At 44.0% G+C, this 65,000-nt stretch overlaps 1 protein-coding gene, 1 long non-coding RNA gene and 1 pseudogene across 4 annotated transcripts in view; 2 read left to right on the top strand and 1 right to left on the bottom strand.

Moving 5' to 3' along the window:
• LOC129678413 (uncharacterized) overlaps positions 1-8,834 on the bottom strand; it is a 15,449-nt gene extending 6,615 nt beyond the window's left edge. For all 3 annotated transcript variants that reach the window (XR_008720375.1, XR_008720373.1, XR_008720374.1), the window contains exons 1-2: positions 8,740-8,834; positions 401-3,471 (exon numbers count right to left, since the gene is read on the bottom strand). This is a non-coding gene — a long non-coding RNA (uncharacterized LOC129678413). The remainder of the gene's footprint in view (positions 1-400; positions 3,472-8,739) is intronic.
• LOC129678407 (60S ribosomal protein L15-like) lies at positions 3,610-4,160 on the top strand (annotated as a pseudogene).
• A 7,832-nt stretch (positions 8,835-16,666) lies between the features above and the next one.
• Acbd3 (acyl-CoA binding domain containing 3) lies at positions 16,667-48,570 on the top strand. The gene is made up of 8 exons (XM_055609197.1): positions 16,667-17,054; positions 23,918-24,059; positions 25,046-25,186; positions 26,419-26,577; positions 29,217-29,391; positions 35,509-35,695; positions 37,257-37,541; positions 43,894-48,570. Exons 1-8 carry the CDS (start codon positions 16,772-16,774, stop codon positions 44,103-44,105), a joined length of 1,584 nt encoding a protein of 527 aa, XP_055465172.1. The 5' UTR covers positions 16,667-16,771; the 3' UTR covers positions 44,106-48,570.
• The last annotated feature ends 16,430 nt before the right edge of the window (positions 48,571-65,000 follow it).

The following is a 65,000-nucleotide window of genomic DNA, read 5'->3' on the forward strand; positions in this document are numbered from 1 at the left end:
AAATAAATAAATAAATAAATAAATAAATAAATAAATAAATAAATAAATAAATAGATATATAGATAGATATATATATAGATAGATAGATAGATAGATAGTGGCTACAAAGATGACACAGGTTAAGAACACTGGCTGTTCTTTCAAATGTACTGAGTTCAATTACCAGCAACCACATGGTGGTTCATAGTGAGATCTGGTGCCCTCTTCTGGTGCACAGGTACACATGCAGGCAGAGTGCTGTATAAATAATACATAAAGAAAAATACACAAATAAAGGAAGAAAGAAAGAAGGAAAGAAAAGAAAAACCAAAAAGAAAATTTTGTACAACCCACCATCTGCATATATGATATATGCAGATCTTCGGGGAGAAGGGGACTGAGTGAGGCAGGGTACTTTTACCTTTACTTATGTCCATTTGAAGCATTGGAGAAGGCAGTTGTGCCTTACACTCCTGTGATCTTTGGCATTTTCTAGATTTGAAAGGACTGAGATGTGGAATGAAGCTGGATCTCCAGGGAACTGGGGAAGACCCTGCACGCTGAGGCCAGTCCTGCTCTGGAATTCTTGCTCCAGCAGGTCCCTAAGCAAGAGTGTGTGGACTGCGGCCTTTGGGGTCACCTATCTTGATCCAAAGATACAGCTGGGGCATCTAGGAGAACAAGTAAGTTTAAAAGAACACATGGCTTGGGGACAGGTGTGTGTTTGTTTCCTGGGGCCCTGTGAGGGCTGAAGTCCGAGGGCTGAGGGGCAGGGGCAGCCAGGGCCTAGGAGGAGGGGCTGATGAGCCTACTAGGAACATCCACCCAAGACTGTAAAGGTTTCCCCCCTGCTACCAGCCTACAGCTCCATCCCTGTGAGGATATCCTTCCTCAGTGCTCCATCCCAGGGACTCCCCCTCCATTTACACAGTCACTCAACTGAGTTCTTGACCTTGGGGCTTGGTCCCACACAGAAGTGAGGGTGTGTGAACCCTTTTCCCAAGAGCAGGTCATTGTCTTCTGCAGGGTACTCAGCCTTCCAACGCCAGCCATTCCTATGTCTCTAGATCAGGACTCCACAACATGAACATCACAGAGTTTAGGATTCGTTATTTTGCAAGCCCTTATCAGTCGTCAGCCCTCAAGCTAGCCCCTTAACCTCTGCAAACTCTGGCTTGCAGAGTGTGCCCTGGTGGAGCAGAGAGGCTTGCCTTTAGGGCTGTTTAAGCTGTCTGGCTTCCCTGGGCCTCACCCTGGTGCGATCCACTGCTTGTGTGTTACAACTCCCAGCTTATGGTGTTCGTTTTGGTCCTCTGTATGTGAGATCAGGTCCTAGTACTGAGGCTGAAGGCTGAGGGATCCTGGATGACTTGTTCATATTTACTTTAGCCTACAGCTCCATCACCTACCCTGACCACCACCTGGCTAGGCCCCTGGCAAAGTGCCCACCCAGGCCATCCAAGTCTGACACGTCTCATGTACAAAGCCCACTGCTTTGCAAAGTAGGTGCCCCCCCCCTCCAGGTGGGCTGGTTTGGGCTTCCATCTGGTCTGTGAGCTCCTGGTGGGAGGCACTCCAGGCTCAGGAGATCTCAGGACAGGTCTGGCCTCGGAGGTTGAGGCAGTGGCTGTAGGAGGATCTGGGGCCTCAAGCTCATGAGGCTGCAGAGGGAGAGAGGAAAGCGCCCACTCAGCCTGCTACAGTAGAGAGGGTACATCAGAGCCCATCCAAGAACGAGACTATGTCTGGTTCGCCACTTTCCTGGAAGACACAGAGGGCTTCCCTCAGCCCCACGAGGATGTCTCTCAACTAGTCTGTTCTCAGAGGAACCAAACACCCGGCCACGCATTGGCAACTCTGCAGCCTGGAGCAGGGCACAGACTGCCACTCTTAGCCGCTTAAGGAAGCGTACCTGTTTCCTTCCCTACTTCCCTGCGGGCTTTGGTCGCTGCAACTTTTCACTTACTTTAAAAGGCTCAGATGAAAGGCTGTGGGGGGATGAAAGGCTCTTGGGGGCCCTGGCTGGAGGAAGTGGTCAGCTGACGGGTAGTTGTGAAGCCACCTGGAGAGGTGCTGGCGGAGAATTACCATGCCATCAGCCACACCTAGGGCGTGAGGGTGCCGAAGCCTGGAGGGCCCTTATCAGGGATGAAATCTGTCATTTCCCTGAGAGGGGGGCCTGAGTACGAGACTTGGGGACCAGAAGAGTGGTCCCAAGTGAGCCCCACATTCACCCATGAAGTTCAGTTTCCAGGCAAAGGAGAGACCGAGCACAGCTGTCCCCAAACTCAGAGGCATGTTTGGACCCTGGACAAAGCTCTTACAGCTGAACCGCACACTCAGCCCTAGAACACACACTTATTATTTATATCTCTGAACTACACATTAGAAGACAAAGCACGACAGACCTGAAAGCCACAATTGTAATCTTTCTACTAGTTCTTAGTTTCACTCACCCCATCTGCTTAAACAAACTATTAAATCATTTAAAAAGCCTATTAAACAAACAACCACAGAGCTGGGCTTGGGAGATGGCTTAGTGGGTAAAGTTCTTGCAGCATAATCATAAGCCTGACAACCCGAGTTCAAATCTAGGAAACCCCTGTACCAAGCTGGCTGACAATAACCTCAGCACTCCTTCATGAGAAACAGAGACAGCAAAATCAGCTCATCAGCCAGTCAGCCTGGTGTAGCTGCCCAAGCAGCAGTAACAAGAGAGACCCTGCCTCAAACAAGACGGAAGGTGAGCGCTGACCCCTGAAGATTGACCTCTGACCTCCATGTGCTCTCTGTGGTACTAGTTAGTAGTCTGAGCTACTACCATAAGCCTGGGACAGGAAGCTCAATGGAGCTGGCGCTTCAAGGCTAGCCTGGATATACATTGAAAACCTTTCCTGAGAGCCATAATCACAGCACTCAGGAGGCAGAGGCAGAAACCTCCAGCCCTTGATATCTGAACATTTCAGTCATTTGTTCTGGTTTGCACCTGAAAAGACCCCTATGGTCTTGTGTGTTGAAAGCCTGGGCCCCCACTGCAGCGACGATCACAGGTAAGTCTCCTGGGAGATGGCTGAATCATCAGGGCGGTGTCAGTGGGTGAATCCACTGACTAGCTCATGATATGATGAGTGGTTAGGAGGCAATGGACACTCAGGAGGAGATAGAGTGGAGTTGAACGCAGGAAGGAGAATGCTGGGAACAAGACCTTCGGGGTATATCATGTTCTCTCTCCTCTCCTCCCCGCATCCCGCAGCTGCCATGAGGGAAGCAGCTCTGTTCCATCAAACTCTTACACCATGAGGTCCTGCTTCGCCACAGACCTGGAAACAAGGGAGCCAGCCCAAGGGGGAACGGTACCGTTAGGAACGGTAGGTGTTCAACTTTCAGTATTCACAATGGCAGCTTACAACCGTCTGTAATTCCAGTTCCAGGGAATTCATAGGCGATGGGCATCCACGTGGTACATGTACGCATGCCGGCAAATACCCGTACCTATAAAATAATAAAATAAAATAAAACAAATCTTTAAGAGCGGAAGAAGGGTGGCCGAGGTGGAGGAGGAGCCACAAAAGGGATTGTGGGAGAAAGGCTTCTTCCTTTCCTCTGGCGGGAGCCGTCAGGTGAGCCAGGATGGGTGCATACAAGTACATCCAGGAGCTGTGGAGGAAGGAGCAGTCGGACGTGATGCGCTTTCTTCTGAGGGTCCGCTGCTGGCAGTACCGCCCGCTGTCTGCGCTGCACAGGGCTTTCCGCCCCACTCGGCCTGATAAGGATTCGTGTCCGCCGTGGTGACCGCAAATGCCCAGTTCCTAAGGGTGCAACTTACGGTAAGCCTGTCCACCATGGTGCTAACCAGCTAAAATTTGCCTGAAGCCTTCAGTCTGTTGCTGAGGAGAGAGCTGGATGCCACTGCGGGGCTTTGAGAGTCCTGAATTCTTACTGGGTCGGTGAAGATTCCACATTACAAATTTTTTGAGGTTATCCTCATTGATCCATTCCATAAAGCTATCAGAAGTCCTGACACCCAGTGGATCACCAAACCAGTCCACAAACACAGAGAGATGCGTGGTCTGACATCTGCTGGCCTCCAAAAGGGCCACAAGTTCCACCACACTATTGGTGGCGCTCACCGCGCAGCCTGGAGAAGGCGCAACACTCTCCAGCTCCACCGTTACCGCTAATACGGGTAATGTTTGTAAAATTCATGCTCAATAAACAATTTAGGACAGTCATGTCTGCTTAAAAAAAAATCCTTAAAAAAAGAAACAAAAGAATGAAGCCCATTGATCATTAATTGAAACTCTGACCCAAATGAAACCTCTTTTCTTCTTCTTCTCCTCCTGCTCCTCCTCATCTTCTTCGTGACAGGCTCTCTACATGGTCCTGGCTGTCCTGGAACTCACTATGTACACCAGGCTGGCCTCGAACTCAGAGATCTCCCTGCCTTTACCTCCTGAGTGCTGGTACTCTAGGTGTGTGCCACCACGTCCGGCTGAAACCTTCAGTGTCTTTAATGAGTTGATCTTGTTAGGCGTGTTGTCACAGTAAGCAAAAATGATACTCAGTTCTCCTCCATCCACCAGGTGGGTGGTGACTGTTTGTACTGGTCCATCTTCAGCAGGAAACCTGCTTGGTCAGGTTAACCTCTGATGCTTCCTCTGGTGGACTCGCACCCACCCCCTCTGGCCTGCTCCACGGCTGCACGTGCGCACTTGGCCCTGCTGAACTTGGCATCAAGCCCTATCGCTCTCCGTGGAGATCTCCTTACCTGCCATGATGGGTTCCCCCGTCTTGACAGGGGATGGAGCTTCTCTGTGTAGTCTGGAACTCACTCTGTAGACCAGGCTGGCCTTGAACTCACAGAGATCTGCCTGCCAATGGCCCACACCACCTCCCAGTGCTGAGGCTAAAGGCATATGCCACCACAGCCTGACTTTGTTCTTTTTTCATCATCCAACACAAACACCTTCGTGACATGTCTCTGTGCTCATCCCCAGGGGTGTCTGAGCGTCTTCTCAGCAAAGGTGAATTCATATGCTTGTCTGCTGTAGGCCAGGTCACGTCCCTAGGATACAAGCGCTGTCTCTGAAACTCTGGTGAAGTAAACTGGCCAACAGATGTGTGGTCTTCGGTATTCTGTCACAGAAAAAGGTCTCCCAAGAGGGTCAATGAAGAGTAAGTTGCCACGCAGGGTGTATAGTGCATTTGTGGAGCTGGAGAGATGGCTTGGTGGTTAAGAGGACCTGTGATCCATTCCCAGCACCCACATCAGATACCAGACAACTGCCCGTTTCTCCAGTTCCAGGGGATCCCAACCTTTTTTTTTTACCTCAGCAGGCACTACACTCACATACACAAGCTCATGCTCTCTCTATAAACAGAACTAAAAATAAAAATAAACTTTTAAAATGCTTTAAGAAAGAGTTTAAATTAGGTGCGGTGATGCATGCCTCTAATCTCAGATACTGAGGAAGCTGAAGAAAGAGGATTTGGATTTGGGGTCTCACCTGAGCTACATAAGGAAACTTTGTCTCAAAAACTAAATAAAATATGAAGAAGGTGGGGGAAAAGTACAAGAAAAAAGAAATTACAAGATGTCAACATACATGTGCTTATTTGCGTCAAGATGTCTACATACATGTGTTTATCTGCATCAGGAAGTTTCAGAGACAGAGAATTCTCATCTCTGGAAGAGTGAAGTCGAAGGTGCTAAGGGAAGCTTTGCTTTCTCTCACACTCCTATGGTGGGTGCTGTGTGCAGTTTTCACGTTAATATTTGCTAATTCACATAGTTATCATGGGTGAGATGCTGGGGACTGAACCTGTGTCTCCAGCCCTCTTTTGGGGTTTTTTTTTTTTTTTTATTTTGAGACAACATCTGGCTAATTTGCCCACCCGGGCCTCCCACTCCTCTCTAGACCAGGCCTGCTTTGAACTTGTAATCCTCCTGCCTCAGCCTCCAGAGTCACTGTGATTACAGGCCTGAATCACTATAGGCTCATTTTCGTGCAAATTCTTTTTTCAAAAATATGTTATTCTGTAACCAAGAAGTGAATGTATCAGAAGCTATAACATTAAATATTGGGGGAGGGGATGAAATACAGTTTCTCCATGTAGCCCTGGCTGTCCTGGAACTTGCTCTGTAGACCAGGCTGGCCTCTAACTCACAGAGGGATTAACCAATTGCATTAACTATAAGTCAGTGTGAAAGATATTTATTTTTGAGCTCCGGAGTGGAGTGCTCGTGTATATGTTTTTCATGTGTGGGAGGTATATGCTCACATCTGTGTGTATAGAGTGGCCCCAGTTGATGTCCACAATCATCTTCACTGTCCCAGGCTGGAAGGACAGATGGGCCACCACACCCAGCTAGGGGCTGAGAAGTCTTATACTCACACAGCAGGTGCTTGAACCCCTGAACCATCACCCCAGACCACCTTATGTTTTGAGACAGGGTCTCTCAGGAACCTGGACCTCACCGCTTCAGCTAGACCCGTGAGCGCTGCCTGCCTCTGCTCCACAGTGCTGGGGTTACTACAGAGGTGCGCTTGTCTTTCCGTGGATCCTGGAGAGCCCAACGTGCGCCCTTTGCCTGTGCGCAGCGGCTGCACCCTGAGCATCTCCCCACTTTATTTTGTATTTATGAATATGCATGACATTTTGAATTACTTAATTATAAAGACTATTAAGAATTAATAAAATTCAAGCTGGGCATGGTAGCACATGCCTCTAATCCCAGCACCCAGGGAGGCAGAGGCAGGGTGATCTGTGTGAGTTTGAGGCCAGCCTGGTCTACAAAGCGAGCCCAGGACAGCCAAGGCTACACAGAGAAACACAGTTGAGGAGGAGGAGAAGAAGAATAAGAATTAATAAAATTCAGGGCTGGAGAGACGGCTAAGTCAAGAGCACTGGTTGCTCTCCCAGAGTCTGTGGGTTCAGTTCCCAGCACCCACATGACAGCTCACAACTGTCTGCAACTCCAGTTCCAGGTGATCTGACACCCTCATACAGACATACATGGAGTCAAAACACCAATGCACATAAAATAAATAAATATTTTTTAAAATAATTAATAAAATTCAAAGGAGATAAAATCATAACAAGAAGAAAATATTGCCTGACCTCAGTGTCTGGCCTCTCTGGGTTATTTTCTCTGGGGCTCTCACAGCAAGGCAAGGGGACAGGACTAGTAGTCCCAGCTATTTGGGAGGTTGGGCAGGAAAATTCCTTGTGCCCAAGGGTTGGAGGCCAGTCTGGGTAATCTAGTGAGACTCCATCTTGTTTATAGAAAAGAATGATGGTGAGGATGATGACAAGGAAGAGCAGGAAGAAAAGGAGGAAGAAGAGGAGAGAAGAAAGCAGCAGGGTTTGATGGCTTATACCTCTGCTCCTAGCACTCAGGAAGCTGAGGCAGAGGATTGGTATGAGTTTGAGGTCAGCTTGGCCACATAGTGAACACCAGTCCCAGGCCTACCAAAACTACCCAGAAGGCCTTGTCTTAAAAAAAAAAAACAAAAAACAAATGGCTTGGCTGACTGGGCATGTAGGCAGAGTACTTGCCAGCATATATGAAGCTCTGGGCTGAACCATGTAGCACCGTATAAAACCATGGAAGCGTGGAACATGCCTCTAATCTCAGTACTTGGGAGGGAGAGGGAGAAGGATCAGAAGTTTGAGAAACCTATATAATTGCCAAAAAAAAAATTTTAAGTGATAAAATTAAATTAGCAATACTGAAGTCTGAGGTCATCTGTCATCCTAGTCACTTCAAGGCCAGCCTGGTGAGATCTTGTCTAAAATAAAATGAAAGAAAATGAAAAAAGGGCCGGGTGTGGTGGCACACACCGTTAGTCCCAGCGCTCGGGAGAATTCAACAACAACAATATTGCGTCTTTAAAAATATAAATAGATGCATCTTGACACACAAGACTATTGGGGAGGCTTGGTGGCCTGTGCCTTTAGTACTTATTCTATGTCTTTTATAATTGGTGCTCCGTCTGTTTAGCACCTCTGTCTCTGCCCCAGCCAGAATCCTGATGTCTGACACCTGGGAGGCCAGCACCCTGGCCTGGCTGCTGCTTGCACACCACATTCCCCTGGATGTCTGACTTCCTGCTGGTAGAAGATATGCAGCGAGTTGGCAGCCAGACCAGAGGCAGCCTCTCTCCCAGGCCCCCAGCATTCTCACAGAGCGTTCTCTAGGGGCAGAAGACTTGGCCTTGCTCAGTCCTGGGGGTGGCAGAGGACCCATGGCGCACAGACTGGCTCACCCACCATCACCCTGCCAGTCACAGAGGAAAAAGTCTGTGATGGCCTCAGAACAGGGCTTGCATTTCACAGATTAACATGGTGAACTTTCAAATGGCTTCCTTGGTTGGTTGGCTGGTTTTGGTTTTTCCTGACAGGTCTCTCTGTGTAGCCTTGGCTGTTCTGGAACTCACTCTGAAGAACAGGCTGGCCTCGAATTCAGAAATTGCTGCCTCTGCCTCCCAAGTGCTGGGGTCAAAGGCGTGCAGCACCACTGCCCAGCTTGTGCATGGTTTTAATGTACGTCAAAATTTCCAGTGAAGGGTCAACTATATAAACTTTTATTTTCCTTAGGGATTATTTGTAATTTAAATAATCATATCCCTGGGCTAGGGTACACAACTCAGTGGTACAGCACTTGCCTAGCATGTGTGAGGCTGGCTTCCATCCCTAGAACCACTAAACCCAGACAAAAACCAAAAACTCAAGCCACACCCACAACACACCACTCACTGCTGTCTCTGTGCGTCTGTGGCAGAAGTTTTCTTGATGTTTCCGTGGAGAAAGTCAAGCATCTTTCCTTTTCATTGTTGTCAGAGGAACCATGCACAAATTTCACCATTTTCATAAGCACTTTCCCTGTGTTTCTCTTTTATATTGTCATCAGGACACTTCTGAAGTCACTGTGTAAATACACTTCTGGATGGGTGACTTTCCTTGAGATGATAAAAAGGCTACTAAGAATGATGTGCTTGACAAAGAGGCTTTAGGAAATGTTCTCTGAAGGGAAATGACCTGTATACTATGTTTGCTTAATCCACAACAAATGTTTATTCATCACTGAGCATATGTCAGGCAGCAGGAGGCACCGAAGCCATAGACTTTGAAGAAAGATAAGAAGCCGGGTGTTGGCCAGGCACCGTGCACACCTTTAGTCCCAGCATTCGGAAGGTAGAGTTAGGCAGATAATGGAGATTTCAAGGCCAGCCTGGTCTACATAGCAAGCTGGCTATATAGTGATACTTCATACACACAGATATAGACACATAAATACACAGACATAAACACCCACAGCAGCCAGCTGTTAGATGGCACAGCTGATGGGCCCAGAAATCAGGAGACAGAGGAAAAAGGCTCTCAACTTAAAGGCCATGCTGGTTAGGGTGTACAGCCTGGCCCACTGAGGGATAACCATTCCCCACCTCCAGTCTGCACCTCTTTCTTCGTTTTAACAGGGTCTTACTCTGCAGCCCTGTCTGTCCTTAAACTCATGGTAATTCCACTGCCTCAATCTCTCAAGTGCTTGTACTTGAATTTGTGAAAGGTACTCAAATATTTGTTGAATGAATGCTTTCTTTAGGGAAATTTTTTTTAGAGGTGTGCTCTTTGCTTTGTCTTGTGCAAATTGTGAGAGACCAATAATACATTTTTCTTAAAGGAATAGGTGAAAATGGTTGAACTTTGGAAGGAGAGAAATTGTACACAATTACTTTTAAGATAATTTGGTAACTTAATCTGCTCTCTGAGAATTGGGGAACATTTGAGGGGCTGATGCAATAAATTTTAAAAATAATCTCAGAAGCCGGGAGGTGGTGGTGCATGCCTTTAACCTCAGCACTTGGAGGCAGAGGCAGGTGGATCTCTGTGAGTTCGATGACAGCCTGATCTACAGAAAGAGAGAGAGAGTTCCAGGACATCCAGAACATGGAGAAACCCTGTATCAAAACAAACAAACAATGTCTATCTATTCTCAGAAGGGAAATGAGGTAAGAATGAGGTCTTAACCTGCATGGGACATTTGTTCATCTACTGGACAAGTGTTTATTTAGTATCCACCATGGGTTGAGCACTAGGAAGCAACATTGCCACAGACTTTAGGAAAAAAAAAAAAAAAAGATGATTATAAGCCAGGGGTGGTGGTGCAGCCCTATTATCTCAGCACTTGAGAAGCTGAAACAGGAGGATCTCAATGTCAAAGCTATCCTGGCTACATAGCAGGTTCCAGATCAGCTTTCTCCAAGTCCTGTCTCCTGGAGAAGAAAACAAAGGAATAAAAGCATGAGGAAGAGAGGGAAGGAAAGGAGAAAAAAAGAAAGAAGAAAAGGAGAGGAGGGAAGGAAGGAAAGAAGGAAAGAAGAAGTTTAAAATAAAAATAACCTAGGCCTAATAGCTTATTTTTACAGATCTATAATTTCAAATCCTCAGGAGGCAGAGGCAGAAAGACTAGAAGTTCCAGACCCACGAAAGCTATAAAGTAAGCTTAAGGTCAGTCTTGGAATTCAGTGAGACCTTTTCTCCAAATGAAAAATACAAAAAAGGGCTGGGGTGTAGGTCAGTGGTAGAGTGCTTGCTTGGCATGTGTAAGGCCTGGGCTGGAGAACCAGTACCAAAAAAAAAGTTAGCTGTACTCTTCCTTCTTAGACAGCTGTGACGTCTAAAAAGTAATCCATGTGGACCATCCACTACACTGTATGAGGTAGATGCTGGAGATCTAAGGCAGAATTAAACTCTGTATCAGCCCTGTTCCCCCATGTAGAGATACCTATGGTATGCTGAGTTTAGAAATTAGGTGGTGTAATGGATTAAATAATATTTATTTATTTATAGGGGGGGATTCGGATGCCCTGGTATGTATGTGGAAGTCATAGGACAGCTTGAAGAGTGGGTTCTTTTTTTCCACCTGGGGGTCCCAGAAATCAAACTGAATTTGTTCAGCTTCACAGCAAGTGCCTTTACCATCTTATCCTTCTCCCTGGCTCCAATGTAAGAGATTAAAATGATTATTAAAAATAGAACAATTATAATGCTCATAACTGTATTTGTAGCCAGGCAGTGGGAGGGCATGCCTTTGGTCCCAGCACTTGGGAGGCACAGGCAGGCAGAGCTTCATGAGTTCGAGGCCAGCCTGGTCTACAGAGTGAAACCCTGTCTCTAAAAACAAACCAAAACAAAACAAAAATTATAATTACTCTGTTCACTAAAACAAATAATTGTAATCAACATAGTTGTCTATCAACAGATGAATGGATAATAAAAATCTGGTCTCTCTCTGTATAATGGAATCCTACTTAGCGCTCAAGAAAAATGAGGTTTAAAAAATTTTGCAGGAAAATAGATAGACTTAGAACATATATTATATAAAGTTGAGGGATAGAAAATTGGTTCAGAGGTTAGGAGCACTTGTGCTCTTTCAGAGGACCGGAGTTTGATCCCTAAAGCCCACATGGCAGCTCCCCAGGAATATACATGGTACACATACATACATACAGGCAAAAACTCATACACATAAACACAAGAAAATAAAATAAGGCTGGGCAGTGGCGGTGCACACCTTTAATCCCAGCGCTTTTGGGTGCAGACAAACGCAGATCTCATGTGACTTCAAAGCCAGCCTGGTCTATCTGGCGAATTTCAGGCCAGCCAGGGCTGCACAGTTAGACTCTGTCTAAACAACAACAAACCCTATGTGTGTCCATGCGCTCACCTGTAACGCCAGCACGGTTGTGTGTGCTGTGGGAACTGATACAGAAGGATTCGGGGTTTGCTGGCAGCCAACCAAGCTCCGGGTGCCGAGACAGACCCTGTCTCAAAAGAGAAAGGTCAACAGTGATGAAGAGGGCACGCTATGCTCGTCTCTGGCTTCCAGTGTGCACCCCTCACACATCCCTGTGCAGGCAACACATACACATATCCACACATACGTACACACAGACACATGCACACGAATGAACACACACACAACAGATACACACACACACACACAGAGAAGCTTAAGTCCTACGACCATGTCCTGTTGAACGTTAGTTCTTATTAGGAACATTTAGAAAAATGTCCTCCATAGAGACTGCCTGGGGCCGATCAGTGCCTTCCTGGGCTTGTTTGGCTCCCAGTTATGTCTACAGCAGAGTGCTTCGCCTCTCCTTGCAGATTTACCTATCTTCTCCCACCAGGAGTGGGTGGGTAGAGAGATCTGACAGCCCAAATCTGCCCAGCAGATGCAGCACTTCCGCCGCTGGGCAGCAGGTGGCGCAGAGGGACCTTGAGGCTTAAACTTTGGCCTTAGAGATCTAGAATGGAACTCTAGAAAAAAGCCCTTTATCCACTTCCTCCCTCCCTTCCTCCTCTTCCTTTTGTGGTTTCGGTTTTGTTGTATTTTTGAGACAGGTAGGCAGCCTTGGCTAAAGTAGAATTAGTATGTAGAACGGGCTGGCCTTCAACTCACAGAGACCTATCTGCCTCGGCCTCCTGGGTGCTGGGATTAAAGGACTGTACTACAATGCCTGTCATCACTTTTATATTTTAAAATGAAAAAAAATATCCATAATGAGGCCGGGCAGTGGTGCACGCCTTTAATCCCAGCACTCTGGAGGCAGAGGCAGGTAGAGCTCTGTGAGTTGAAGGCCAGCCTGGTCTAAGGATGAGTTCTGGAACAGCCTGTCTCAAGCAACAACAACACATCCATAATGTTGTAATGGGCCGTGGCTTTTACGAATGTTTGGAGAGGCTAGAGAGGTGGCTCGGCCAGCTAGAGTACTTGTTACTGCACAGAGGACCAGAGTTGATTCAGTTCCCAGCAATGACGCCAGACAGGTTACAACCGCCCGATACTCCAGCCATAGGGAGCCCAAGGATCCAACACCCTCTTCTGGCCTCTTCAGGCACTCACCCCCACACATACACATAAGTAAACAAATAAAAAACCTCAAATCCTTAAAACAAAAAGAACATTTTGAGCCAAGTGCCGTGACTGTAGTCTGTGGTCCCAGCTACTGGGGAGGCAGAGGCAAGAGGATGACTTGAGCCCAGAAGTTTGAAGCCAGCCTGGATGAATTGGATGAGACCATGTTTACAAAAAAAACAAACAAAAACTGAATATGGTGGCACAAGTCTGGGAGGTAGAGGCAACAAGGATCAAGGGTTTCATGCTGGGCCAGTGAGATGTATCAGTGGGTAAAGGCTGACAACCTGAGTTGGACCACTGAGCCCCACATGGAAGAAGAGAACAAGTTGTTCCCCAACATGCTTCCTGTCATATACAAATAAGTAAAAAGCATAGTTCAGTGCCATGCTTCAATAAATACCATGTTTTAGGCTAGTTTGAGCTATGTGTGACTCTGTCTCAGAAAGCAAGCAGGAAGGAAGGAAGGGAGGGAGGGCTGAAGAGAGGGAATGAATGTATCGGCCCTTTTTCCCCATGTAGAGATACCTATGGTATGCTGAGTTTAGAAATTAGGTGGTGTAATGGATTAAATAATATTTGTTTATTTATTTATAGGGGGGATTCGGATGCCTTGGTATGTATGTGGAAGTCATAGGACAGCTTGAAGAGCTGTGTGGTAGCACGCACCAGTAACATCAGCAATCAGTAGGCTGAGGCAGGAGGATTGCCTAAGTTTGAGACCAGCTTGGGGTACTCTGTGAGTTTAAGGTCAACTGGAGATATACAAGAAAGCTGTTGAGAGAGAGGTGAGGTGGGGGAGAGAGAATGTTCTGTACAAGCAGGCAGAGAGGAACAGTGCCAGCTACTGGGAAACGACTTCTTATCACTTATCTGGTAGAGCTTCTGGAACACTTTTGAACAGATAAGTTAAGCTAAACCCACTAATAGTGCAAGATAAAACCAGGGTAAAAATGAGCTCTTCTAGATAGTGATAGCAAGGCAGGGGTGTGTATGTGTGTGTGTGTGTGTGTATGTGCAGTGTGAAAAGAGAGAGGGGGAGGACGGCTTCAGGGAGCCCCGGTTGGCCTTACACTTAGTTTGTAGCAGAGGATGGCCTTAAATTCTTGGTCCTTCTGCATTCAGCTCCTATGTGCCGGGATAACAGCTATTTGCCACAATGCCCAGCTTCTTTCTTCTGTCTGAAGAAGCCATACGACACACACACACAGAAACACACACCTGCTGTGGTGTTTTTAGACCAAAGTCCAACTTGGGGAACTAATGAGGTTTACTGGGGTTAGTTACAGGAATGTGGGTGAGGGGTTACTATAGGAGCAGGAACGGCTCAAAGACAGCTGCATCACCAAAGCCCACCCCAGCCTGGGTGACGGCCCACAAAGCTGGGGACCTGGAGCTCACTGCACAGCCTGAGACGGTCCTTCTATGTACCACAGCTGATTCTGCAGTGTGTCTGAGAGTCTTTTTCCTAGCTCAGATCTATTTTGACCTGAAGGGAACTCTCAGCTTTTTTTGTTTACTCTGGCAGGGAGGGGCCTAGTGAGTCTGGTCAGTTTCGGGAACTTCTGAAGCCATTTTCAGTTGTTTACCTTCCTGCTTGAGCTCCCCTAGGACTGAAGGTTTTAATTTTGGATGAAACTGTTTCACAGCAACCAGCCTTCAAAACAGCCAGTATCTTGATCCTGAACACCTCAGCTGTCAGAACTGTGACAAAGAATGGTTATTTATAAGCCACCCAGTCTGTGGTGTGTAGTTACAGTGTACAAACAGACTAAGAGAAGTGACCAGACAGGTAACAACTTCAATCTGTCATGTTTATGGCCTGTGATAACGGCTTAGACAGTGTTTGTCACATAGGACAGGCATGGCTGTGAACTTAGGTCTCATTTCAAGACCTCTTCATAGCATTGACTAATGTCATTAAGCACCCAGTCTTAATAGTCTTAGGCTCACAATCACTAGATTGATTAATTTTAAGGTAAGCCAGAAATCTGATGATGTCACAATTTTGCCACTGGTTGTGGAGCAGGCCTTTGATCCCAGCACTCGGGAAGCAGAGGCAGGCAGATCTCTGAGTTTGAGGCCATCCTGGCCTACAGAGTTTCAGGACAGCCAAGGTTACACAAAGAAACCCTGTCTCGAAAAAAACAAAACAAATCTAAATTTTAACATGACACCAAATGGTTCAAATTTAAAGTATACACCCAATTAAAATTTAAAGTAGAATACCAATTCAAGTCCAAGGGCAGACTCTATCCTGTGGATTTTAATGTTGCATGTGGTAGTGACCTCATTGTATTGAAAGCTATCATCCAGCAGGGCCTTTCTGGTTTTTGTTATGTTTTGTTTCAAGATAGGGTTTCTGTGTGTAGCCCTGGCTGTCCTGTCGCTGCCTCCAGAGTACTGGAATTACAGGCATAACCCCGCCCCCTTTCTAAATGCTTTACATATCGCCGTTATTTTGGGAATGTAATGTCCCCCCAATGCCCACGTGTTAAAGTCTTGGTTCCAGTTGGCACTATACAGAGGTGACAGAAATTTCGAGGTGGGACTAGTAGGTCTAGAGATTTCCCGTAGATTCTTGAAAAACACACTAACACATAGGTTCATCGGTGCAGTCTTTTCAACAAACTAAGAGGCAGAGAGGAAACAGAAGTTGGGGAACCTGCTTGAGGTCACTGATGCAGCAGTACCTTCCAGCAGCCTGGCCCTACTACAGTGCTCCGGCATGGGCTCACCTCCTGGACCATGATGCCTTGGGGTTGGACACTGCTACCTTTGTATTTCCCACAGTACCTGGTAACAAGCTAGTCCTTAAATACGTGTTGGGCCGAACTGGTACTCCCTGTAATGGAAGTATGCCGTCATTCAGTCATTCAACTCAATAAAACACTCCGAGGCTGGGGCGCTTGCTCAGTCTACGGTACACAAAAAGCTTGTAATTTCTTCCCTTAAATTTATTTATTTATTTATTTTACTTTTAATGATTGGAAGACTCTGCTATGGAACCAAAAACCCCAGCACTCGGGCGCAGAGGCAGGTGTATCTCTGTGTCCACAGTGAGTTTCAGGCCAGCCAGGGCCATGTAGCTCTCAACCCTGCACCAAAATCAAGAAGAGACAAAGAGACCGCTATGTCCTCTCAAGACTGTTTCTCCTTCGCTACTTTCGCACTTTCCTGAACCCGGCGCCGCTGAGATTCTGTCCTCTGACCCTATACTTTCGCAGCGTGGATAGCTGAGCTGGCCTCTCGCTGTCCTGAACGCTGGTCCTGGTGGCACGCACCTGTAGTCAAAGCACTTGGGAGGTTGAGGTAGGACAGACAAAAGGCCAAGCTGAGCTAAAGAGTAATAAGGTCAGCGCCAGCCTGAGCCACATAGCCAAAACGCAGCCAACCGTTCCCTCCCCTGGCGGAGCGAACATAAATTAAGGGAAAGAGAGGGCGCATGCTCTGGGGGAGGAATGCCGGTTTCCACTTAAGGACGGGCATCTGCCCAGCATCTCCTCAGAGTCGCTGCGCAGAGAGGTTTGCCAACCCCGGGACGCGCGCTCAGCCACCGCCCGCTCAGCACGGCGGCGTGTGCTCCCCCCCACCAGCGCGGACCCTCCCGACCCCCGCGGGACCCACCCCGGGAGAACCGCCCCGGCAGCGCGTCGGGGAGAGCTCCGAGAGGGGCGTGGGGCCCCCGCGAGCGGAAGACGCGGGAGGGGCGTGACCCACAGGCTCGGGGGCGGGGCGCCGGGCCCCTTCACGCCGAGCCGCCTCGGCAGCGGAAGTTCCGGTGTCGGCGAGCGGAGGTGAGAGGTCGGCAGGAAGTCGATACGTGGCCGCCGCCTGTCCCCCGCCGAGGAGGCGCTGCGAGCGGAGATGGCGGCGCAGCTGAACGTAGAGCAACTCGAGGTGTCGCTCGACGGCCTCACGCTGAGCCCGGACTCGGAGGAGCGGCCCGGCGCGGAGGGTGCGCCCCTGCTGCCGCCGCCGCCGCCGCCCTCGCCCCCCGGGGCTGGCCAGGGCTCGGGCGCTGCGGGGCAGCCGCGGGAGCCCGGGGAGGCGGCGGCCGAGGGCGCGGCCGAGGAGGCGCGGCGGATGGAGCAGCACTGGGGCTTCGGCCTGGAGGAGCTGTACGGCCTGGCGCTGCGCTTCTTCAAAAGTGAGCGGGTCACTCGCCTCTGCGGGGCCGCGGGCCGGCCATGCGTGCCCCACCCACCCGAGCTAGGCCGGGGGTGACCGGAGCGCGGCTCCGTCCTTGGTGGCACCAAGAGTTTGTCACTACCGGTCGTGGCCCCCGGTCACACCCCTGAGGGACCAGGAACCCGGGTATAGCAGCCCGTGTCTCCTGAGGTTGCTGGGGCGTTGTACCGGGTTTAAGTTCTCTGGTTTCCATGAGCTGGAGTGGGAGCATGAGCGCGCGCTTCCAGGGGCTATTCTGGGATGGATTTCTCCTTTTTCTTGCTCTTCATCGATTTTTTCCCCCCCCGTTTCCCATGACTCACCACATCAAAGCGATTCTTTAAAAGCTTTCTTAGTGGAAGAAAATTGTGTATGGGTCCCCCACATACCTTTTCTAGCCTTGAAAGCCGTGATTATGTATAGGACTGATGGTAAAAGATAAAATAAAATGCTAAATTAATTCCCTTTTGCTTGTGTAAGTAAACAGTGGCCATGATGTTCCAAAAAATTCTAAGCGGTTCTGAAATTTTAGCTTGTAAGTGAATTCTGAAGAGTAAGCTCCAAAAATTCTCATTCTCAACCTCCCCTCCCCCCCCCCGCACAAATAACTGTTTTTTAAAACAAAATTGTGTGTGGTGGTTTTCTTCCTTTTTTCTTCTCTTTTTAAATTGGGTGATTCACGTAGTTAAAAGTAGAGATAAAGTCAAGATTTGGTTAGTGGGAAATAGTTTGACAGTCTTGATTCTTAAAGATATTTAGGTTTTTAGTGGCAAAGCAAAGAGAAAGAGATAAGTGCAAATGAAACTTTAAAAAGTGGTTGCTAGGTTCCAGAAGCATTCCAGAACAGCATATTTATGACAGTTTTCCCAGAGAATGTACTTTCAGATTACATATTTTACCAGCTGAAGTTGTTATTCATTGTAGTAATCCTTCTTAAAATAATTTCATTTTAAAATAACTTTAATTGTGCAAACTAGTGAAATTTTATGAAAATTTCCAGAACATTAAATGGTTGTTTTTATATTTGTTGTACTTTTTTTTTTTTTAATTTAAAAAGTTTACCCTCGAACTGTTCATTTCCGTTGCACAAGTTCAGCCTTTACTGTGTTACCAGTTGGCTTGGGGAGTTAGTGACACAAGATGACTCACATTTAAGGTTTAGTGGTCTAAATGGGTTGTTTTAAATTGACTTTTGGGAGGCAAGAGTCTTCAGGGAACCCATATTGAGGGGCCTACGTTATTAGTCACCTTACAGAAAGTGCAGTGATAAGGGTGGTTTGCTCAGTTCCTAAATGTTGCTCAAACTATGTCCAGGCACTTAAAATAGCTGTTTAGCTATTCAAAGCTACCTTTCTGTGTTCTCTGTGGATTATTATTTGAGATAATAATGAAAGGCTGGCAGTGTATCAGGCACTAATTGGAAGAGAAAAAGGGTATACAGGCGAATTAACAGAAACGGGTGAATCCAGCAATGCTGCCCTTGTTTCTTTGTGGGTGGGTGTATGTGCATTTTCTGTGTATGGAGGTCACATGACAACCTTGTGTGATGGTCATTGAGACTGGATCTCTGCTGCTTTGTGTACCAACCTACCCACCGCATGAGCTTCTGGAGGTTTTCTTGTCTTAACCTCTCTGTCAGAGCACTGAGTTTATAGATGTTCTCTACCATGTATTTCTTCATGTGGGTTTAGGAGATCTGAACTCAGGTCCTCATGCCTGTACAGCAAACGCTTTATACACTGAGTCATCTCTCCCAACTCCAGCCTTCATTTTAATGTATTTTTTTTTTTTGTAGCAAAATATGTCCATGTTTTTATCAGTAGTGTTCATACATCCATGTTTTTATCAGTTGTGTCCAGTAGACAGATCTGTTTTATGGTTTTGCGCCAGTGTCTCACAAATATTTTAATGACATTTTTTCTTCCATGGACTAAATATATATCTTGAAAGCAAGATTATCTACTGTTGCAAACAGCTGGAGGTGCCCTGGATGTTGCTCAGTTGGTTGGGTGCTTGCCTATGTGGCTTTAGGTCCTATGTTCCAACACCAGCACCATAGAAGCAAAGCATGGTGGTGCATGCCTGTAATCACAGCATTCAGGAGGTGGATCTGAAGTTTAAGGTCACTCTTGAGCTACATAGTGAGTGCAAGACCACTCTGGAATAGATACATGAGATTCCGCCCCCTCCCTTTTCCAATAAGAAAGAAAGAAAAGCAGTGACAGTGTAAGCTGGAATCTGGGAGCCTGTTTTGTGTTGCATGCTTGTCATAGTGATGATCATAGGCCAGTGATGAGTTTACTGTGTCAACAGCTATCAATTTTTTCCTTAAGTGAAGGTGAAATGGTGGGCTGCAGGTATAAGTTAGTGAGAAGTGCTTGCTCCGAAAGCATCACATAGCATACACAACAAGGCCCTGAGTTCCACCCCAGGGATTGGGGTGTGTAAAATAATAGGTGAAAATGCCCCTTAGTGGTTTACTATCTAAATGTCAGGGGGTTTTGTACCTTTATTATAGATAAGGTTTAATGTTGGGGTACTACTGTATGAATGGTACAGTCCTCTTTGCTCTTGAGGGGCACAGTCGGAAGACTTAAAGGGCCAGTTGACAACTGCAGACAAGGAAATAGTGCCATTTTAAAAAGGGACAGTGGGGAGGGGATAGAACCAGGCATGTGTGCCTGGGAAGTGGCAAGTAGGAGGTAGTTTGATGGAGAGAGGAGAAAACCTAATTCAGATCCTGGAAGGACTAGATGAAGTTATAAGTAGTTTAGTCTTTTTGTTAGATGAACCAGTGAAGGTTTTTCAAAGGAGGAAAGAAATTGCCCTTAATTCTATTTTAGCAAGATTAAGCTGGCTTTCTTCACTTTTTATGTTATGATCCTAAAGAATTCTAGAGCTTTATACTTCTGGGATGGGGTAAACTTGGGGAATTATATTTTGTTTTTGTTGAGTTATTCCGGGTTTAGATTTTCCTCCTCTAATTGCTGTTCTACATTAGTCTAGCAGATTGGTTGCATTAATTTATGACTTCAAACTAATGTTGTCATAGTTACAGAGCAGATGTTTACTAGATGTCAGGTGAATGCTGCGTACACACTATTTTACACAGTCCTCCTCCCATGAGACCTTAATGTAATCTGCATCCTTTAGTTGAGGGACCTTGTCCAGGCCACTCAGTTACTCCTTGTAAGAGGCAAGGTTGGGTCTCTGTCTGGTTTCAGACAAGTCTTCCCACTGCAGGAGGTGAAAATACATAATTCCTATAGATAATAGATAATCCCTGTAGAAAATAGGTAATCTCTCTTTCTGGTGATACAGTGAAGGAAAGAATTCAAAAGTACTGTGTTACTTTATTAGCTGAATATTTTTGGCATGAAAATACGAAGGACTAGTAGAAAGATCCAAGTTGGTTTTGTTTGATTTAGATTTGTATGCCTGCATGTATGTATGTGTACCACTTCGTTCCTGGTGCCTGCAGAGGGCAGAAAAAGAATGTGGATGCAGATTCAAACTTGTGTTCTCTGGAACAGCAGCAACCAGTGCTATTTAACCATGAGCCATCTTTCCAGCCCCCAAGTTGGTTTTTGGTTTTTTGAAACAGGATTTCTCTGTGTATAGCCTTGGCTGTCCTGAACTCATTTTGTAGACCAGTTTGGCCTCGAACTCACAGAGATCTGCCTGCCTCTGCCTCCCTGAGTGTTGGGATTATAGGCATCCCCAAGTTGGCTTTTAAAGCATTATCATGTTAAGAAAATATTTAAATGTATTGAAAGAAGTAAGTGAGAATGGGGGTGGAGAAATGGCGTAGTGGTTAAGAGTGCTTATTGCTCCCAGTACCACATGGTGTTTCACAACCCCCCAGCCCCATTTCCAGGAGATACAGTGCTCTCTCTTGACTTTTGTTGGGTATGAGGCACAAATGTTGTGCACATACATACATGCATACAGATACTCATACACAAAAAAATAAACCTTTTAAAAAAAATACTATTTAGATAGGATCTCTGTTATGGCAGTTCTGGTACTCAATATGTAGACTAGGCTGGCCTCAGTTTACAGAGATCTGCCTACCTCTGCCTCCTGAGTGCTGGGATTAAGGGAAATAATTTATTGGCATGTGGCCTAATCTGTCTACAGGGCTCTTAAATTGAGTAAATATTAAAAAGATATTATGTAGGTTAAAGGGTGTAGAGGAATGTTGATTCAGAACATGGCTGTTCTGGCAGGAGATCATCCAAAGATCTGTGTGATCCAGCTGGAAAGAGATCACATCCAAAGATCTTCTAGGTCTGTGTGATCTGGCTGTAATACAAGCATGCCTTTAATTCAGGAGACAGAGGCAAGCAGATCTGAGTTTCAGGTAAAGAAAAGCTTAGATCCAGGCATGGTGGTACAAGCCTTTAATCCCAAACAATGAAGGTAAAGTTAGTTTATAGAAGGAAGCATCCTTGTTTGAAAGTGATGTCTAATTGAGTGGCACTAACAGTGACAAATCAGAGAAAGACTTAAAATAGGACACACCCAACTCTCCTATGAAGAAAAAGGAAAGGGAAGCTACTTTAGGGGCAGTACAGAGAGAGAAACAGTTTTACCGGGGCAGTAGTAGAGAGACAGATTGAGGAGAAAGAACTCAAGGGAAGATTGAAGGAGCCAGAAGATTAGAAAAGATTGCTGGAGTTCGTTTGGGGACAAGCAGAGCAAATCAGAGGCTGAGAGAAAAGCCACATAAACGGGAAATTTTGTAAAGTTCTCTTCTCCAGAAGCTTTTCCTCTCAGCAATTAAGTCCTCCCTACATCTTCTGTGGTAGTTAATAGTACAGGGAATAAATGACAACTACTGCTAGTCCTCTCCGTTTATGACAGCTGCTTGCTGTGACTCTCTGAGCTCTTTTCTTTGCATCCACGTATGATGTGTTTTAAAACCCAATTCCACTGTAGAGATGCTAAAGACTGCAGGGTGTGTGTATGTGTGTGGTGTGCGTGTTTGTATATGGGGGAGGGTTTAGAATTGATGTAATATTTGTGTAGTTTTGATTTTTTTTTTTTTTTTTTTACCACTTGCTTTTTTCTGAGACAAGGCCTCACTCTGTAGTCTGGCTGCCCTGACTCACTGTGTAGACCCGTCTGGCCCAGAACTCACAGATCTCCTGTGCTGGGATGAAAGGTGTGCCGTACGTCACGTAGCACTTAGCCTTCATATATAGGTGTTCTGCCTGAATTTATGTCTGTGTACCACATGCATGCCTGATGCCCACAGAGAGCAGAAGAGGACATTGGATCCCCTGGAATTGTAGTTACAGATGGTTATGAACCACCCTCTGGGTGCTGGGAATGGAACCCAGTTCTCTGGAAGAGCAGCCAGTGCCCTTAACCTCTGAGCCAGTTCTTCAGCCCCCCTCGATCCCCCTTTTTAATCAACTCTTGATAATGTCTAGCTTTTTAAATTCTGATGGTAATGGAGTGTTGATATACAGTGATTTTAATTGCATTCTCTTTGATTACTAAAGTTGAATACTCTTAGATGTTTCTTGGCAAGCTCTGTCTTTTGTCTTTTTTGTTTTTTCTCTTATTTATTCATTTATTTATTTACCTATTTATTTATTTATTTATTTGATGTGTTTTTAGACAGGGTTTGTTGTTGTTGTTGTTGTTGTTTAATGTAGCCTTGGCTGTTCTCAAACGCACAGCTTCAAGCTCATAGAGATCCACCTGCCTCTCTGCCTCCTGAGTTCTGGGAGTAAAGGGGTGCACCACTACTCCCTGGCTTTTGTTTTGTTTTGTTGTTTGGTTTCGTGTTCTTACTCTTAAATAATTTTATTTTGATTACCACTGTGTATATAGATGAAACTTGTCCATTATTTATACTTATTTTTTTATCAGTTGGGGGCAATGTCATGACATGTAGTCCGGAGGACACCTTGAGAGAATAGGTTTTTTTCCTTCCACTATGTGGATTCTGGGGACCAAACTCAGGTTGTCATATTATCTGCTGAGCAATCTTGCCATCTGGGTTTTTTGAATTTTGGTAGTTCTTTTTTACTGGAATCAATAAAAACTATATGAATGTATCACGATAGGGGTTATATTATTTAAAGATTGTCATTTTACCAGACCCAGTGTAACACTTTTTTAGTTTTTCAAGACAGGATTTCTTTGTGTATCCTGGCTGTCCTGGAACTCACTCTGTAGACCAGGCTGGCCTCAAACTCAAAGAGATCCACACACCTCTGCCTTCCAAGTCGCTGGAATTAAAGGCATGCGCCACCACCACCCAGCTGACAGATGTATTTTTTCTTAATATAGCTTTAACATAAATAATAATAGTTGTTCAGTAACAACAACAAAATAATAATAATTCAAGCAGGTGTGGTGGCACATGCCTGCAATCCAGTATTTAGGGGCTGAATCAGGAGGACTGAGTTTGAGGCCTGAGCTGCATAAAAGGCCAGAAAGCACCCAGGGCTACGTTCGTAGGACCTGATTTAAAGGAAAAAAACAAAAAAAATGAAGAGCAGGAAGAAGAAGAGAAAATCTATAAAGGATTTGTATTTTAGTACAAATTGAAATTTAATAAATAACAGCCAGGTATGGTGGTACATGCCTATAATCCCAGCACTCTGGGAGGCAGAGACGAGTTCGAGGCCAGCCTACTCTACAAAGCGAGTCCAGGACAGTCAAGGCTGTGTAGAGAAACCTGTCTCAAACAAACAAAATTAATAAATAGCAATCTTAACCAACTGTTTTTATCTTTTGTAGACAGTTATTGACATACTCTGTAGCAAAGCTGGAAACTGTATTTTGCCAATATCAATTGTTTTCTTTAAATTTCTTTTCTTTCAGTAAAAGATGGCAAAGCCTTTCATCCAACTTATGAAGAAAAACTGAAGTTTGTGGCATTATATAAGCAAGTTCTCTTGGGCCCATATAACCCAGACACTTCCCCTGAGGTTGGATTCTTTGATGTATTGGGAAATGATAGAAGGTAACTTTTCTTATTTAGTAGACTTAATAATGATATTAGAAAGAGGTATAATGTGGATTGCTTAAGGTGTATGTAGTTAACTTTTTTTAGCATAACATCTGAATGCACTTCTTAGCTTAGCATAACATCCATTTCGCTTATAGCTTCTAAATCCTACTATAGAAGCTGTGTACTTATCTAGTTATGAACATAAGACAAGTACAATTTCTTCTGACTCTTTCTAATAATATTAAAAGCAACCATTTAGAATACATTCTACTGGGGCTGAAGAGATGGCTCAGCTGTTGAGAGCACTAGCTGCTATTCCAGGGGAACCTGGGTTTGATTCTTAGCACCCACAACTGTCTATAATTTGAGTTTCAGAGTGTCTGATGCCCCCTCTGCCCTCCAAGTACCCCAGGCACCAGGCAAACACATGGTGCACAGATAAATGTGCAGCAAAATAATCATAGACATAAAACTAAAAAAAAAAAAAACTAAAACACTATTGATTTCCTTATTGAGACGTACAGAATTGTGCCAGAAAATGGAGTATTTTTGTTTAGTTCAAGCTAAAATATATAAAGAAAATAATAAAATATAGATTGCTTTTTAACAAGTGTCAATCATCAACATGCTTTTTTATTTTGGATTGCTTATGGCGTCTAATGTGTCAATGTAGGTTTGTTGAAACTAGAGTTCTGAACTTTTTCCTTCTAGTAAAAGCATACTTCATTGAGTATTTTTCATATGTGAGGTTTGATAAAATAATCTCATTCTGGGGCAGGAGAGATGGCTTAGAGACTGGTCACTCTTCCAAAGGACCTGAGTTCAATTCCTAGCAACCACATGGTGGCTTTCAAGCATCTGTAATGGAATCTGATTCCCTCTTCTGCTGTGCATGAAAATGGTGTTCATATACATGAAATAAATAAATCTTAAAAAAAAGAAAGAGAATCTCATTCTGTTAAGGGAAGGAAGGTAACTGTTCTTTTTATTCTTTGTAGGAGAGAATGGGCAGCCCTGGGAAACATGTCCAAAGAGGATGCCATGATAGAGTTTGTAAAGCTTCTAAATAGGTGTTGCCCTCTCCTCTCAGCATATGTTGCATCTCACAGAATAGAGAAGGAAGAGGAAGAAAAAAGAAGGTGATGTTACAGGGCAGGGTGGCATACAGTGCGGGGCCATTGTGCGCTGATGTTTTTGCGGTATGGAGCATATGTTCTAGATCAGATATCTTACTCCATTTTGTTCCTCAGAACTCATGTGAACAGGTAGTCATATAAGTTTGGAGGGAAGCAGGGTTGCTCTTAAAATGAACCACCCATCTTTAGCAGCAGTGACAGTTTTGCATGTGGCTCCTGAGTGCTTGGGCTCCTGAGTGCTGGGATTATACATGTGGACTACCATGCCTGGTAGTCCTATACAATAATAACTTTTGTCCTATACAGTAAGCTTTTAACAAGCTCAGCCGTGATTCATCCACTCCTTTCCCCAGTCCCATTCTCTAGTCTGACATACATGCTTCTGTCTTCTAGAGTAATTCCTATCCCATTTTTGTGTTTTTTAGCTGTGCTGCATGGAAATGCATATTGGCTTTGGATCCTAAATAGCTTATTATTTCCAGCATTTGGAGTAGATACTACTGAGCTCACTGTGTTTCTGAGATTCTCTGTTGTCGTTATGAATTAGATCTTAGCTTGGCATGGTGCCACACAGCCATCTTGTGCCTCTCCTCGTTATTATATTGAGGGGTGGGTTTGTTTGTTTTATTTTGGTTTTTCAAGACAAGGTTTCTCTGTGTGGCCTTGGCTGTCCTGGAACTTATTCTGTAGACCAGGCTGGCTTTGAACTCTGAGGTCCGCCTGTCTCTGCCTCTCAATTGCTGGAATTAAAGGCATGTTGTAACCACACCTTGTACGCCCAGTCCGTTTTTTAAAGATAGGGTTTTACTGTATATTTCTGGCTGGATTAGAACTAAGAGATCTACCTGCCTCTGCCTCCCTGGTTTTGAGAACTACAATGCCAGGCTAAGACTTGATACTTACTGAAAACGGAATAACATAGAAAATTGATTTTTATACTATAGTACGTTGTTGAATGAGATGCAATGTCTTGGAAAGTTGCCTTTTTTGATTCTTGCTTACTTTTATCTTGTTTTTCATTAAAGACTGGTCACCCATCTAATAATTATTCTTGATGTAGTCATGTATGTTATGAAATGGACTCCATATTTTAAATCTTCCATATGGAAGTTTGTGTTTCAAATTTTGACAGATTGCTATGCTCTGAAAAGATTTCATTTCTGAAAGGAAATCTAAATGATTTAGAAGTAAGATTTACTGTGCAGAGTTCATTGTCTTTGCTCTGAACCTTGTAGAAAGGCGGAGGAGGAGCGAAGGCAGCGGGAAGAGGAAGAACGAGAACGTCTGCAAAAGGAAGAAGAGAAGCGGAAGCGAGAAGAGGAGGAACGACTCCGGCGGGAGGAAGAAGAGAGGCGGCGAATAGAAGAAGAGAGGCTTCGGCTGGAGCAGCAAAAGTGAGCTTGTTGCTTGGGTTTTATTCAAAAGTGAGAACTAGGCTGCTACCCTGTTGTCCTGGGTTTTTGCGTGTGTGTCTTAGAAAGTTCCTGTAACTGTGCTTGCAAGGTAGACTTGTGTTGCTTCTTTCTCATTTTTACCAGTGATTTGTGTTTCTTTTGTCAGAAAATAATATGTTGAAATTTGGAGTTAGCTTGTAAAACCTAGAGACTAGAGGCAGCAGTTGAGGTTGCTCAGTTGTTTTGTCTTGCGTCCAGTGTATTATGTACGCAGCGTTCTGTGTGCATGTGTGCTGCAGGTCAGAAGAGGGCACCAGATCTCATCATAGATAGTGAGCCACCGTGTGGTTGCTGGGGATTGAAGTAAGGCCCTCTTGAGAGCAGCCAGTGCTCTTAACCTCTGAGCCATCTCTCCAGCCTCCTGTCTCTGCATTCTTACTGCTACCTACAGCTTCTGTCTACTTTGTCTTACACAAGGCTGTCTCACTTGGAATTTTGTGATCTATTTTCCATGTGTCTGAGAGACCTACTAGAATCTGAGACCTGGTTACAAATTCTGAGGACATAGAGCCTGTTAACCCAGTGTATATCAGGTAGCTGTTCCCAGACCTAGTATAGGACATGAGAGCTGAAACTTCCTTTAGCTGCTGCCTCGAAAGGCCTGGCTTTTCAAAGGGCAGCTGGAGGTATAAAGAGGAAAACACATAGAAGACCTGGGATTCCTGGGGTGGCATAGCGGAAAAATTAAGCCAGAGAACTTGAGATACATTGATCTCTCTTCACTGTTTCTAGCTAGTTTCTCAGAACAACCTGTAGTGGTTGCTAGCCTCAAAGTAACCCATGGCTTCATGCTGCTTCAAAGCAAAAAAATAAAACATTTTTTAAAGATTTATTTATTATGTACACAGTGTTCTGTCTGCATGTACACCTGGACGCGAGAAGAGATCACCAGATTTCATTATAGATTGTTGTGAGCCACCGTGTCATTGCTGGGAATTGAACTCAGGATCTTTGGAAGACCAACCAGTACTCTTAACCTCTGAGCCATGTCTCCAGCCCTCAGAGCAAAAATTTTTTTTCTTTATTAATTACACTTTATTCATTTTTTATCCCCCCTGTTCCCTCCCTCCTCCCGTTCCAATCCCTTTCTTCCTCCACCCTCTGCATGCATGCCCCTCCCCAAGTCCACTGATAGGGGAGGTCTTCTTTTCCTTCCTTCTGATCCTAGTCAATTAGGTCTCATCAGGAGTGGCTGCATTGTCTTCTTCTGTGGCCTGGTAGTGCTGCTCCCCCCTTAGGGGGAGGTAATTAAAGAGCAGGCCAATCAGTTCTTGTCAGAGACAGTCCCTGTTCCTATTACAGTGGAACCCACTTGGATACTGAACTGCTGTGGGCTACATCTGTGCAGGGGTCTTTGGTTATCTCGATGCATAGTCCTTGGTTGGAGTATCAGTCTCAGGAAAGACCCCTGTGCTCAGATTTTTTGGTTCTGTTGCTCTCCTTGTGGAGTTCCTGTCCTCTCCAGATCTTACTGTTTCCCACTTCTTTTCTAAGATTCCCTGCACTCTGCCCAAAGGTTGCCCATAAGTCTCAGCATCTACATTGATAGTCTGCAGGGCAGAGCTTTTTAGAGGTCCTCTGTGTCAGGCTCCTGACTTGTTCCCTCCAGAGCAAAATTTTTAATGGCATTCTCTTTTGGATTTGAGTTGAAAACCTTAGATGAGCCCAGTGCCGCACTTTAGTGAGGAGTCTGTGTGGTTTTTGCTTTATTTATCTGTTTCTTAATAGATAGATTTGAAGTTTTTGATAAGTAGTTACAGAGCAGCTTTGAATCATGTAGTTTTCTTTGAAAGAAAACAAAAGTAATTGTAATAATTCAATAAAAAATTGCTATCTCCAAACAAGGTGCAGTGATGTACAGCTGTGATTTCAGCACTTCAGAGACTGAGTCCGAAACAGCCTGGCTGTGTAATATGAGCCCATGGGGGGATGAGTAAAGGAAGCAGCATGACCTGCTACTGTTACCTTCAGTGCTTCTGCATAAAAGCACATTTAAATAAAAGGTGACAGACCTTCAGGTTGTCAGTGGTTTTATTCATCCTTAACAGAGCCTGTAGTAGCATCTGTGCTGTTCTGGCATGTTTAGGTAGAGAAACTTTACCCAGAGTCAAGTGCCCATCCATGCCCAGTGGCGGTCCATGTCTTTAGCATCGGGTGAATTAGTGCTGTCTGCCCCAGACTGTCTGTGTTTGAGATCTGGCTTTTGAATCTAGCTACAGTAGAATCTTGGGCAATTACTGAACAACCTTATAGTGATGTCAAAGACTAAGTGTGTTGGTACATGTAAATGCTTTAAACAGTGCAAGACACACAGCACAGTAAATTGTTAATTACGAGGATGTTGATGATGGTGATGTACATAGTATTCTCCATTCCAACTTTTCTTGAAAAACCTAAGTAAAAAATTAGAGGTCAGATTTTTTTCCTTAAATATTCTGGTTCTGGAACATACTCTTTTTGGTATATTTTTTTAGCTTAGTCATTTTAAGCTATAAGCTATAAAAATAAACAAGAACATTTTATTTTGTTATGAATGGTCTCCTGTCATTAGACTGTCATGTATTTATTAATGTTTCCAGGCAGCAGATAATGGCAGCTTTAAACTCGCAGACTGCCGTGCAATTCCAGCAGTATGCAGCCCAGCAGTATCCAGGGAACTATGAGCAGCAGCAGATTCTCATCCGCCAGCTGCAGGAGCAGCACTACCAGCAGTACATGCAACAGTTGTATCAAGTCCAGCTTGCACAGCAACAGGTATGCCTGCAGCTGGAGAGAACGTGTTGTGTTTCCATGGCATTTAGGTTCTTTCCTAACAGTGGTGAATGAATTTTGCATTAGCTAGCCTAAGGTATAAAGTAACTCTTTGGCTAATCATTTAAGTAGTCTTCTTAGCATTGTGTTGGCAGTTACAAAAGAAAGTACAAGATCTTGAATGAAGGTCAGAGGATGAATTTCTATATTGTTACAAGGGTGTGTGGGAGTTGTATAAGTCTAGTCATGAGTCTGGTATGGCCTGTAACAGTGTTCCTGGAACTGTGAGGACCTGGGTAGCTAGTCTTAGTAGGAATATCCTTCAGGCAGAACGTGTACTGGTCAGGAACAAACAGTTTAAAGGAGTGGATCCGTTTAAAGGAGTGGATTCCCTTCCCGTAAGGTGACAGGCTGGTTCCTCAGAGCTTGACCAGATCCTCCTTCAAAATTCCATTCCTAAATATTTGCTTCAACATTTGGGTAGTTTGAGCTGGAGGCTCACAACCAAAAATACCAGAGAAAATGGTTTAACTGAAAGACATGGAGAGAGTCTGGTACTTGGATTCTGTCCTGGCTCTGCCATTATCATTTGACTTTCTGACATGTTACTAGCTCTGATTTCTTGCTTTTTCTCTGTTCTGTGTGAATAAGACACAGGATAGGTTCCTAACCTCACAGGGTTATAAAAGCAAGAGCAGTTAATAGCTAGACTGATGGTGTAAACCTGTAATACCAACTGCCCAGGTGGCTGAGAGTTCAGGGTAGTTGAGCAGCTTTGAAGGACTCCATCTCCAAGTAAAAAAGGGAGTTGAGTGGAACAGGAGGAGACATATCTCTGTGAGTTCGAGGCCAGCCTGGTCTACAGAGCAAGTTCCAGGACAGCTAGGGCTACACAGAGAAACCCTGTCTTGGGGAATAAAGAAAAAAGAAAGAGGTTTTATAAAACCCATGAGAGGAAGCATCGTTTTTGATAGATGCTACTCTCTGTAGCCTTTTTCTACTTTAGTATATTAACTTCCTTTTCCTATTTTTGCTTAGTTGATAAGTATTGAGATTGCTGTCATATACTGTTCTGTTTATAGGCTGCTGTCACTTTATGAGGAGAAAGTTGTTCTGGTAAGATAAATCCGAGAAATGGAATCAGAAGTAGAAGTTGGTATTAGTATGATGAAATGCTATCTAATTGGTTGCTTCTGAGAATAGATAATAATAGGCTACCTGAGAAACAGCCTCACCGTTTCATTACCACTCAAGTTCTTTTTTTAACAGTTACTAATGAATTTTACATAAGGGGAAGGAAGAAACAGAATCTTATTACTCTGAAGTATTAACTTTTATGTAAATACTGAACAACGCTGTATGCTTGTTCTTCTGTGGATATAGTTGTAGTTGCCTAGATGTCTGTTGCCTATCTGTTCCTGTATGTTTTTGCTTTTGTTCTTTGTTGGGGATTGTTTTGTTTTTTGTTTTTTGGTGGCTTGTTTATTTGTTTGTTTGTTTTTGAGACGGGTTCTCTGTGTAGCAGCTCTGTCTGTCTGGGAACCCTGCAGACGGGGCTAGCCTTCAAACTCAAGATCCGCCTGCCTCTGCTCCCTGCATTTGGGGATTAAGGGTGTGCACCACCTCAAACCCTATCTCTCAGTGACTGGGATTACAAGCATGTACCACATCAGACTTTCTTGCGCTTTTAAAACTCTTCCCAAATTACATGTTTTTTGTTCTTAAAAAAGAGAGTTGTATAAGTAATTGCAGCCTGTTGCATCTAATAAAAAAAAGTCCTGGGCTGTGAGTTCCAGAGAAGGGAGTTTATTGATTTTACTGGAGAGTTTTAAAATTAGCTCCAAGAATGCCTTCTCCTCCTTCACCATCATGTGATGTTTTGAATTTACTGACTTGTTTTGGTTGTATGCATTTTCTGAATAGCTGCTGCTTTTTTCTTTGAAGTGATTTAGAATCCAAGCCTTAGAGTATGTTTTAAAATTTTGTGTTTTATGTAGTGGCAGAGAGAGGTGTTAAACCCAGCACTTCAGAAGCAGAGACAGAGAGGCGGAGGCAGGAGGCAAGAGGGCAGAGGCTGCTGGATCTGTGAGTTCCAGGCCAGTCTAGTCTATACAGATTATTCAAGGTCAGCCAAGGTTGCATAGTGAGACTTTGTGTGTGTGTCAGTGTGTGTGTGTGTGTGTGTGTAAAAGGTAGATTCCCCACCTCCCAAGACAGGGTCTTGAAAAACAGATAGATTAGATTAGATTAATAGATAGATAGATAGATAGATAGATAGATAGATAGATAGATGGATAGTTGATTGTTGATTGGTAGGGGGATGATCCTCCCCCCTTTGCTGAATACTGGGGTTAAAAGTATGCACCACTACCATCTGACACAATTGTTTATATAGTTTAAAAGTAGGCAAATCAGCTGGGAGGTAGTGGTGCAGGCCTTTAATCCCAACATTTGGGAGCCAGAACAAGTGAATCTTGGAGTTCAAGGCCGGCCTGGTCTACAGAGCAAGTGCCAGGGCTATTCAGAGAAACCTTGTTTTGTTTTGTTTTGTTTTGTTTTGGGGGGGGAGGTAGGCAAAGAAAACTGAAAATACTGTGGTGAAGGTATCTAGAGGAGAATACTAGAGAGGATTCTGGGATAAATTAATAATTTCTTGTTCTGGGTGATGGTTGTATGGATATGTTTGATACATGAAAATTGATTAAGCTATATACTTTATAATTTGCACACTTCTATTTAAAATTGGGTCTCATGTAGTCTAGGCTTGCCTCAGACTTACTATGCAGCCAAGACTGACATTGATCATCATATCTTTCTACTTCTATAGAGTGCTGGGATTACAGGCTTAATCTTTCTCCATGTATATTAGGATTCAATTTTAGTTCCTCCAAAAGTTAATAGGGTGTTGGAGAAATGGCTCACTGGATAAGAGCATGTATTAATCTTGCAGTTTCTAGCCCTCACGTTACATAGCTCACAAACTGCCTGTAACTCTCCATCTGGGGGATCAAACACCCTATCGTGGGCTTCTGCAGGCACCTATACTACACGTACATACCCACATACATACATGTAGTTAAAAGTAAAATAATTGGGGCGGGGTGAGGCAGGGTTTCTCTGTGTAGCCTTGGCTGTCCTGGACTCTCTGTGTATACCAGGCTGGCCTCAAAGTACTGGGATTAAAGGTGTTCACCAACATGCCCACCTTTACAAAATGGGTTTTAAAGCAGCATTAATCCCTGCTCCCATCTTGATTTGGTGTTCTTTAGGTTAAAGGTGTTTTGTGTTTTTTTTTTTTTTTACTCTCCCATTTTGAGTCAGGGCATATCAAAAAACATGTTACTTATTTTATGTGTGTGTGCAGAGGAGACGGTTGCCCTTGCCATGGTATGCATGTAGACCTGCTGGAGCCAGTTTTGTTTTTCCATCATATGGGTTCCCGAGATGAAACTTGGGTCAGCAGGCTTGCCAGCAAGCACTCTTACACGTGTTACCCTAGATTCATTTCTGTTGTGATAAAACACCCTGACAGGGTTACATTTAAGGGAGAAAGAATTTACTTTAGCTCACAATTCCAAGTCATAGTCATCACTTTGGGAACGTCACAGCAGCAGGACATTGAGACAGCTTATCACATCACCTCCACAGTTAAGAGCAGAGGGGAATGAATGCATAGATGCTACTTTCAGCTGGGTTTCTCCACTCCCATAGTTCAAGACCCCTGCCCAGGGAGTGGTGCTGCCTGCAATGGGCTGCATCACATCAACTGATGTTATAAAGACAGTCTCACAGACATTTCCACAGGCCAGGCCAGTGTAACCAGAAATTCCCTGAGACTTTCTCTCCAGCAGATTCTAGGTTGTATCAAGTTGATGATTAAAGCTAACTTGTCATCTTGCCAACCATTGGGGATACTTTTTTTTTTCTGGAAGATTTATTTATGTGTATGAGTGTTTCACCTGGATGTAAGTCTGTGCACGTATACGTCCTGGAACTTGAATGGCAGGTGCTTGTGAGCCAGGATGCTGGAAACTGAACCTGGGTCTTCCGTGAGAATAGTCAGTGCTCTTAGCCACTGAACTCTCTTCAGCTTCTACAGTCTAAATACATACTAACTTGATAGTTTACATGCTGAGGAATGACAGCAGAAAGTATTATGTCTTTTTTTTCCGTAAGTAAGCTATTGTATTTTTGTAAGTACAGAAAACTTTGTATGTGCAGTAGAACACACTGCAGTTTGTAACATAAAACAATCTTAAATTTGAGCCAAGGTGTATGTATCATTGGTATTGTATGTCAATACAGCCCTTGGCGAAGTATATGTGTTGTGTGTTCAGAACCAAGACTTTTTGAGAGTTGCCTTGATGCATCTGAGTAGAGCAGTGTCAGAAACACCTCCGATTAATTATACTCTAATTTTGAATGAGTTTGTATTCCGTGTACATTCAGGAACAGGCAGATTTCACGCCTGTATGGATTTGTAACCCAGTTTAAAAAGGTGGGTGCTGGGCAAGTGCTTTCCCACTGAGAGCTGTGTTCCCAGTCCTCTCTTTGTATCTTGAGACAGGATTTCACTAAGCTGCCCAGGCTTACATTTAGTATCTTAACCTGTTCTTAAACTTGTAATCTTCCTGCCTCAGCCTTTTAAGTATGTGAAATCACTGGCTTAGGTCAGTGAACCTAGCAAATTTCTTTTCTTTGTACTTCTCTTCCCTGCATTGCTATGAAGATCAGTTTAGCTTTAATTAAGCTTGAGGTCCTGCTGCCTCAGCTCCTAAATGTTGACATTATAGGTGTGCAGTACTGTACCCAGACCAGGATAACATTTAAGTGAGAAAATATTTTGACCGCTAACTTCGTTATTAAAATCCTTAACTCTTAGATCAGTGGGGTCTTTTTTGTTTGTTTGTTTGTTGTTTAAGACAGGTTTTGTGTGGTTCTGGCTGTCCTGGAATTTACTATGTAAACAAGGCTGACATGGAACTTAACAGAGATCCACCTGCCTCTACCTCCCAAGTGCTGAGGTTAAAGGCCTGCGCTGCCACCACCACCCAGCTAGATCAGTGTTTCTTTACAACTTGATTGATAGTTTTATGAAATTTTAGACTGGATATGGTGGCACATTCCTTCTCAGCACTCGGGAGGCACGTACAAGTGGCAGCCTGGGATAATGAAGCCCAATCTCAAAAACAAAACAAGCAAACAAAAAACTAAAAATACACACACATATAATACATACATTCATGAATGCATACATATATACATATATACCTACAAAAGTTTTTTGGTTTTTGGAGCCGAGGGTAGATGAGCATCTGCTGGAGCTAATATTAGGCTCTGGATTTGGTCTCTAACACCATAAAACCTAAATTAATTTTTTTTTAAATTTGTGAACTGTGAATATTTATTTTTGTCTATGTTAGAATAGTTGTTCATATGAAGGTTTTGTTTGTTACTTTAGACATCTGTCAAAATCACCAATTATAGCTTCTGTTTTTGTGAATTTTCTGGGACCATTTGTTTCGTTGAAGTATAATTTTCCTAATTTTGTTTTCTTTATTTTTTTCACCTTGGCCTCTTGAGTGTTTTGCTGGGCACAAGCAAAACAGCATATTCAGCATACCCAGTTGTGTAGTTTGAAAGACTACACATTGTGTAGCCCTGGTTGGCCTGGTACACTGTAAACCAGACTAGCCTCAAACTCACAGAGATCTGTCTGACTTTGCCTCTTGAGGGCTGGGTTAATAGTATGCACCATCATGCCCTGCCTATGGTTGAATTTTAGTAAAAATGAAACAAAATATATTCTTCTGTTCAGTTTTAAGAATATCTATCACTGACGGGCATGGTGGACATGCTCTTAATTTCAACACTCAGGAGGCAGTGGTATGTTAGTATACTTAATTTTGACTTTAGTAATTTTATCTGAGTTGATTGTTTAATCATGTTTAGCTGTCAGTTGGTGTTACTAATATTTATTACAGATGTGATAAAAACTGGTAAAAGTTGATGAGTAATTTCTTTGAATGCTTTAGTGTGGAGCAAACAGTGTCAGACTTCGCTCCTATGCAAACGTTAGCCTTTCTGGAAGAGAATCTTAATGTTTTTCTCATTTTGTAGGCAGCATTACAGAAGCAACAAGAAGTAGTAGTGGCTGGGGCTTCATTGCCTACATCATCAAAAGTGAGCACAACTGGAGCAAGTGAAATGACGTCAGTTAACGGACAGGCCAAAACCCACACTGACAGTTCTGAAAAAGAACTTGAGCCAGAAGCTGCAGAAGAAGCCTTGGAAAATGGACCAAAAGGTAGTGGTTTATTTAGCACATATATTTGTCCATCCAGATGTCATTCTTTAAATATCATGAAAAGCAAAAACCAGGAAGATGAGCTGACTAGCCTCAGAAGGCACTTAGATGTGTGAGTCCAGCACTCCTTTTCTCTCTGAGTCTGATGCCTCTGATGACACAGACATAGACGCTCAGGGCTGGAGCTGGAGCTCAGTTGAGAGAGAGCAGTTGCTTAGCTTTCACAAAGCTCTGGGTTCAGTTCGACACACCACATGAAACTGGGGGTGGTGTTACATGCCTGCTATCCCAGAGAGATTTGTCACCTTAGACATCTGACGAATTTACTAATTACAGCTTCTGTTTTTGTGACACTTCTAACTATTTTTTTCTTTGAAGTATAATTTTCCTAATTTCGATTTTCAGCATTTGAAGGTGAGGATGGGGAGGTTCAATGGTTTTTTTTGTTTTTCTTTTTTCTTGCCTCTACTTCAGCCTCTTGAGTGTACAAGCATACTTAAATAGAAGATTCCTGAAACCCATTCTGTCCTCCCTTCCTTTCTAGAACAAGTAACAGAAAAATAGCTTCAGAAAAGATCTTTTTAAGTCTTACCAAGAGTTTATACCACAGTTTCACATTTACTTACTTACTCTGTGATTATGTGTGCACACAGAGAGGTCAAAAGACAACTTGCAGTTTGGCTCTTTCCCTCTACTGTGTAGATTTTCGTGAAGAGCCTTGAGTGATTAAGCTTGGTAGCAAGTGCCTTTACCTGCTGAGGCATCTCATTGGCGTTTTGTCTGTTGTTTTGTTTGTTTTTCTTTTCTTTTTTTGAGATAGGATTTCACTATGTAGCCCTGGCTTGCCTCCAACTCAGAGAGCTCTGTCTCTCTATGCCACCAAAGTGAGTGCTGGGACTAAAGGCGTGTGCCACCACAACTTTTTTTTTTTTGAGACAGCTCAGGATGGCCTTAAACTCACTATAGAGCTGAGGATGACTCTGAACTCTTGATTCTAGTTTATGTAGTGCTAGTGATTGAACCCAGGGATTTGTGAGTTCCAGGCAAGCACTCGACTGAGCTACATCCTCAGCCTTACCAGTGTTCGCAAATGAGAGGAAATATTTTTGTTAGCGAATCTAACTAACGTAACTGGAAAAGCTGCTGAGAGGTCTGCAGTACACATGAATACTGCTCGGTAGCAAGATACTGTCCTTTCTCCGTGCGTTTCTCCGGTGGTTCTATTGTCTAGGATTTCCTGTTTTCTTAGCTCTCTCCAGAAAAGCTCTTAGAACTTTAAGGCACCCAGAGGTTAAGACTTTTCAACAGATAGGATGAGATAAAAGCAGAATGTTAGGAAAAAATCACTTGTAAGATTCCATTTTATTGAAGAGCTATGATGGCCTCTTAGTACCTGTGTGACCTTCTTAGATATTATAATAACTGGAGAGGCTTTTCTGTTTCCCTCCATCCTTGGTCTAAGCTAACCACATTGCCCTTGTGTCAGAACACAGGTAGCTCAATGCAGATATTCTCTGTAAAAACCTTTTCTCTCAGCTTTTGTAAATCCTGTTGCCTTTAGAATCTCTTCCAGTGATTGCAGCTCCATCCATGTGGACAAGACCCCAGATCAAAGACTTTAAAGAGAAGATTCGGCAGGACGCGGATTCTGTGATCACAGTGCGCCGAGGAGAAGTAGTCACTGTTCGAGTCCCCACTCATGAAGAAGGATCCTACCTCTTTTGGGAATTTGCTACAGACAGTTATGACATTGGGTTTGGGGTTTATTTTGAATGGACAGACTCTCCAAACGCTGCTGTCAGTGTGCATGTCAGTGAGTCCAGTGACGATGAGGAGGAGGAGGAAGGTAGGCCTTGCTCAGTAGCTGCTGCATTGTGTGTGTGTGATTCCACCTTATGCTTTCTGATGAACACTTGATGGACAGGGGATACTCTGTACAGTAGTGGGATGCCGCTGAACTGGCTCTGAGAAAGCCACTGTCTCACAAAGAAGGCCCTGAATGTGAATTTCTCTAAAAAGTCTAAAAAGTTGATAGCAGTAGGTTATTTTAATAGTTTCTGAATGTTGTTTTACTTTCAGCCTTGTATATTGGAAAACTTAAGTATGTGAAGTCACTTTGAGGTTTGTTGTTTGTTCTTGAGACGGGACCTTACTTTGTTTCCTCGCCTGGTCTTCAACTGTTGGACTCAAGCAGTCCTCTACCTCAACCTCCCTAGTTAGCTGGGACTATCAGTATATGCCACCATGCTCCAGTTTGAAAAGGTTTAAAAGAGCAAGTATGAATCCTTGTCAACAAAGGAATTTATGTTTCTGATAATAGCTTTTTTGTTTGTTTTAAAGACAGCATCCTCCTCTGTGAGTCCAGGCCAGCCTGGTCTACAAAGAGAGTTCCAGGACAGCCAGGGCTACACAGGAAATCTTGTCTTGAAAAACAGAACACAAAATCAAAGACAGGATTCTCTTGTTTCAGTCCCAAGTGCTGAGATTATAGGTGTGACCCACCATCAGAGCTGGCTTTTTCCTGTTATGTTTGCTTTTTTGTTTGTTTTTGAGAAGATATGGGACAGGGTTTCATGTAGCTTACATTGGCCTTTAATGCGTATATAGTCAAGAATGTCCTTAAACTTCTGATCTTCATGTCTCTGCCTCTGCCTCCCAAATGCTGGGTAAAATGTATGTAGCCAGGTGTGGTGGCCCAGAGGAAGAGGCAGAGACAGGTGGATCTCTGTAAGTTGGAGGCCCATCTGGTTCACATAGAGAATGTCAGGACATCCAGGCTATTACACAGAGAAACCCTGACTTAAAACAAAAACAAGGGGCTGGAGAGGTGGCTCAGTGGTTAAGAGCACTGGCTGCTCTTCCAGAGGTCCTGAGTTCAATTCCCAGCACCCACATGGTGGCTCATGACCATCTGTAGTGAGATCTGCTGTCTTCTTCTGGAGTGCAGGTGTACATGCAGGCAGAACATTGTATACATAATAAATAAATCTCTTTAAAAAAAAACAAAAACAAAAGTAACAGCAACCAAAAAGTAGTGTGTAAATAAATCATGAAAATTCACCAGAGTAGCTCACTTAAGATAAATTTTAGTCATGTTTTGTCTTTGGAAACCACTGTTTTACAAGGGTGTGACTTCATTCCTCTCAGACAGAATCGGTTTTGAAAGATCTTAGTAAATTATCTTGTTCTAAGATTAAGTTAAAAGATATATTGATCTTGAGCAGCTGTTCTCCTTGATTTTGTTAGGTGGAAAAACTAGAACTTGGGCCATTTAAATACAAGCCAAGTAAGCTAGATTGAAACTGACACAGGTACTGTGGTGCAGCCTGTGAGAATGGAAGAGCATCTTGGCTCCATTTTTCAGGGCTAACTGACCTGTCAGGTGTCTCAGAAGAAGTCCTGTTCTTGAGAAGACTGCTGGAGTGTTTCATGACAATGGTACTAAAACAGGTCTAAGAACTGTTTTTTGGAAATGCATGGAATGGACATGAGTCCATTTGACTTTAAAAATAGACCATGCCTTAATCACATTGCCACACTTTGACACCACATATGGGAGCACGTAAAGAGACCATAAGCGCTTCTTGAAATTCATTTAAGATGTAGTTTAATAAGTACAATTTTGTACTTGTCAGTCTGTTATTCAGCTCCAAAGACAAGTTTTGTTCTGTACTATTTTCTATAAGAACCAGCAGAGTGTCCCAGGAATTTCAGTACATCATGCAGACTTACTGTCACTCCAGAAGATTAAAATCCTTAATTATAACACAGGTCCAGGTTTGACCTGGTAAATATCAAAACATGTACTGCTTTCTTTTGCATGACTTTTTTGTTTGTTTTGTTTTTAAGACAGGGTTTCTCTATATAGCTCTGGCTGTCTTGGAACTTAAGTGATCCACCTGCCTTTGTCTCCCAAGTGCTGGTATTGAAGGCGTGCATCACCACTGCATGGCTTGTTTTTAAGATTTTTAAAGACTGACTTTTTGTTTTATGTGAATGAATGTTTTGCCTACATGTATGTTTGTGTATTTGTATACCATATGCATGTCTGATAACCCAGAGGTCAAAAAAGTGTGTCAGATCTTCTGGAACTGGAGTTACAAAGAATGGCGAGCTACCATGTGGGTGCTGGGAACAGAACTTTGGCCCTCCCCAATAGCAAGTTAACTGAGCCAATTCCAGGGCTTTGGCATTTTGTTTTTAACAATGTTTATTCCTAAGGACTAGCAGCAAAGTGAGACATTTCCCATAATACTCACCAAAACCAAAAATAGGAGGAGTGGTTAAGGAAAGGTAAAATCTGAAAGTTTAGCTGGGTGCCACCACCTGCATTCCAGTAGTGCCATAGTAACGCTTGCCAGCGGCTAACCCCGGGCTCACCTTTCTCATACAGCAGAGACTCATTTGAGGCCAGCCTGGTGTGCAAAGTGAGTCCAGGATAGCCAAGGTTACACAGAAGGGGAAAAAAAGTCTTACTGAGGAATATTTTCAGTGGTTGGCTCTGGCTCTATGTGATTGCTCCCATCTGTAATCTTAGCACTAAGGAGGCTCAGGTTGAAAGATCATTATGTGTTTGAGGCTATATAATGAGTTGCAGGTCAGCCCAGGCTGTTAAGAGAGACTGTGTCTCAAAAACTAAGGAGAAAGGGCTAGAGAGATGACTCAGCGGTTAACAGCATTCCCTCCTGCAGAAAACCAAGGCTTGATTCTAGTTGTTTTTAATTATAGTCCCAGAAGAACAAGTGTCCTCTTCTGGCCTCTGCAGACACCAGACATACACTCTGTGCACATACATACATGCAGGTAAAAAGCCCATGCACATAAAATGAGTCTAAAAAAAGTAGCCAAGTGGTGGTGGCACACGCCTTTAATCCCAATGCTTGGGAGGCAGAGGCAGGTTGGATCTCTATGAGTTTGAGGCATCCTGGTCCACAGAGCAAGTTCCAAGATAGCCAAGGGTACAAAGAGAAACCCTGTCTTGAAAAAATTTTTAAAATAAAAATAAAGTAAGAAGGAAGAAAAGAAATTGCTATGCTCTGCAGCTTGGTTGATTTTCTCCTATCTTACCCATTAGAGATTTTTTTTTTTTTTTTTTTTAAAGAAAATTACTTCCTCCTTCTGTTCTGAACTCCTAGCTGATAAGTTTGGGGGTTGTTGACATTGGGTCAGTAACTGATCAAAGAGGCTGGAGTGATGGCTCAGGTACTTACTGTTCTTGCAGAAGATCAGGTTCAGTTCCCAGCTCTGATGTGGTGGCTCAGAACTGCCTGCAACTTCAGGGGTCTGACAGCTCCTTCTGGCCTCCTCACACACCTGTTTGTATATGGTATACAAAAGGAAATTTTAAGGTTTAGAGGAAGAGAGCTGGTAAAACATAGCTTTTCCCTTTAGCTGTGCTGTTTGTCCCTCAAAGGGAAGGTAGCATGGCCTACCTGTATACCAGTTCTAAAGACTTATCCATTGAAATCTCCACGTGAACAGAAATAATGAGATTTTACTAATTCTAAGACTTGTTCCACTGAGAATGAGCCTGTATGGAGACTTAGCTCACTGGTACATTTGTGCCTGTGAGTTACATGATGACTGTGCGCCGTTGATATGTCCATATATCCACTGTGTAGTCCATGGAAGAAAATTCCAGGGTGGTAGAGAGGGCTATGCAGCCTTGGTTGGTCTGGATCTCACTTTGTAGACCAGGCTAGCTAGCCTTGAACATTCAGTTATTCTTTCTGCTACTGCCCTCTACCCCCAGCTGCATATAAAATGTGTACCATCACACCCAGCTAAAAACTGAGATTGTTGTCTATTTGGAAGTTTGTTTTTTCTTGCTTAGGTTTGGACAGGTGGGTAGAATTTGTTTTCTCTGAGGAAACAGGGCTGACAACCCAAACTTTGCTGCAGTGCTCCACTTCATTGTTTTTTTTATGTCCCAGTGGCTTGCTTGCATTGGTGAAAGATGGAGCTGGAGTGCTCAGTGGTTAAGAGCACTCAGTGCCTTCCAGGGGACCCACCACAGTCCCCAGCAGCCATGCCCTGGCCCACAAGCTCCAGCTCCAGGAGAGCTGATGCCCCGCTTATGCCTTCTGTACTTACATGACATAAATTTACAGATACATACACACATACACTCATATACATACATGTACACACACATATAAATTAAAGTTTAAAAATGTTTTTAATGTTTGAAAGGCACATTACTTATAATCTTTAGTTCTGTGGATGTAACAAAAGTGGCTCTTGAATTAATGACCCAGTTTGTTTCTTAGATATCTTTATAGGCATTTTAAATGACTCAGTAACCCTCATTTGTAAATAAAAGACTTTTTATTAAAGATTGATTTTTATTTGTGGAAGTATGTGTCTATGGAAACCAGAAGAAGGTGTCAGAGTGCTGCAGTCAGAACCTGATGTGGATGCTGGGAACCAAATGTATATCCCTGAAGTGTAGCAAGCACTCCTAACACTGAGCTTTCTCTCCAGCCCAGCATAAATAGCATGTAATTGAAGGCATTGCTGTAGTAAAGCAAATTTTATTTGAGTCTTCTTTATGGGTACTGGGTTTTTTTGTTTTGTTTTTGAGATGGGTTTCATTATGTAGCTCTGGCTGCTGTGTAACAGAATGGCCTTGAATCCACAGTAATAACTCTTCATCTTCCTCCTGCTAGGATTACAGGTCAAGCCACCACACCTGTTTTTGGTTTTTTGACCTTTTCAATCAGGATTTAACACCTGGCTCAGACTCCTCATACTCAGTGTGTAGCTTAGGTTGGCCTTGAATTTTTGACAGTCCTTCCTCAGTTTCCTTCATGCTGGGATATCCATGTGGGACATCATATGTGGGTCTCCTTTACTTTTTTTTTTTTTTTTAAGCTTTTTAAAATTTAGGCTCCCCACCCCTACCCAAGGTTTCTCTGTGTAGCACTGGCTGTCCTGGAACTCTCTGTGTAGATCAGACTGACCTCAAACTTGTAGAGATCTGTCTGCCTCTGTCTCCCTAGTGCTGGGATCAAAGGTGTGCCCCGCCACCAGCTGGCTTGGTTTTTCTGTTTTTAACTTTTTAAATTGTACATTACACTTATCGTAATGAACCATTCATTATTGATACTGGTGTTGATAAATTTGTTGATAAATTTGAAACTTACTCAGGTTTCTTTACTTTTTACCTAATGTTCTAAGATTTATTCCAGGATGGCCCATGGTGTAATTGGTTTTATTATTTTAAATTTCCTTGAGAGCTGCTCACACTTTTAAAATGGCTGTGACCATTGACATGTAGTTAATGGATGTTGCTGGGATTCACTCTGCCATGTGAGGAGCCTGAAAGTCTTTATCTTCTGTATTGAAATACCTTCACCTAGTTTTCTTGAGGTTGTGTATATTTAATGTGTTAGACTGAGACGGTTTGGAATAATTATCTCATTCTTGTAGGCTATTAGAAATGTTTCTTTATTAACTTGATGTTGTTATAGGCCAGAAAACTATTAACAGTGACAGTCTGTGATCAGAGCTCATTTTTTAAATCTACTTGTTTTATCTCTGTGCTAAACAGACTTAGTGGAACTGATTGAATTTGTGGCAGTCTCTGAATATACAGAAACAGAAGACTAGGGTAGACTACCTTCTACCATTCCTAAAATGCAGGTGGACTGTGGAAGAGGCCAGCACAGTGTTTTCTCCCCTCCCCTTTTCTTTTGTTGTTGTTTTTGGTGTCAGGGTTTCTCTGTGTAGCCTTGGCTGACCTGGACTCTTTCTGAAGACCACACTGGCCTTGAACTCACAGTGATCCACCTGATCTGCCTCCCTGAATGCTGGAATCAAAGGTGTGCTCCCAGCTAGTACAGCATTTTCTGTGGTATCAAATGAGTAAGATTGTTTTATAGAAGGAAGGAGTTTGGAATTGGATAGAAACAGATGGGAAAAATAAGGACAGGAAATGGGAGCAGGACTGACACAAAAGGCTGGGGACAGGTTGTCCTCACAGCCTGGTGCTTGCCACTGGACGCCCAGGGCTCAGCAGCTGTGCATAGGGGTCAGGCATGCAGATGAGTGACTAACAGACTCCTGTACACAGAGTTGGAGAGTGAGTTTAGAGAACAGTTTCTCCAAGAAGATAGTTTCATTGCTTGATTAGCAAGGTGATTTTCCTGAATCTATCATTTGACTTGTGTCTTCTGTTCTTTCTCACTTTCTCACAGAAAATGTTACTTGTGAAGAGAAAGCCAAAAAGAATGCCAACAAGCCTCTGCTGGATGAGATTGTGCCTGTGTACCGGCGGGACTGTCATGAGGAAGTGTATGCAGGCAGTCACCAGTATCCAGGGAGAGGTGTCTATCTCCTCAAGTTTGATAACTCCTACTCTCTGTGGAGGTCCAAGTCAGTCTACTACAGAGTCTATTACACTAGATAAAGCTCGTGTAGAATCTGGAGTTTAGGATTGGGCAGAAAATGACACTTATTTTCTTTTGACTTTTGTGGCGCATAGGAGTCAGTGTTTACCTTCTCAATTTTGTTCTGATGGTTTATGAACTCTTGCTGGGAACCAGGATTTCTTGAGACTCTAGCGTTAATGCTCTGAGGTGAACAGCAGTTCCGGAGACTCATCCAGCCCTTGGGTGCTGACCAGCAGAGCCACTAGTGAATCCTGGAGTTACGTGAGCTGCGTGCTAAATATTCAGTCTCTAAAATAAATGTCCCAGCGTTGACGCGACCTGGCTGGTGGGTAGGCCATTGCTGTCTGCTCTGTGTGTGCTCCCAGAGCCCTCGGTTACAGCTCTGCTTGTAATGCTTCTGTTGTAGTCTGCTTCAGAGGCAACTGGCTTTGACTAAAGCTCAACAATTTGAAACTTTAAAACTCAAGACTTCACGGATTATAGAAGAGAAAGAAATGCCTCAAATTGGTCTTACCTGAATAACCCCGGTTGTTTTGCTTTGGTACAGCTATTTAGTTAGTGATGGTACAGAGAATTATTTTCTGAGAGAATCTTAAACTTAGAGTATTCAAACCCAGTAGGTAATTGATGTGTAAAGATTCTTAGAACACCTCAGCATCTTCCTACCAAATCCCTCAGACTCTCCTGTCTGCCATTCACACTTCTGATAACACAACAAAACTAGTTGATTTTCTTTTGACATAGTTTTGTGGAGCATCATAAATTGAAATTAAAATGAAAAGCTTACAGCCAAGAGTTTTATAAACTCACATTGGCATCTACTGAATTTAAATATGCAAAATCACTTTAGTATAATTCAGTGAGGAGTACCATACCATTGCACTACCAGGAAATCACTGCCAGAGACAGTCCAAATTTCTTTCTATTCGTTACTAGGGTACAAACTGTTCCAGAGTCCCAGTATGGACTTGCATACTGGAGAAAATTGGAAGTGCACAGGCCCGTGCTTAAATGTTACAGCTCTGATCTGTATTAAGTCTTGCTGGTAGGAAAAAACAGATCTTTTGCTTTCTTATGAAAACAAATCCACATGTTCATCATTTGAAATTTGTATAAGTGGCTAATTATCTAGAGAGAGGGTAGTATAGATAGAAGATGACAGAGACAATGTGTACCTAGTGCTGTTTTGTCACTGATGACTTAGGATTTAATTTTGACATCACAGATCACTCCCAGGGCTCCCACTGGCTAGCTGCAGTGTGCACACTTCACTACATTCAGGCTATTTGAGGTTTTCATACGCCGCATTTTTTTTTTTTTTTCTGTTTTTAATACCTGGTTTTATAGGTATTTAACTCTGTTCTTTTTGGTGGTTAAGAAACTGGATTACTTTCTCCAAACCAGTGCTTACTTTGTGTTTTTGAATTTTCATTCAGAAGGAGTTGAATGTCTTTGCTGTTACACCCAGAATCTTCATCAGGCTGCCCCACAGCTTTTCTGTATATATAGAAACCACAGAGTTAGGATTTTTTTAATGAGAAAAATACTGTATTTAAAATGTAAAATAAACTTTTAAAAAGCAGGCACTAATATATATTTCTTTCAGCCTTTGATTACAATTTTGTCCTTGCACATGTTAAGATAAATTATCTTCTAAAAATAATTGTTCTTGGGAGCAGTGTATGTCACTTTACCTAGCAGTTTCTGTCACGTGTTCATATCTGAACACTTTCGGTTCTAAACTTTTTTATTGCCTTTGGCTGTTTATTAGTACCATACAAGTGCGATTTCAAAAAGATCTTGAAAGTAATATATTTAATCAATTAAAATGTTTATCTGTAACCTCTTGATGTTTCTGTTAATACAGTTCCCTGAACCATTTAACTGTCTTCATTTAGATAGGATAAGAAATGCCTTAGATGATCTTTTCTGTTTATCTAGTTGAAAAAAATACCCAGCCCTCTTTCCTCCTGGCTAGTTTTCCCTGTGAGTCATAATGGATTTTAAATTGTCCAGACTGGACAAGAAGGGAAGTGTTAGCTTTTCATCCTGCAGATTATAACGCACTTTCCAGAGCTGCCCTGTGTGGCCTTTGCTGTGATGAGGAGGAAGAGCCTATTTTATCATGGCTTCTGAGTGGACCAGGTGATTACAGAGTGTCAGACCACACTGGCTGTGTAGTGTACTGGGGTTTTTTGAAATTGGGAGAGACTGAATGAGATGATTTTCTTGGTACCTGTGCTGTGTTGTGTACCTTGAAGTCAAACCTAAGAACAGTTAAATGGCGCTTTTGTGATGTCAGCTTACTTTAGAGACCATGTTTTAGTCACCCATCTCATGGAAGAGAAGCAGCTGCTTCCAAATAATAAATAGCTGCCAGTTGTCCACTGAAGTTTTGAAAGTGACACTTCAGCAGCCCAAACCATCTTTGTCTCATTCCCAAGCTTTTTTTCATGTAACCTAAAAATACATACATGTGGATCTGTTAGGGGCAGAGCAAGTCTTCATTCATTTCTATTTACCAACTTTTTAAAATGTGTATGAATTGGTATTAGACATTAGGATGTTGCTACATGGCCCAGGCTGGCCTCAAACTCAAGATGTAATCTTTAAATTCTAGTCCTCCTGCTTCTGCCCAGAGTGCTGAGATTTAGAGATGGCCAGTCTATTAACTTATTCATGTGTATGGGTGTTTTGCCTACATGTATGTCTGTGCACCACATTCACCCCTAGAGCATGCAAAAGCCAGAAGAGGCATTGGACACCCTGGAACTGGAGTTACAGACAGCTGTGAGCTGCTGTGTGGATGTTGAGAAATTGAGCCCAGCTCCTCAGGAAGAGTATCCAGTGCTCTTAGCTGTTGAGCCATGTCTCCAGTCCCTGTTGTTGGACGTTTATCTCATATACTTACCTATAATCCTTTCTTGCTGATTTTTTAGAGTAAGTTATTGTCCTTACATAACCATGCTTTGATCTCATTGCAGTGTCAGTTTCTAGGCACTTATTAGCTTTACTAGTTTCCTTTGCGGTAAAATGCAGGTATACTAAATTACCTCTCCATGCTACTTGTGAGCCATGAATTGATTATTTGAATTATTTAATCAGCTACTTAATTTGGTACATGAAATTAAGTGGCTTACTTTGCCATATAATTGACACTGCCCTCCTTTTTGGTCAGGGTCTCCCTGTGGTCCAGGCCAGCCTCAAACTCACAGTGATCCTTTTGCCTCAGGCTCCTCTGTTCAGGACTCCCAAGCACCACGAGCTACTGCACCTGGCTGAACATTACCTTTGAGTCTTGGCAGTCAGACATGGGGTACAAGTACAAAGTGAAACACTTATTTCAAAATCCGCATAACACTGGTTTATACACGTAAAAATAAATTTGTTTTGTTTTTCTAAACAGGATTTCTCTGTGTCCTGGAACTCACTCTGTAAACTAGGCTGGCCTCGAGCTTAGAGATCTACCTCCCGAGTGTTGGGATTACAGGCGTGTGCTACCACCACCCAGCTGTAAAAATAATATTAATTTTAAAGGCGTATGCAGAGACTGCAGAGATGGCTCAGTGGTTAAGAGCATGGCCTGCTCTTCCAGAGGACAGGGATTCGATTCCTAGCACCCACATTGGGCTGCACACAGCTATAACCTAAGCTCCAGAAAATCTCACTTCCTTTTCTGGCCTCCTTTGGTATCCATACACCCGTGAACATACTTATGCAAACATACACATACATACATACATATAAATAAAAATAAGTCTCTTGCCATGCACGGTGGTGTACCCAGTAATCTTGGCACTTTGGGAGGCAGAGGCAGGCAGATCTCTTAAGTTCAAGGCCAGCCTGGTCTACAAAGAAGTCCAGGACAGCCAGGGCTACACAGGGAAACCCTGTCTCAAAAAAAGCCTAAATGATAGATAGATAAATAAATGAATAAATGTCTTCTAAAAATCTCTAGTTTGTTTTGAAAAACTTTCAGATACTAAATACAGGTGGAATAACCACTATCCTAAATGCTTGGTACCACAATGCTGCTGGTCTCAGACACACTAGAATGTCGTAATGTCTGTCTAGACAGGAGATGTCTTGGGACCCGAGTGTGAGCACGAAAGTCATTTCTGTTTGATAAGCATGTTGTACTCAGAGCCTGAAGATAAGTTTATTCGGTAGTTTGGGTCTGTGTGCATTTGACTATAGCCCACCAGATGAGATTAGTTTCAGACTTCTCTCCACTTTGCCTCAGTGCTCAGAAAGTATTTGGAACTTTGAATTTTCAGGTGGCTGAGCAGGTAATAACACTTGCTGTGAATGTGTGACCAGCTGAGTCCATCCCAGAACCCCATGTGGGGTTCCACCCCAGGGTGGAAGGAGAGATCCACATTCCACGAACTTGTCCTCTAATTTACACATGTGAACTGTGGCTTGTATATGCCCTCATACACATGCACACACAATAATAAAGTTTAATTCTAAGAAATGAAATTTCAATGTGTTTCCCTGGTAACTACTAATAGGATAAAGCATTTCTTTCTATTCTTTGGATTTCCTCTCCTGAAAATTTCCTGTATCCTTTACCCATCTCAATTAAACTTTGTTTTAGATTTATTTATTTTACTTGTATGAGTGTTTTGCCTGCATGTGTGCCTGTGTACCTCATGGGGCCCACAGAGGTCAGAAGACGGTGTCAGATAAACTGGAATGACGTACAGGTGGTTGTGAGCTGCCATGCTGGGACCTGAACCTTTACAAGAAACTAAGCTCTCTCAACTGCTGAGCCCTCAAGTGAATGATTCTATATGATTTTACTATCTTTTTAATTCAGTTTAAAGGGTATGGTGATGCATGCCTTAAATTCCATCATTTAGAGAAGTTCTAGGATAGCCATGGCTACATAGACTGTCTTTAAATAAGTAGATAAATTCTAAAAAGATTTACATATGGCTCTGGGTTAAAACACCCACCAGCAAGCTTAAGGACCTGAGTTCAATCTCCAGGAGCCATTGGGTGGAAGGAGACCTGCAAATTCTCTGACCTCCACATTCAAGTCATGGCTTATGTATGCTCATACACACCTGCACACACACACAGGCACACACACACAAAATTTAAATCATTTCCCAATTCTGGTTTGTATATTGTGTGTGTGCACGTAGATGTTTTGTTAGTTTTTATTCCTATGTGGCTTTTTGCTTATTTCCGTATGTATGAGTTTCTGTACTGTTGGATGTAACCCTTTGTCCATTTACGTATATTTTAATTTCATTTTAAAAAACTTTTAAAAAAGTTAATGTATACATATGAACACTCAATTTTCATGTATGCCTCCTGCATGACAGAAGAGAGCATATGATCCCAGTATAAATGGTTGTGAGCCACCATGTGACTGTGGTTATGTGTGCACCTTAGTTCAGGTGCCCTTAGAGGCCAGAAGATGGAAGTCAGGGCTCCTGGAGCTGGAGTTATAGGTGAGCTGCCGCCGCCACCTCCTCCTTCACTATTACTGTGAAGAGACAACCATTTTGCTGATATGACTTGTAATAAGTTTAAATATATATATTATGTATGTGTGTGTATGTATGTATATATACATACACACATATCTAATGTGGCTCTCCCCCTTGAGAAGCCCAGGCACACCCATGCTTGGGACTTTGTTCACACACACCTCCCTCCCTTTAGGAGGACTATGAATTTCAGGTCTGGATTACACTGAATGCTAAGCCTGCCAGGGCTACATAAAACAAGACTGGGGGGGGAAATGGACCTTAGCTGTCTGAGCTTTCTGGAAAAGCCCCCTGCTCTAAGAGTTGAGCTGCATCCCACTGCAGCTGACACAACACAGATCACAGGAAGACCTTCCCCAAAGCCTCGTAATTGCCACACAGGCAGGGGACGTACTGTCCTGTTGACCCCTGACCTCCTCTTGTGATCCAGGAAATGAGAGCTGTCCCTGAAAGGCTTTCCCAGCAGGCTGAAGGAAGTATGTATAAAACGCCTTTGGCAGCCAGAAAGCCATAAAAATAGTAGTTAAAATAGGGTAGGTAGGAAGGTGCGTCATTTGGCCTTTACACCCCGTCAGTCAGTAGGCTGTCGAGATAGAGCATTCCCCAGAACCCTGCTACAGCCTGCGGGCATGTGGGCCCTTTTCTCCAATTGGACCTTGCTATGATAAACTAACCTTAGGGACTAGCGTGCCTGGCCTGCTGTGTGATGACCATTGTCCCATTTCCAATTTCCCCGTGAGGAGTGCCACCTCTCTCTAGCAGGAGGTAGAGTGGACTTGGGCACTGGGCACGCAGAAAGGTGTGTGTGATCTGCTCAAAGAGCCAGCCTGGCACAGGTAGGGGTGCAATCTGCCCTGGCACCTAGCTCTATTGAAGATCAACTGGGTACCACATCCACGGACTCGTCACCCTGTTGCCTCCTGTTGCACAGGCATTAGATGATGCCTCAGCCTGGCATGTTTAGCTAGGTGCTGTCCTTGGGGACAGGAATGTCATCAGACTGCTCACACCAGCGCAGGAGCTGCTTGCATCAGGGTCTCTGTTGCATTCGACAATTTATCAAAATTGGGCATGGGCTCTTTAACACATTACCTCAAAGGGGGTCCACTGTATCACCCACCAGCTGCAAAGTTTGTACTTTTTTTTCCCCCAGAGTTTTTCTGTGTAGCACTGGCTGTACTGGAACTCCAAAACAGGTTGGCCTTCAACTTGGAGATCCCCCTACCTCTGTCCTAACTGCCAGCTGGGATAAAGGCATGGGCCACTACCACTTGGCAATTTTGTATTTTCTCTGAGAAGCAAATGACCACTATGGGAAAGAATGGAGGGTTATGTGGTCCGAATCAGTGGTGGGAATGACGGACTAGGGTTTCCCACGAAGCAAGGCTCTTTCTCCCAGCAGAATGTACCTGCTGGTGAGTCTGGGACAGTTTTGTTATGGACCAAGCAAGTCTGTTCCTGGATGCATTGTGGATGCCAGCCTGAGGGTTGTCAACTTAGTGTGGGGGGTTATGTACCAAAGTTTCATTATTCATTTGTCGGTAGACAGCTAGGTTATTCCAGTTCTTTGCTGTGGGGAATTAGGCAGCAATAAACGTGGAGAGGGAGAATTTCCTGTGGTTGGTGTATGGAGTTCTCTGGGTATATGCCCAGGAGTGGAATAGCTGGGTCCTATGGTAGTTCTATTTTTCATTTTTTGAGAAATATCTAAACTGATTTCTGCAGTAGCTGTATTAATTCACACTCCCACCGACAGAGTAAGGGTCCCTTTCTCTCCCTGTCCTCTCCAACATTTGTCAGACATGATGAGGATAGCTGTTCTGACTGGAGTGAGAAAAATATCTCAGTAGTTTTAATTTGTATTCCCCTGATGGCCAGGGTTATTGAGCACTTTTTGAAATAGTTGTTGGTCATTTGTGTATGCGTGTATATTTTGAAAACTATTCATTTTATTTGCCCATTCTTTACTGGCAGTTTTATTTCCTTAGTGATGCTCTTAATCCCAGTTCTCAAGAGGCAGAGGCAGGCAGATCTCCATGAGTTCAAGGACAGCCTGGTCTACATTGTTCCAGGCCAGCTAAGGTAAATGTATTGTAGGTCTTAATTAGGTCCAAGAGTTTTCTAGTAGATGCAATAGGATCTTTTAAGTGGAGAATCATGTAGTCTGCAAATAAGGATAGTTTTGCTTCTTCCCTTTCTATTTTTTATTCTTTTATGTCTTTTTCTTATCCAATTGTTATAGCTACATTCAAGCACTAACCAGAAGTGGGACAAGCCTTTAATCACAGCACTTGGGAGGCAGAAGCAGATAAAAGCTCTTTGAGTTCAAGGCCAGCCTGGTCTACATAGTTTCAGGACCTCTAGAGCTACATAGTAAGACCCTGTCTCCAAAAAGGGGAAAAAATGGAGAGGGTCTGGAGAGATGGCTCAGTGGTTAGGAGCATTTGCCCTGCTCTTGCAGAGGACCTGGTTTGGTTCAGTACCCCATGATTGTTTATAAGCATCTGCCTCTGTAACTCCGTGCCAGGGGGTCCAGCAACCTCTTTGGGGACCAGGTATACATGTGCACATCCAGGCAAGCAAACCTGTCATATATTCCTATTACATGTAAATAAAACAGTATAAATTTATTCTATATAAATAAAATACATATATAAATAAAATATACAATCATATTTTTATTATGTTCTTTATACATGTATATGTACATATATATGTGAAGACGTGTATGTCTTTATACATAATAAAATCTATAAAATATAAATTTATAATTATAAAACATAATAAAATATAAAAATATATAATAAAATATTTTTTAAAAGAGTCAAGCAGTATATAAAAAGAGAAAGGGGAGTAGACATCTTTGTCTTGTTCCTGGGTCTAGAGGAGATGCTTTGTCTCCGTTTAATGTTGGCTGTAGGTTTGTTGAATATAGCCTTTATTATTTTGAGAAATATACTATACCTAAAGACTCCAGAACTTTTTATCATGTTGAACTTTGTGAAATGCCTTTTCAGCATCATAATTACTGAAATAATTAAGTGGTTTCTGTCCTTAAGTTTACTTATATGGTGTGTTGCACTTACTGATTTACATATTTTAAACCAACCTTGCCATTCTGAGATGAAATCCAGCTGGTCATCATGTATGGTCCTCTTAAATGTGTTCCTGAATTCAGTTGGCAAGTATTTGTTAAGATTTTTTTCCATCTATGCTTATCAAACAAATTGGTCTATAGTTTTCTTTTTTCTTTGGTTTGTTTTGTTTTTCTAGACAGGGTCTCTCTGTGTGGCCTTGGCTGACCTGTAACTCCCTGGTTCAATCCACTTGCAAGATCAGAAGTCCCTGACTCAGAGCCAGGCCTCAGCTATGTAAGACCTTGGAGAGAAAGGTTGTGGGTGGGGGAGAGGATTGAACCAGGGCTTCACGTCTGCTCTGCCACTGAAGGTATCTAAACACGTTCATTTTTAGAGAAGAGCAAAGAGTGCCCTTCACAGCCTGCAGCCTGCCCAGTTAAAAAGGAAGCTAGGCCCAAGTTCATTGTCACCTGTAATCCCTGGTTTTTGAAATAGGGGCAGGACAATCAGAAGTCCAGGGCCAGCCTGGGCTACATGAGATTCTGTCTGAACAAAAGCAAAGAAAAAGAGGAAGCTCAAAACTGGCCATGTTGCAAACTGGTGCTGCATGTGCCCAGCATGCACCTGCCCTTTGGTTTCATCCCCACAACTAAAAACAAAACAAAACAAAACAAAGGAGGCTGCAGCTTCTGGAACTAAAACTCCAGCCATTGGTTTTCTTTCCCACAGACTGGTCTTGAAGCCCTCAGAGCTGCCCTCTTCTGCACAAGGCTCCTGACAGGGTGGAGCAGACTTCAGCTTGCTCTCCACTCTCAACAGAATGGACCACAGCTCTCCCTGGGCAGGGTCGGCCCTTCTGGGCTGAGCCTTGTTGCCATAGGGCACAGTAACCCTTTCAGGGAGGCTTGAGATTTTTCCTGGTTGACAATAAAAGGACACTGCTGTCCCCTGCTCCCAGCCGCACTGCTGGGCCAACCCCTGAGATCAGCAATTATCTGGAACTTGAAGGTATGGAGGCCCAGCTTTGCATTGAGACCAGTCCTCCTGGAAGTTCGTGCTCCAGTCAGCAGAGAGGCAAGCTTGGTAGAAATGCAAGGCCTCAGACACCACCCTTGCGCTAACCAGAAACTCGGGGTGTAAGACACGGCTGCCATCAACACCTGTGGTTTGGCAAGCCCCAGGTGTCTCTCTGATGCACCTTGGACTTGAGAACCCCGCTTTGTTGAGGCCAGCTGGTGTGCTGCTCTGTCACCGCAGTCACTGAAGGTCTTTTGTGTGGGGGAGGGGAGCGGCCTTGCTCTACAGCTCTGCCTCGCCCTCCTGAGAGCTGCGATTACAGGTGTGTGCTACCACTCCCGAAGTCTGGAGTCCCGGAAACCTGCTCATGCCAAGCAAACAGAGATGGCTTGCCACCAGGAACTTTGGGCCTTGTGTTTTATGAGGTTCTGGTCTAGCTTGCTTTTTGTTGCTATGAGAACCAAAAGCAGCTTAGAAAAGGAAAGGGTCCACGTTCAAGAGAAGCCAGGCAGGAACCGGAAGCAAGAACAATAGAGGAACTGTCGCCTACTGGCTTGTCTCCGTGTTCGATCAGCCTGCTTTCACACAACGCAGGGCCACCTGCTGAGGTGACACTGTCCTCTGTGGGCTAAGTCCTCCCATACCAATCACCAATCAAGAAAAATGTCCCCTCTGGGTGTGGTGGCACACATGTAATCCCAGCACTCCGGGAGGCAGATGCAGGCAGATCTCGGTGACTTCTAGATCAGCCTGGTCTACAGAACAGCCAAGGTTACACAGGAAAACCCTGTCTCAAGAAAGAAGGAAAGTCCCCCTGACTTGCTCACAGATCAGTCTGTCAGAGGCAATCCCTCAGTTGAGGTTCCTGAGGTCCCTTCATCCAAGGCGACTCTAGGAACTCAGGACAGATGCTGAGAAACATGTTCCACCAGAAAAATAAAGAGATAAAAGTGGTAGCTTAACAGTTTGCCCATGAATCAGCAGTGTGGCCCAGGCGGGCCAGCTCGTCTGTTCTGCTTTGTTAGCTCAGCTGGCTTAAAGCAGTCACTGGAAGCTGGCTCTGCCCCCTGTTCTGCTTCCTGTCCTCAGGCCCCTCACGCAGCCCAGACCTTGGGTCTCTCGCTGTTGGTAGCTGCATGGGGCTCCCAGGTAATGGACTTCCGGGTGTGGGCCCCTGCCTTCAGGAAACATCCCGGAAACTGCGAGTCCCGAGCTCCCAGATCAAGGGAAGGAAACAGACGCTGGGGTCTGCAGAGGACCGTCCGCTTCCATGTTATAAGTGCATGAGGTCGAAGTGTGGGTGCTGCTGTCTTCCGGGGACACGCTGTCACTTGTTTTTTCTTTCCTTCCTTCCTGGTCCTTCGAGGGAAGGGAGCACATGCAGCATAGGATATACTGAGACTGCAGCTGGGGCCCTGCGGGGGGTGCTGGCTGAACAGCAGGGCTGGCTTTGCAGTTAGGGATTGGAGCGCCCTAGCTACAAAGACGCGGCCCTTAGATCGGTGAAGACTTCAAGGATTTCAAAGCGCCGTCGCGTCCAGGACCCGTACTCTTCCGCTTCCCTTTTCAGTTTTCCAGACAGCACATTCCACTTGGAGAGAGGGGATCCGTGGTGTCATCCCTGAGCTTTCGTGCCTGACCTGGCGCGTCTTCCAGATGGTCCTGCGTTTTCTGCAGCCGCTTCTCCTCTGCGGGGCTCAGCTCTTCCCCGCCCCTCCCGGATTCGCCGGCTCCTACCCCTCCTCGTGGGAGCGTTTTCTGAATCGGTGCAAATTAGAAGGAAGCTGTCCACCTCCCCCCCCCCCCCCGAGCTATTCCAGCCCCATCTGTGACCAGGACCCAGCTTGTGTAACCATCTGCGGCCGTCAGCATAGCCCGCGGCTCAGCCAGGCTTCAGAAGGGAGTTCACCCAGGGCTTCCAGCAGGGCGGGAGTCGGGCCGCGTTCGCTCGTCCCTGGGAGTTGCGGCTGCGAAGGCGATCTTATTGGCTTTGCTGCCATCTAGTGGACACATTTGGGCCTTCAAGGACGTACTCGACCCACACTGTGCCTTTGAACCTCTTCCCTTTTTTTTTTTTTCTTTCCTAAAATCTTCCTTACATTTACTTCTGTGAGGTAGGGACACTAACCGCTGCTTGAGTGGAGGTCAAAAGACAACTTGCAAAAGACGAACCGTCTCTTCCATCATGTGGATCCTGGGGATGCCACTCAGACCTTCCGGGCTGGCAACAGGTGGCTTTACACATTGAGTCCGCTTGCTGTTCCATTGATTGGTCAGGTCTGCCGGTGAGCCCTTCCTCCATCTGTCTCTCCCTCCCTCCCTTCTCCCCCTCCTCCTTTTCTTCCTCTCTTCCCCCTCTCCCTCGTGGAGACAAGGTCTCAGTATATAGCCCAGGCTGGCCTCAAATTCATGGTCCCCCCTTTTAGTGGTAGGGCGCTACCAAAAGCCTGTGTTGTTCATGATGCGGCAGAGGGAAACGACATAAATGCCCATCAAGCGCCCGTGTCCATTCCAGGACACTAGGCCTGCACTAGAGAAGCTTCTACCACTCTCACCGAAGGACAGCTGAAGCTGGTGTGGTGGCTCGCATCTGTAACCCCAGCATTCGGGAAGCCAAAGCAAGAGGGTTGCTTTTGACCTTCAGGCTACATGGCGAGTTCCAGGCCAGTTTGGGCTGCGATGCTGTCTCCCCTGTCTATCACTCCAAACAACACTGCGTACCTGGATCCATTCTTGTTTATTTACTTTTTGTTGTTGTATTTGTTTGTTTTGAGACAGGGTATCTCTGCATAGCCTGGGCTGTCCTGGAACTCACGGTATAGACCGGGCTGCCTTTGAACTCACAGCCTCCTGGATACTGGAGACTAAGGGCATGTGCCACCATGCCTGGTACCATCCACACTGTCTCTCCTGAGCAGTTCTCTGAGCAAACCATGCCTGGTTTGCTTTCCACTGCCCAGGCCCCTGGGAGATGAAGTCAAGTGTGTGGCCCTTCCTGATGTTGCAAGTGACATTGGTCAGAAGAAAAGGCCGAAGGTGGCAGGAGCAGCATCAGGACCAGCTGTTAGTCAGGGGGTGACTGCTAATGGGCAGTTTCCACACAGTGGGAGACATCTGTTCTATGCTGTGTCTGTCTTTCAGGTAGATGGGGACGGAGGACGCTCAGTTGGCTCCCACCGTGCTGTCCCAGGCTTTGCACAGTGTGGTGGTTATTTTGTGTCGTCGTGGTAAATTCCCGATGTAAACAACTTCAAGAAAAAAAAAAACAAAACACTAAGCTGGGCGTGGTGGCACACACCTTTCTGCAATCTCAGCATTCAGGAGGCAGAGGCAGACTGCTCTCAGTGAGTTCAAGGGGAGCCTGGTCTATGAAGCAAGCTCCAGGACAGACAAGGCTACATAGAGGAACCCTGACTCACAAAACAAAACAAAACCAAAAGCCTTAAGGACTTATTTTAGCCCATGGTTTAGAGCCTTCCTCCATCACTGCTGGGTCCCTGCGAGGCAGAGCAGTGGGCAGGAACAAGGCTGTTTACCTCTAGGTAGATGGAAAATAGATAGACTGGGGTCCTTATAGAAGAGCTAGAGATGGGAGAGGGCAGCCTCTTGTCCGAAGTCCCTCCTGGCACATGAGGACACTGTCTCCCCTGGAGGAGGCAGCAACAAAGTGCCAGCTTAGGAGGCCCCCCAGACACCAAATCCCTCCGAGTGTTGATCTTGCCCTTCCAAACCCCCAAAACAGTGGGCTGGTTTGGTTCGGAGACAGGGTCACATGGCCCATGCTGGCTCCGAATTTACTCAGTTGCCAAAAATGACCTTGATCTTCTTATCCTGCTGTGTCCACCTGCCCCGTGCTGTGATTACACACCTGATTTCTGCCACCCTGAGGATCAAACTCAGGACCTTCCCACATGCTAGACAAGTGCTCTACCAGTGGAGCTGTGTTCCCTAGACCCTCAGCCTCCAGAACTCTGAAAACAGATTTCATTTGCTCTGGTGTATCATTACAGTGGAGCAGACAAAGAAACACCCTCCTCAGATTCTTCACCACCTAACCGGCCCCACAATATAGAGTGCCCGCCCCTCCTCCCACCCCCAAGGACTCCCCTTGCTCGGTGGGTAGGCCGCTAGGTTCCTGCATACTCAAAATGTCCGTTAGAACCTCCTCATCCTCCCTGGCCATCCAGAACTAAGGACCCACTTCATCAGGCAGCAGGTTCTTGAGAGGGGACTCCAATGGGGCTCCCTCCCATCCGAGTCCCTTCCTTGAGGGACCCCAGCAGGACCAAGATGGGGTCCAGCATCTTCTGCAGCTTCCCCCCCCCCTGCCGCAGCAGGAAGTTGTTTGGGCCTGGCTTCCTTATGGGTCTCCGCGCAAGGTCCTAACGTTGCGTCTGGGTAGAGGCCCTCCCAGATAGCCAGGGCTGCAGCGGTGTCTGGGCCGCATTTCCAAGTGGAAATCCAAGAACCGAAGCCCAAGAACGAGTCTTTATTTATTGATCTGGAGCCTCCTCTGAGAAGCTCAGTAAACAAGGGAGACTCTGAAGGGGGCGGGAGGGAGGGGTGTGCTCAGCCACCATCCCTGTTGGCGACAGTGACTCGGGGCTCTTGCACTCTGACTGCTGGTCTGGGACCCCCCACCCAGGGAGCGCGGTACCCAGAGGCAGATCCGCGGACACAGGAGTGGGAGGACGCGGCGCCAACACAATAGCCACCATTTCCGCCGGGCGCGCGGTCCCCGCCCTCTCCTCCCGGGGCATCGGCCTCCGGGGCACTCCTCGCCCATTTGGTGGTCCAGGCGTTCTTCCCAGGCTTCCCAGGAACTAAGTGTCAACGAAAGCAAGCTTTCTGTCTGCGAACGGGGAGACACTCGCGCAGGGTCTGTGGATCTGGGTCACCCCGCCCGCTGTGGTCTGGGGACTCTGCGCCCCGGGCTCACAGGACGGCCACCAGAGGGCGCACGAGCGCCGCCACGCGGGGAGGATGCCCTCCGCCCCGCGCGCAGACCCGGACGGACCACCCGGTGCCCCTGCCTAGGGCGGCCAAGTGATGCTGGCACTGTGGAGGGACCATCGTGAGGAGCCTCTCCAGGACCCGACCCAACGGTGACCACCAGCCCGAGAACACAGCGGGGTCACTGATCCTCCATGAACGGAGTCTCTGGTCTGTGACAGCAAGCGGCTTTCATCTACCGCACCCTCCTGCCAGGCTGGACCACCACAGGCCCTAAAGGACCACGGGACAGAAGCCTCTGAGGCTGTGAGCTGAAGAGAACTGTGTTTTTCCTGAGTGGCAGCATCTCGTCTCCAGCCTCCCCAGAAACTCCAAAGGGACGGCTCCTCAGCCAAAGGCAACTGCAGCCTGGAAGTTCTTCCCATCTTAATCCATGGCTCCAAAGCAGAGAAAAGAGGGTGAAAAAAGTCTACCAATCCCTGAGCAGGGAAACCCACCAATCCCTGATTTCCCCAAGCTCAGGGCTTGAAATCCCATCAATCCTCACTCTGGGAATCTCTGCCCTGAAAAGCTCCGCCCCCTAAGATATCCTATATAAGCCCTGACTTCTGTTCCGTTTCCTGCTGTCAAACCAGTCAGCCAGCCCTAGATTCACCCCTTCAAATCCTGGACCCTCCTACCCCCTCCCCGCCCCCCCAAAAAAAATCTCTTTTATGAGATTTGCTGCCTGGTATGAGTCTCTCATAAGAAAAAGCCGAGAAACCTCCTGAACTCCTGAGCTCAGCTGGGAATACTCCCCTGGGAGTGGCGATGTCTCTGCTGAGGAGGCTTCCTCTCAGAGCTGTGTGCTTCCTGGGCTCCCGCCCCTCAGGATGCCCTTCCACTGGGACACCTTCTCCCTTCAGAGCTCTGTGGTTCTTGCGCTTCCGTGTCCCAGGATGCTTTTCCATTTGAGCAGGAAGGCCAATGGGTGCCATGTCATTCAGCAGCTTTAAATGCTTAGGACAAACTTGAAGAATCAGGAAAGAGGTCTGAGTCACTTACTAAAATTATACGAGGCCCAAAAGAAGTCTTGACTGATTTTTTTTTTTCCCCGAAGATTGACCTCAGTCATAAGTAGAATAGTATCAGATTCAGAAGTCAGGAAAATACTTACCGAATATTTGGTTTTTGAAAGTGCTAATTCAGAATGCAAAAGGATGATTAGATCTTAACAGGCAAGATCAGTGCCAATAGATGAAAGGATTAGAAATTCGGCTGATATTGCTTCTCACGTTTGTGATGCTGCTCTGATAGGAGAAATAATTTCTAAAAGTTTAAAAAAATAAAATGCCAGATGTTTTAATTGTGGAAAGCAAGGTCATTTAAAAAGGAATTTTAGGCAAGGTGTTCCTAGAATTTTTATTTTCTAGAGAGAATCTAAAAAGAAGGCCCCAGCCTTCTGGAGTATGCAAAAGGTCTGGCAAAGGCCAGCATTGGAGTAATGAATGCAGATCGGCAAGGGACAGGCAAGATAACCCTTTGCCTTTGGGAAACTCCCTAGGGGGCCTCCCAAAGGCCCCATATCAAATTCCATTCAATTTTTCCCTGTCACCAGAGCAATTAAAATATTTAATGCCTGTCAATAAAAACAGCACTGCTCTGGATGTAATCAAGGATAGAACAGCTTCAATAAATAAAACAAAAAATTCAGGAGAGACAAGAAAACAGGTACTTTGGCAAACTGCTATAAATGATCAGAGACCAAAGCTAAAAATACAAATAAATGGCATTAAAATTGAAGGTTTAGCAGACACAGAAGCAGATGTAACAATAATTTCACCAATAATTGGCATCCATATTGGCCTTTTCAGGAGGCAAATATTCAGCTTCTAGCAATTGACAGTTTATCTCAGGTAAAACACAGTGCAAGATGGGTGGAGTGTATAGGGCCAGAAGGACAAATAGAAAAATTAAAGGCATATGTGAGCTAATATAACCATGAATATGGGGACATGATTTGTGGCAGCAATGGAAAACATAGATTAATATTTCTCCAATCTCATAAACAAACTGTAAAATAAAGAATGCTTCTGAAAAAAAAATGTTAAAGGGTATTATCAAGAATAGTCTGTAATTAATAAAATTAAAAAAAAAAAAAAAAGAATAGTCACAGACTGTCCAGATTGTCCATGACAGGTATTGGTCTTTCAAAGATACCAACTGCCTTACCTTTAAAATGGCTGATAGCCAGGTGGTGGTGGTGTACGCCTTTAATCCCAGCACTGGGGAGGCAGAGGCAGGCAGATCTCCATGAGTCTGATCTACAGCTCCAAGACAACCAAGGCTTTACAGAGAAACCCTGTCTCAAAAACAAAAAATAAGTATGTAAGTAAATAAATAAAATAGCTAACTGACAAACCTGTGTAGGTAGAACAATGGCCTTTGACAAAAGAAAAGTTACAGGTACTAGAACAGCAGGTACAGGAGCAGCTAAATGCTCAACACATTGAATAATATACCATGGAATCCCCCTGTGTTTGATATGAAAAAGAAATCAGGAGCGGGCTGGAGAGATGGCTCAGAGGTTAAGAACACTGGCTGTTCTTCCAAAGGTCCTTAGTTCAATTCCCAACCACAACATGGAGGCTCATCGCCATCGATAGTGAGATCTGGTGCCCTCTTCTGGTGAGCAGGCACACATACAGGCAGAATGCTATATAAATAATAAATAAATAAATCTTAAAAAGAAATCAGGAAAATGGAAGATGTTAACAGATTTAAGAGCCAAAAATAAGATGATTCAGCCAATGGGCTTCTTACAGTCTGGAACCCCATTTCCTTCTTTATTACCTAAGTCATGGCCTTTGATAGTGATGGATTTAAAAGACTGCTTTTTCACAATCCAGTGCATAATGATAGGGTAAGGTTTATGTTTTCAGTGCCAACTTAACAGCTGTCCAATAAAGTGATATCACTGGAAAGTTTTACTAGCAATTGACAGTTTATCTCAGGTAAAACACAGTGCAAGATGGGTGGAGTGTATGGAATGTTAAACAGTCCTTCCTTGTATCGATATTTTGTACAACATTGAGTAGAAATAATTTAAAAAAAAGTTTCCTCAATCTATAATTTATCATTATATATGGATGATATCTTCCTGACTGATTCAGACACAGATGCCTTAGAAAAAATGTTTGAAGAAGAAAAATTTGACTTGCTGGGGATTACAAATTGCTCCTGAAAAAAATACAAAGAGGAGATTTTATCAATTATCCAGGATATAAGACATTTACAGAAAAGTTCAACCACAGAAAGTACAAGTCAGGAGAGATCTATTACAAACTCTTAATGATTTTTCAAAAATTGGTGGGAGATATTAACTAGCTAAGGCCCACAATTGGATTAATTACTCAAGAGCTAAGTAATTTATTTCAAACCTGACAAGGTGATAAGGACTTAAACAGTCCAAAAAAATTATCAGCTGAGGCTAAGAGAGAATTGGCTCTGGTAGAAAAGAAACTACAGGACGCACATGTGGATCGCTTTGATCCAAAGCTGGATTGTATTTTATTTTACCTTTTACTCATTCTCCCATGGAAATTCTATGCAGAGAGAAAATAATATCTTAGAATATTTTTAGCACACAAAGTAAAAAAATTAAAGACCTATGTAAGCAAGGTTTCTGAATTGATTCTGAAAGTAAAAATGAGACTTCGTCAATTAGCAGAAATAGATCCAGAAGAAATTGTGGTACCCTTTACTATGCTGAAATTGCCTCATTATGGGCAGAAAAATGAACATTGGCAAAGAGCATGCAGTAGTTTTTGGGGAGAGATTTACAACAAATATCCCAAAAAGCAGGAGACTTCAGTTTATAAAAAGAATTAATTGGATTCTCCCTTGTATAGTAAAATGGATATCAATTTCTGGAGCCCCAACAATCTATACTAATGCAAATAAATCAGGAAAGGCAGGTTATAAGTCAGGAAAAATAAGTAAAGTGGCTCAGAGCCCTTATGATTCAGTTCAAAAATCAGAGCTGTATGCCATTCTTAGAGTATTATTAAATTTTCCTGAGTCTCTTAATATAGTAACTGACTCTCAATATGTAGAAATATTTGCTTTACATATTGAGACCACTGAGCTTATTCTGGATGATTCAGAATTTACTCTGCTACTTATTCAACCACAACAAGTAATCAGAAATAGAAATCATCCATTGCACATAACACATATCAGATCCCATACGGGTCTCCCAGGCCCTCAAGCACAAGGTAATGATGAAATTGATCAGCTGTTAAGGAAATGTGCTGGACGCCTCAGAATTTCATCAAAAAAATCCACCATGTTAACAACAAAGGTTTGAAGAAAGATTTTTTCTATCGTTTAGCAACAAACCAAGGAAGTTATAAAAAAATATCCTACCTGCTCTTTGTATAACCAAACTCCGTTACCTGCAGGAAGTAGCCCAAAAGGTACCCACAAAGAATGAAATTTGGCAAATATCCATTTCATTTTGCAGAGTTTGGGGAATTAAAGTATGTACACCATACCATAGATACATATTCAGGATTTCAATGGCAACTCTTTAAGTGCTGAAGGGGCTTGTTGCAGGATATTTGATCCCATTTGAACCCCAAGATTGTGAACTGTAAAAACCTGAACTGTAAAAATTGTGGAGTGGGCTGGAGAGATAGCTCAGAGGCTATTTTTCCAAAGGTCCTGAGTTCAATTCCCAGCAACCACATGGTGGCTCATAACCATCTATAATGAGATCTGGCGCCCTCTTCTGGCATTTAGGTACACACACAGGCAGAATATTGTATAAATAATAAATTTTTAAAAATTTAAAAAGTTATGGAGTGGCTCAGACCTAGCACACACCTGTAATCCAAAGTTTTCTGAAAACAGGATTTAATAAAGTTAACCCTAGGGGGCTGGAGAGATGGCACAGGAGTTAAGAGCACTGGCTGTTCATCCAAAGGTCCTGAGTTCAATTCCCAGCCACCACATGGTGGCTCATAACCATCTATAATGAGATCTGGTGCCCTCTTTCTGGCCTGCAGGTACACATGCAGGCAGAACACCATATAAATAATAAATAAATCTTAAAAAAAAATAAAGTTAACCCTAGGTCAAGAGGCCGAGCAAGAACAGCTGACAGGAATTAAACAGAAAGGAGAAACATTGAGAGAAGTGGAAAGAAGAAGGGGCTTTTAAGCTTGAGTTTCATGGCTTTGGGTTTTTAGCTTTTATCTTTTTTCATATGGTTGTGAGCTGAGTAAGAAGGTCAGCTGGGTGCTTTCTCTGCCTCTCTGAGCTGGCAAGTTTTCACCCCAGCATCTGACTCCTGAGTCTTTATTGGTAAAATCAAACATTTGGGTTTTTCTTTATTAAAACAACAGAGGCCGATTCTGTAATTACACACTTATTATAAGTTATGGCTATTATGGGGTTGCCTGTACAAATTAAAACTTACAATGCTCAAGCATATGTCTCTAGCAAAATGAAAGTTTTTTGCATATTACAACATAAAGAATATTTTAGATATACCACACAATCCTACAGGACAAGCCGTTATAGAAAGATCTAATTGCACTTTAAAAGATATGCTTAATAAACAGAAAGGAATAATAAAGACCCCCCAGAGACAGGTTACATAAAGCTTTATTAACTTTAAATTATTAAAATGCTAATGAGAAAGGAAGAGCAGCTGTGGAGAGACATTGGCTAGCAGAAAAAAACTGCTGAATTAAATCAGTCTGGATACGTTAAAGATGTGTTGACCTTAGAATGGAAAACAGGGTATGTGTTATATTGAGGAAGAGGATTTGTCTTTGTTTCCACAGGAGAAGAAAAGCTGTGGATACCATAAAAATTGATAAAGATTAGATTAGAACAGGACAGATCTCCTGAATAAGGAGAGGCCATAGTTGATCAGATGGCTTGGTCATTCAGTCCAAACTAACTTATAAAGACTAACATGCCTTTCATTTGATCAGGTGTGAAAAATAATATTTTGAATGATAATTTCCCAAAGGCACACTGGCTGGCCTGAAACTTGCTCTGTAGACCAGTCTGGCCTTAAATTCATAGAGATCCACCTGCCTCGGCCCCTTAGAGTGCTGGGATTAAAGGTGTGTGCCACCATGCCCAGCAAATAATCTCCTTTAAAAAATACTTATGTGACTAGCTGCTTCGAGTTCCTGTGTTGACTTTCCCACAGTGATATCAGGACTGTAACCTGGAACTGTAAGCTGGATAAACTCTTTTGTACCTTAAAGTTGCATTTGTGAGCTCATTTATCCCAGCAGCTGGAAAGGAAACTAGGGCGGTCCTTAAATGCCACTTTCTCAGCTGGGTGACACCTACACTTCTA

This window comes from Psammomys obesus, unplaced genomic scaffold, assembly GCF_907164565.1.
Source record: "Psammomys obesus unplaced genomic scaffold, mPsaObe1.curated_primary_1811, whole genome shotgun sequence".
NCBI lineage: Eukaryota > Metazoa > Chordata > Mammalia > Rodentia > Muridae > Psammomys > Psammomys obesus.

What these genes read in the sequence shown, in the direction of transcription:
- Acbd3 (XM_055609197.1), top strand. Translation starts at nt 16,772, where the DNA reads ATGGCGGCGCAGCTGAACGTAGAGCAACTCGAGGTGTCGCTCGACGGC. An exon ending in TCCAGCTTGCACAGCAACAG is followed by an intron (nt 29,392 to 35,508) that starts GTATGCCTGCAG and finishes CTCATTTTGTAG; the next exon opens with GCAGCATTACAGAAGCAACA. An exon ending in CGATGAGGAGGAGGAGGAAG is followed by an intron (nt 37,542 to 43,893) that starts GTAGGCCTTGCT and finishes ACTTTCTCACAG; the next exon opens with AAAATGTTACTTGTGAAGAG.